Source organism: Suncus etruscus, chromosome 4 (genome assembly GCF_024139225.1).
Source record: "Suncus etruscus isolate mSunEtr1 chromosome 4, mSunEtr1.pri.cur, whole genome shotgun sequence".
NCBI lineage: Eukaryota > Metazoa > Chordata > Mammalia > Eulipotyphla > Soricidae > Suncus > Suncus etruscus.
The window spans coordinates 25,682,475-25,754,563 of NC_064851.1; the positions used below are offsets into that span (position 1 = coordinate 25,682,475).

The 72,089-nt window shown below is 32.4% G+C and overlaps 1 non-coding gene and 1 pseudogene across 1 annotated transcript; one reads left to right on the plus strand and one right to left on the minus strand.

Annotated features, from left to right (window-relative positions):
• Positions 1-20,257: 20,257 nt before the first annotated feature.
• LOC126007603 (uncharacterized) lies at positions 20,258-20,356 on the plus strand (annotated as a pseudogene).
• An 11,218-nt stretch (positions 20,357-31,574) lies between these two features.
• LOC126008305 (U6 spliceosomal RNA) lies at positions 31,575-31,681 on the minus strand. The gene has a single exon (XR_007495642.1). It is a non-coding gene; the product is annotated as a U6 spliceosomal RNA (small nuclear RNA).
• Positions 31,682-72,089: the final 40,408 nt, after the last annotated feature.

Genomic DNA, 72,089 nt, shown 5'->3' on the forward strand with positions numbered 1-72,089 from the left:
TGATCTCTGAATAACATCACAACCAAAAATAATTAAAATAAACAAATTCTAAACCTTATTACTGACATAATTCAGGAAAAGAGAATACTTGTGCTTGGCATAATGAGATCAAAATTAATTTTTTCATTTCCTCTACATTTAAAATATTTTTCTAACACACTTTTCTGATATTCATCAATATACATTAAAACAAATGTATCTGTATAGGTTAAAACTACCTAAATATATAACTGTAATGTCCATACCTTCACTACTGTATTTAAATTGAAAGTGAATTTCTAATAAATCTTGAACAGATGTTGGTGGAATTCAAATGCTGATATAATTTATAGTAATCATCTGCTTCATCCACTCTCTCATTTTTTTCCTTTCCTTATCTCTTACTCTGTCCCATTTCACCCATAAATACAGATAATTTTATACTTATGATAATAGATAATCCATCCTTTCCTTTTACCTTTCTCTCCTTCGTTTCTTTTTTTCCATGATCACCTTTTCATCATATATCTTCTCTACCTTCACTTTCCACTTTAAAGCAGTCCTCTCAAATTCACTAAACATAAATAATCAAAGACAATTTCTCTGTTTTATGGCCAGTTTAATTTTCCTTTGATACATAACTCAATGTGATAACAAGTGCTTTGATGGCATAAGCCATGATGATGGCTAATCATGATGACTATAATCATTAATTACATATTCTTTTTATGTGATAATATTTGAAAGGGTATTTTATATAGAATGATGGAATTACTCTTTTTTGCTTTAACAATTTTTTAAATTGATACATATAGCTTTGTAATTGGATAAAATACATATATTTTAAGTATGAAGCTACAATTCATAGAAATTACACAGAAAAGCTAAAGAACTATTATACAAAACACAACAAAACAAAGCAATAATTATACACCAGATTTATGAAAACTAACAATAGAATTTGAGCAACTATTTCCCAAGTTTTTCTTTAGTGTCACACACATTCAATGCTATCTTTCACAGAAACGTATTTTCCAGAAATTAAGTCACATTAGGTCCTTAAATTAATTTATTTAATAAATAACTTATTGTGTTTTGTTTTTACATATATTTAATAGAATATGATTTTTTATCTTAATAATTAATCATATATTATCGTTCTTCTCAGGTTTCTACTAGTGTGCTTTAGGATCAATTATTGTATTTTACACATTTTAGCATTCTTGTTACTCAGAAAAAGGAATGGTATATTTTGGCCTTCAATATATTTAGCTTGACTAGATCATTAGCTAAATAGTAGCCTTTTATCTTATAACCTGTACTGTTTCCTTATAGAAAGATTTTATTTAGACTACAAATTTAATAAGACTAGGTCAAAAAGCATAAAGATATGACATGTTGATATGAAATGAAGATATGAAGAGCATTAAAACTACATGATTGATAATATCTAGAGGTTATTTTGCATCAGATCTATCTCATCATTCATTAAAAATGCAAAACTGTGACTCCAAATTAAACTGACTTTAGAAATGCAGTATCAGAAAATTGAAAATATGACTGATAAAGCATATTGTAATTAGCCTTTTCTATTAGTCAACTTTTTATTTACTTAAAATAGAGATAATCTTGACAATCTAATTTTAATATGCTTTCTTAAGATAATAACTTGGTTTATAATAGAGGTTAGTTTGATTTACATTTTTTTCAAAATGTTCTTACTCATATTAATACTAAAGTGCTAAAACTTAACTTATAAAAATAAGATGAGAAACATGAGAGAAATGTAAAAAAAAATTTAAGTAAATTAAAAGATAGATTACTTTGCATTTTCTGCTTAGTAAGCTAGTTCTATTATTTGCAAGCTAATAATTTTTCTGTAAAGACCTGTATATCTACCTTCCTTTTGAAATTTTTATGCTGATAATAAGATAACTTTGCTATAAAGCAAAAGGTTTCTGACTGTCTTTTCTAATATTTTATAATCTAAATACAGATATTTCTTTTAGTTTACTAAGATTCTTTAATATTTTAACAAAAATTATAGGTATATAATTTTAATACACTTTAACCCCTGTGGCTTTATGTAAGAAGTGCCAAGTATTAGTCTTTTATTTTTAACTTCTCAGAGTGACACAATTCTTTCTCATTATAAATTTAATGTTAACAGCAAAATAATTTAAATCCCCCGGAGAAAATAATTTATTACAAAAAGGAAAACTATTGCTGTTAAATATTTTAAATTCTTTCTATTATCTTTCTCCATTGTATACACAGAAAGTAAGTGGTAATATTTATATAACATCCGTTACCTAGCTATTTAATTATAAGCATGCAGATATTTTTCAATGGCAGCAGTTGTGTATCTACATTATTTTATTTTCTTATATGTCAAGACATTAAATATATGGCTATTAAATTGCTGCTGTAATCAGTGCCTATGCTTTTTATTATAAAGAGAATCATAAAATTGTCACAATTCTCCAAGTAAGCAGTTTGTAGTAGAACCTAAAATAATGCGCTGGAGCAGTAGCACAGCGATAGGGCATTTGCCTTGCACATGGCTGAACCAGAACTGCGGCATCTCATATGGTCCCCCGAGCCTGCCAGGAGAGATTTCTCAGCGCAGAGTCAGGATTGACCCATGAGCGCCGCAGGTTGTGGCCCAAAATCCAAACAATAAACAAGCCTAAAATAATAACTAAATGATCAAAATATATGCTTTTCAAAAATATAGGGACTACAGCCTGTGATGCTTAAGACAGGCTGGTTGTGTGCTCAAGAATCACTCCTGGAGGGACTTGGGTAACCATCTATGGTCCAATATATAGAGAAGTTGGTCATGTCTCTTAAAGAGGCACAAATATGAACAGAAGTTGACAAAAAATGGGTGCCTATAAATTTTTTGGAAACAGGGTTCTCTAAACATTTAATTTGTGAAAACAGACAAAAACCACATAGAAAAATAAAATGTTTAACGTTGACAATTTTTGTTTGCTTTTTTATAATCAGTTATAAATTTGAAGCAAATGAAATTATATTATCACGTTTTCCCCCACTGGCTCTTAATAGTCAGAACTCTCATATAAACTTATGTGATTCCTTTAATGATTGAATAAATTTAAAATATGTAAAATATATCATTGGTTTATATTTTGTTTCTTCCCTAAGATTTTTTTAAATATTGTTGAGATGAGACTTTTCTAAAAACATATTTAAAAAATACTTTTTCAAAATGACACTTGTGACCCTATGCTTATTTCAGCCAATGATGCTCAAGGATAAGTGAAAAAAAAATTGTAGTATGTATACACATTATACAACCATGCAAAAAAGGCAACCATGCAATCTGCTGCTATGTGAATGGAACTAGAGATAATAAAACTAAGTTAAATCATTCAGAGAGAGAGCTACACGTGCTTGATCATATTTCTCATATGTGGAGTATAAAGAAAAAACAATTGGCACTAACAGATTGTGAGAATAGGTCTACAGAATTTATCTGCTGAGGGGAAGGGGCTATTTTTTTTTTTTTTGTGGAACCTTGAGAAATTAGTGGAGACTTGGACACTAGGGCAATAGGTATGGTATAAAAACATCATATGTTAAAAAGCTGTATTACTGGCATTATCACCACAAAAACAAAAATTAGGAAACAAAAATTAAGAAAAGCACAACACAAAATCATATAAAATATTTGTGTAAATAATTACGTCTTGAATGCCTGTAAACAGCTCTATAAGAGAAATGCAATGTTCTATGATTCAGGAATGAAAAAAATAAAGCATTTCCATTGTTTAGAACTACCATCATTTCTTTAACCACTCATCTATTCTCGGGCACTTTCCAGATCATCTCTATTGTAAATAGTGCTGTGATGAACATATGAATGCTGAGGTCATTTTTCTATTGTGTTTATTTATTCCTAGGGCATATCCCAAGGACTGATATGTTGAGTCATTGGGAACTAACTTTTCAGTTATTTGAGGAATATCTATATTGTTTTCCAGAAAGACTGGATAACTTGCCATTCCCACCAGCAGTTAAATAGAGTCCCTTTCTAACCACCATGTCAGCACTTGTTTTAATTGTTCTTTGTGAAGTGTGTCAGTCAATCCGGTTAAGATAGTACCTCATTTTTGTTTTGATATGCACCATCTTGATGATTAGTAATATGCAGAAATGTTTATGTGCTTTAGGCCATCTGTATTTCTTCTTTGAGAAAAATGTTTATTTATTTTCTCAATTTTTAGATAGGTTTAGAATTAGTCACGGAATTTGCTTTTACATGGATGCATATGAAGATAGTTGTGCTGAATGAAATGAGTCTGAGAGAGGCATAAACATAGAATAATCCCACTCTTCTATGGAATATATAAAAATAAAAGTTAGTTTGGTAAAAATATCCAGACAATAGAGAGGAGGGCCAGAAGGACCAGTACTTGCAGCAAAGCTTGCCACAAATTGTGGTGAATTAGGGCAAAGAAGGGATGACTATAACAATTTTAATTAGAACTGATCACTTGGGGCAATAACTAGGTGTTGGATGAAGGCAATATAATATGCACACTACCCCTTCATTAACAATAGAAGGAATCACAGTGTCTAAAAAGGACAAAAATGAAAGAGAGAAAGAGGGGGAAACTGGAAATTTGGTGGTAGAAAGGTTCACGGATGAAGAATGATATACAATAAAGACTGACTCAATATGAACAACTTTGGAATCATGATGTTCTATTAAATAAAAGAAAAAAATAAAACATTCTCTTTTATAACAATATAAATATGAATATTTGAATTCAGCAAAATATTGTTTAGAATTTCCTAAAATATGGTCAACTTATGCATTAGTTCATCTCATCCACAAAATAACTCAATGTGAAATATTTGTCTATCTACTCCTTTGCCCACATTTAATATACTCCATTTTAATGTTATCTATTTAAGAGATGAAAAATGGTACATAATTGCTTTAATTTGATTTTTTACTTGAGTATGATTAAGCACTTTCTCATGCTTTATCATTATACATATTTATTCTTCAGTAAATTGTTCCTTTTTAACTAGGACATTTGTCTACTTATTGATTTAAATTTTTTTACATAAAAATAATAACTCTGTCATGTAAACTTATTTTTCCCTAGAATATATTTAAGAGGTCAGTTGCTAAAAGGGGCAGACTATAACTAAATGAGAAAAATATTTCTGAATTATAGAACCTTTGCCAGAAATAAGAAATATCATGTAGTCTGAGTTTTGTGAATATTTTCCAGAAGTTAACACCTGAATTTCAGAGCCAGAGCGATAGGACAGTTGTAGGGTGTGTGCCTTGGCTGCCTACAGGGGCCTGAGTTCGATCCCCAATGTCCCATGTTGTCCCCGAGCCAGGAGCAACTTTTGAGAGCATAGCCAGTAGAAAGACCTGTGCATCACTGTGTGTGACCTTAAAACCAGAAAACAAAACAAAACAAAAAGCCTGAATTTCCTAACTTGTTAAATTAGTGAGTACTCATTCTATTTCTCTTTCTAACATTACACTGTCCCTATTACCATGGGGCTTCCTATACTGATATTCATTTGGAACAGAATGTAGTTTCTACCTAAATTTAATTTGATAGTAAGATCTCAAACCCAGTTTGTGAGATATATGGGAAGCAGGTCATAATGAAAAGTATAACCATGCCATGGCTAAGTATAATTAATTAATTTTAGTGTCTTTTTAGGATTTTTAAATATATAAATCACCAATGCTTTGAGTAAAATACTATGTTCTTTCCCAGAAATTTTAAGGCACACACATTTTAAGATGCAAGCATAAAAGAGTGTTTTGAAGTATTTTTAAATATTTAGAAATATTACTATTTTAAATTAAAAAATGTAAAGTATATAGGACACTGCTCAGCTGTGAATTTACTAATGTTCACTGGTTAAACAAGTAAGCAGCTTCACTGATATATAAATATATATGTATATGTGTGTATGTGTGTTTATAACATATCATAATATTTATTTTCAGTATATAAAGCACTACATATGTATATACACATTTACATATATATAGTGCATTATATATTTTTGATTTGGGAAAAACACCTGTAATAATTAGGGTTATTTTTGATTCTGAGCCTACAAATCAAGAATATGTCTGTGTTCAAGGGACCATATGAAATGCCAAAGATTGAAAATGAGTTGTTCACGTGCAAAGCAAGTACCCACCCACTGCTCCAATGCTTATAATGTATATTTAAATATGTACAGACAGTGTAAATATCAACAAAATTTGGTCTTAGAACACTTGCAATGATTTCTTATTTCCAAATTTCCATATATATTATTTTGCTTACTTATAGTTTTCTTTATTGCTTTTCAATTTTACAGCAAAATATTTGTCTATATCCAGCAATACCTTGGGATAAGGAGAGAATGGAAAGCCACAAATGACAACCTGCTGCTAGGAAATTAGTGCTGGTAGCAATTCGGTGCCTCATTCCTTTGAACAACCTTACTCTTCTACTTGTCTTTTAAAAGCTGAAAAAGGAAAGAAAATAGTTCAATAGAAAACCTCTATACTTATGAAGTTCATCTGGAACAATAAATACCCTCGAATAGCAAAAGCACTCCTAGGGAAAAGAAGAATGGGAGGCATTACTTTCCTCAACTTTAAACTGTACTACAAAGCAATAGTTATCAAAACAGCATGGTATTGGAATAAAAACAGAACCTCAGATCAGTGGAATAGGCTTGAGTTTTCAGAGAACATTCCCCAGACATACAAACATCTAATTTTTGACAAAGGAGCAAGAAATCATAAGTGGAGCAAGGAAAACCTCTTCAACAAGTGGTGCTGGCACAACTGGTTAGCCACTTGCAAAAAAGCAATATAGACCCCCAGTTAATACCATGTACAAAGGTAAAAACTAAATGAGTTAAAGACCTTGATATCAGACCTGATACCAACAGGTATATAGAACAACACGTAGGTAAAACAATCCATGACATTGAGACTAAAGGCATCTTCAGGGAGGAAACTGCACTTTCCAAACCAGTGGAAGCAGAGATAAACAGATGGGAATACATTAAGCTGAGAAGCTTCTGCACCTCAAAAGAAATAGTGCCCAGGATACAAGCTTCTGCACCTCAAAAGAAATAGTGCCCAGGATACAAGAGCCACCCACTGAGTGGGAGAAGCTATTCACCCAATTTGGCTAATCTCCAAAATATACAAGGCAGTGACAGAACTTTACAAAAAAAAAAAAAAATCTAATCCCATCAAAAAATGGGGAGAAGAAATGAACAGACACTTTGATAAAAGAGAAATACAAAAGGCCAAAAGGCACATGAAAAAAATCCTCCTAATCGCTAATCATCAGGGAGATGCAAATCAAAACAACGATGAGATACCATCTCACACCACAGAGATTGGCACACATCACAAAGATCGAGAACAATCAGTGCTGGTAGGGATGTGGAGAGAAAGGAACTCTTTTTTTTTTTTGTGATTTTTATAGTTTTATTATACCACCAGTTAAAAATATGGAACGCTTCACGAATTTGCGTGTCATCCTTGCACTGCCGAAACGAGCACGAGAAAGGAACTCTTATCCACTGCTGGTGGGAATGCCGTCTAGTCCAATCTCTGTGGAAAGCAATACGGAGATTCCTCCAAAAACTGAAAATTGAGCTCCCATTCGACTCAGCTATTCCACTCCTAGGAATATACCTTAGGAACACAAGAATACAATACAAAAAACCCTTCCTCACACCTATATTTATTGCAGCACTATTCACAATGGAAACAATCAAGATGCCCTTCAACAGATGATTGGCTAAAGAAACTGTGGTACATATACACAATGGAATTTTATGCAGCCGTCAGGAGAGATGAAGTCATGACATTTTCCTATACATGGATGTACATGGAATCTATCATGCTGAGTGAAATAAGTCAGAGGGAGAGAGAGAGAGAGAGAGAGACGCAGAATAGTCTCACTCATCTATGGGTTTTAAGAAAAATAAAAGTCATTTTTGCAACAATCCTGAAAGACAATGAGAGGAGGGCTGGAACTTCCAGCTCACTTCATGAAGCTCACCACAAAGATTGGTGAGTGCAGTTATAGAAATAACTACACTGAGAACTACCATAACCATGTGAATGAATGAGGGAACTGGAAAGCCTGTCTAGAGTACAGGTAGGGGTGGGGTGGGATGGAGGGATATTTGGGACATTGGTGTGGGAATGTTGCACTGGTGAAGGGGGATGTTCTTTACATGACTGAAACCTAATCACAATCATATTTGTAATCAAGATGCTTCAATATAGATATTATAAATAAAAAAAGAAAACCTCTAAAAGGAAGGAAATTCTGTTGACCTTTTGATATACTTGTAAATAATAGCCCATTTTGACTTATGACCATATATGGGAGAGCAGATTTCATAGATCTAAACTACTAATTTTGTGGCACTTTGTTGCAATGTTAATCCTGACGAACTACTGGATTTTGATGTCTAAACATATTTATGATTAACTATGCAAAATAAATTTACAGTTTAAATTTATATGCCTTTGAAATATATTTGGAAAAAGAACTTTATGTTTGCCATTAAATTAGGTTATTTGGAATTCCAGAAGATTAGCTTTATATGTATACATATATGTAAATTAAATAAGAGAGATTTATCCCAATTATGAGATAAAAACATAGTAAGTGAACAACAAATGTTAAAGGTCATCCCTTGCATGCAGAAGGATGGTGGTTCAAATCCCAGTATCCCATATGATCCCCGAGCCTGCCAGGAGCGATTTCTGAGCGCAGAGCCAGGAGTAACCCGAGTGCTGCCAGATGTGACCCAAAGACCCAAAAACAACAACAAAAACAACAACAACAATAACAACAACTCAAATTATCCAAGTAAACACATGTGGTTCCTGAGCATCATCAGGAGTAATGGTCCCCTACAGAATCAGAAGTAGGTCCTGAATGTCATCTCAAGGTTCCCAAACCAGAAAATGTGTAAAATTTGCCTTCATTTTAAAGTACATTTCTAAAACACAAAATGTGTAGAAAAACACTGATGTTTTGTAATGATCATGAGCTTGAAGGCTTAGATCAAACTATTTATTATAACCATTTGCTTCTTTTGGGATATATTTTATTAATTTAATCAAGATTGTGTCAAACATTAAAAAGAAAACATTGCTTATTTTTAGTCTAGATGTGCTTTATATTTATTTCTACCATGATTAATTTTTTGATGTAATGCTGAATGGCAGTTACTGAATAATCTTGTGTTCGTCCAATCAATGGAAAAAAGTATTCATTTTTCAATATTAAACATAATCCTATATTTTAATAAATATTCTTTATTAGTTTTAGAAAATTTTATTTTATTTAGTTTTTTAATCTTTCTGAAATCATGAATAAAGTATGAATAATAACAAGAGTACTTTTTCTAGTACTTTTGTTGATAATATCACACAGTTCTTAGTTCTTAACTTATTATTTTAATATGATGTATTAATTAGTGTTTGGCTATTAACTCTACCATGAATTCTCAGGATAATTCCACTTTATCATGGCTAATAATCCATTTTACATTTTCATACTTGCTAATCATGCAAAAACATATTTAGTAGAATAATTTTATATCTATATTCACAAGATGTATTTGTCTTTACTTTTCTTGTCTTTAGTTAAGTTTAACTAGTTGGGAAATCTAAGCCCATATTTTTCTACTTTCTATAACTGTTTTGAAATTTCTATTACCAGTGTTTACTATTTAAGTCTTTTTTAGGTTGATCTTTTTTTCTTTAGTCATTATCAGTTTACATGATTTATAACATTTGTAATAGTCACACAATATTTAGAAATATTTAAATTATGGTTGCATTTATTCTTGATTTTATATTTAATTATGCCTTTGTAGATATACAATCTACCTTGCCAAGCGATTTGTATTAAATTAAGAGATATTACCTTAAAAAAAAGAGATATTACCTCATTCTTTTTAATTTAAATTTGTGTCTGTAAATTTAAATTTGCTCTATACATGGTAGTTAGTTAGGGATTTTGTTGATAATTTTCATTTTAATATCTTGCAAATATTAAACTAATTACATGTAAACACAACATAAATTTATTTATATATTTTAAATAATTATTTTAAATATTTATATTAATTTGTTTATGTTATTCTATTAATTATCCTAACATACTGGGTAAAGTTTTTGTTATAATATATTGTAAATTATTTCTTTTCTGTTTTGTTCATTGTGGGGAAATATCCAATGATGCTCAATGGTCACTTCTGTTTCTGCACTCAGGAAGTACTACTAGCGGTGCTCACAGGACATTGAAGAATGCTAGAGATAGATACTGGGTGGGCTCTTGTGCACACATTCACCTTATCCAATATACCACTCCAGTACCATAGATTAGCTCTTTATTGCTTCTCAAATGATGCAAAACCATATAATGTTTAATTTTATCTATGTATTGTGTATATTATTTTAGGATATGCTTTACTCCACCAAATTCAAAGCCAATGACAACAGAATCAATACCCAATTCACAACATACTAGAGTACTAGACAAAGAAAGGACCACCTATACTAGCAGCCTGGTGGTTAAAAGAGGGGGGTTATGGAGATGCATGCTGGGAACAGGGGTGGAGGGAGGACAATATTGATGGTGGGAATGTCCCTGATTCACTATCACTATGTACCTAAAATATTACGGTGAAAAATTTGTAATCCACTTTGATTAAAAAAACACATACAAATATTAAAAAAATATGCTTTACTCATATGTTCTTTATAAATTGCAAAATTTAGCTATTGTCTAAACTCTAGTCAATATTATTGTAACTAATGTTATTATTTGGGTGTCATAAATCTATAAAACTATATTTTATAAATTTATAAATAAATATGAAAAATATTATTTTGGAGTATTTGGGTGTTTGCACTTAGGGCTTACTACTGGCTCTGAAAGGACTCAGATATCACTCAGAGTAATGTTTGAGGGATTATAGCTGGTGCTGAAGATTAAATCCAGATCTGCTTTGTGCAAGGCAAGCATCTTTCACAGTGCTCTATTTCTTTAGGGCTTAATTTTATATTGATTTTTAATGGTTAAACTTCTTTCTCAAATTTCTTACTTCCATCCATGTTTTTTGCCTTATACACTTAAATCGTCCCTTGTATTAAGTTTAAATGAAATATATAAGAAGAAATTTTGTAAAAAAAATAAATTATGTTTAGTAGTTTGTTCTAAATATATAATATATACACACATATGTATAAATTTTTTCTATTGTATTTTTAATGATACATAATTTTACATCAAAGTTATGCTAATGTTTGTTCAGCACTTTAATTGATTTATTCATAAATTCTTCCTTTTGTTATTGTTATAAAAAAGTTGCCAACAATTATATTGAGTTTTGAGGTAAATTTGTCCCAGAGAATATGCTTTCTCTGATCGCTAAGACTTTGCATTTTTAGATTATAGCATTTTTAAAAAGGTACTTTGGGCACCATGATTTACAATATTGAAAATGGTAGGCTAGGGTCAGAATGATAGTATAGTGGGTAGGGTGCTAGCTTTTTATGACAGTATAAATTTTGATCCCCAATATCCCATATTGTTACCTGCGCATTGCCCGTAGTGATTTTTGAGTGCAGAGCCAAGAATAATCTGAGCATTGCCAGTTGTGACTCCCCAATTTTTATTTTTTAAAGAAAATTACACACTATAATTCATGACATTCCAGCAGGCATTTCCTTCAGAGTTTCCTATTTCCAACACCATTGTCTCAGAGTCCTCATTCCATTCATTTTCTCCCCCTTACTTCATCTCCCTTGCAGTATTATGGTTCCTACTAAATCAAATTTTCAGTTTCTGTGGTCTTCTAGTTTCTTTAGAATTATTTTTCATTTTTGCAATATGAGGGAGACAATTCTCTCTCTCTCTCTCTCTCTCTCTCTCTCTCTCTCTCTCTCTCTCTCTCTCTCTCTGTAACTTTGCTCACACGATTCTCTTTAGATCCACCCAAATAGCAGTCTTTGCTTACTACTATTTTGTATTTATTGTGTATATATTCCATAGATTCTTTATCCACTTACCTGTTTTTGGACATTTGGACATTTGGTTCTTCACAGATTTTGTCCATGTTAGAACTGCTGCAATAAATACAAGAACACAAATTTTATTTCTTTTTTTTTTTTTTTGGTTTTTGGGCCACACCCAGCAGTGCTCAGGGGTTACTCCTGGCTATGCACTCAGAAATAGCTCCTGGCAGGCACGGGGGACCATATGGGACACTGGGATTCGAACCAACCACCTTTGGTCCTGGATCAGCTGCTTGCAAGGCAAACGCCACTGTGCTATCTCTCCAGGCCCAACAAATTTTATTTCTAAACAGAATTATTATTTCTTTTTTTTTGGTTTTTGGTCCACACCCCGGTGACCATTAAGGTTTATTCCTTGCTATACACTAAGAAATTGATCCTGGCTTGGGGACCATATAAGATACCAGGGGGATCGAACTGTGGTCTCTCCTGGGTCAGTCACGTGCAAGGCAAACACCCTACTACTGTGCCACCACTTCTTTTTAAACATTTGTTGTTTCACTTATTCATAGAAAATTTTCATTGTGGTATGATATTTTATTGTTATTTTGACTTCTATTCTCCTAACCATTAGTGATAGGTGCATGAGCATATGTGTATAAAACATTCATATACCTCTTTTTGAAAAATATTATTATTAAAGTTTTTGCATAATTTTAATTGAGTTGCTTGGCATTATATTGTTGTTATATTAATTATTTATTATATACAAATTCTTTCAACTGGTACATTACTATATTTTTGATAATAATTTTCACTTGAACAGTTAAAGGTAATGATTAACTATTTATGGTTATTTAATATATAATAAATAAATACTTTAGTAAATCAATATTTTAATTTTTCAATATATAAGTAATCATAAAATTTTCTTTGTTTCAACCTTGGCTTTAGTGGTTCTATGGTGAAAAATTGAATTTTTAGTTTTGAGTTTAGTGTAGTTTAGGTACATGTTGATTTCCAATGATAACACTTGGAACTTATTAAGTAGTACCATGATGAAATGTTATTGTAACAAAATAAATAAATATGAGAAAAACTCCTTAGTGCAAGAATGGAAAATAGGATGCATAATGAAAGTCAAGGCTCTAAGATAGTTTATCAAATCTCCAAAATTTACTTTCTATATTAAGTATGAAATTATCTGTATTTATATGTGTTCATGATATTTGCCCATGGTTTGTAGTCACTAGACCCTGAATAGTTACCAGTACTTGGAAACAAATTGGTGATGAGATTTTGCAATACTATTCCAAATATGGTAAAGAGAAAGCTAGAAAGGTTATGCAGTTCTATTGGACTATTCTTGGAAAAATTATTACGGGAGCAGAATTAGACTCTTTTGGGGAAGCCCCGTTAACAAGGACATTGTTGAGAAGGCTGAAGCCATTGTAGAAATGGCTTCCCGCAGTCAATCTCGGGCCAGGAGCACCCCTCCCAAAACAGAAAGCCTTATAGATTTAGACTTGGAACCCTCCAAGGTCTTTTACCCCATAATTGCCAGCGCACCCACTAAGGAGGAAATTTTAGATACTGAAGACAATCTGTCCCTGCAGGATGAGGCCGCCCATTATGTTCATGGCCGGTTTCCTCCCTGCACCTCCCCCCCTCCGTATAGCGCAGACCGCCTGCCTAATCCACCCCAGGTTCTAGCACAGCAGACTGTCCCCTCTAATCTCATAAAATGTAAGGCTGACCTAGAGGCACAATTAAGAGAATTTAAGGAGATAAAAAGTCTGAAGGAACAAATTGCCCGGCTTCAAGCCTCTAATGACTTATATCAGTTCCCTGTATTTTTTGATCAACAACCAGAGCGAGTTATCTTGCCTACCTCCTCCCTGCCCCCTCCCATACCCCGCTTGCCGGAAGATTGGGGCCGGTCCCAACAAAGGGGCATGGGTGCTGTGACTCGCAGCCAGAGCCTAGATAGAGCCCAGGCTGCCCAGAGGGCTCAGGCTTCAGCTAGGTCCCTTGAGGACATTCAGGAAGAGCCGCAACAAGTCCCTGATAACCCTGAACCTGCACCTTCAGTGGGCAACCACATGGCAGAGATTAGGAGATATCAACATCTCCAACACAAACCTATAGAAACCCTTTTTCAAGCTATAAATACCTATGGCCATAAAGCCCCCTACACCCTCTCTTGCCTTGAGGCAGTCCGAGATGTGGGAAAACTGTTACCTGCTGAATGGAAGGAAATTGCTAGCACGACCTTGCCACGCTCCAACTATATACTTTGGGAGACGGATTTTTTGGCCCGATGCAGGCAACAGGCCAACCTGGGCGACTGAGGTTTTACCCTCCCAGATCATATCTATGAACAGCTTACTGGCACAGGAACCTTTGCCTCTCTTAGAGAACAGCAACAGAGGCTTTCCCCTGCTCGTTTGGCTCAGGCCAATGCTGCTGCCCTCCGGGCTTGGAGAGCCATGCCTAAAAGTGGACAGGCCACCATTCTGCTGGCTCAAACAGTGCAAGGCCCCAGGAACCTTTTGGTGTTTTAAAAATTTAAACGTACACACAGGTATTAAAATCTGAGTCTTTTATATTTCTATTAGAAAATTTATTTTGATTTTTAAGGTATTTCAAAAATTATGTAAAAAATAATGTGGTTAACCTTTTTAAATAATATAGTTAATTTTATTGCACAGTTAACCCCCAGGTGTTCTTCATAATACCCTTAGTTTTAATTTTGTGCTAAAGAAATTGTTCTTTACCTTTGCATTACAACACCTATCCTTTTAAGTGTGTTCAAAAGGTCAGCACATTATACAAATCTGTACATTTGTGTCAAAGTGAAGAAATCTAGTATTGATGAAAAAATATATATATATTTAATTTTATGAGTAATATTATATAAGTAACTAAATTTTAAAAGCAAATTAACTAGTATCAAATATAATTTTGGTCTTAAGTTCTAGGTGTAAAATGCATCAAATGTCTTTAACTATATTTTATAATGTCTAAACATCTTGTTAATTTGGTATATAATTTTTACAAATTATTCACTTAAAGTCTTCAAAGTAGGAACAGTTGTTTGTTAAAAATTTTAACACTTTATTGCAGCTGCCTTACTGTTTTCCTGTTAAACTAATTTAAAGAAAACCTGTTCATTTACAGCAAATGATATCATACTTCAGAGTGGAGACTCCTTCTACAGTGCTCATTAACCATTTTACTTAACAAAATTTTTTTAACTGCTAACATTTTACTTCATGTTTTAAACTTCAAATTAGGATTATTTTAAAAATGTTTTGTGTAAAAGCTAAACCTTAAAATTTATTTTCAGCAAAGCTCCACTCCAGCTACATTAAAATTTTTTTTTCTTACAAACATGCCGGCTAAATATTTAAAAGCGCTTGTCAATTTTTCTAATGCAAGTTTTGAATGGATCCTTTTGTCTGTTCATGTGTGTGTTGTAATGAATGAAAGTGGCCACAATGTTGTGTTTAATGTTGTTTTGCTTTGTGTGTTTATTTGTTTTTTCTACATTTCATGATAAATACAATTTTTAAAGCCTTATTTATTTTTGAAATTTCAATTATTTTTTTTTAACCTGGCTCAGTCTGGTCATCTGACAGACTGTGACATCCTGCTAAAAATCATGTGTTAAGCTAGCTTTGTCCTGACAGCATGGCAGAAAGTGTAGGGGATGGTAAACCCCAGATTTCTCAATGGTCATCGGGGATAACTTTTCCCTGGAGAATTTCTGGACATTGCAATCACCCAGCTTTCCTACTATGTGTAAGTTAAGGCCTAAAGAATATGAATTTGTGGCTAGAAAATAGCATCTAGCTTTTAGATAATAATTAAGAAGTTTAATAAAAATCATTTAGATTCAGTTGAAAACTTTTTTGAAAACTTGGCAATTGTTAATTATAAAATTTTTTAATGCTGAAGTATAACAGAGGTTAGATAACATTCCCGTGGTATTCGAAAATAATTTGTGTAATATAAATTGCTAGTGTCTTCTGCCTGTAAACCCAGGCCAGAAGACTAAGTAAATTCCTATTTTTTATATGAAGAATTAAATTCATGAAAAATTTTATTGTAAAAAAGGGCCCCCAAGTAATCATTTTGCCTCCTGCCAAGCTGTTTTCTTATAGACCTCCTGCAGCCTCCCGCAGTCCTGTCTTCATCCACTTCAAAAAAGCCTGTCACCCCTCCTGCTAGCCCACCATTCCTGCCTGACCTGTTTCTGACTGACTCTGCCTAAGGACAATGCTAAATTTGATACTCTGCCTGGCTGCCCTTGATGCCCACCACTGCCACCAACAACCTCCGTCGCACCAAGGCTTAACTTTGAAACAGGTCACGGGCGTGGGACTTTGCTTACTCAAACCATATATGCGCCCCCCCTGTCCAACCATCAGACATTTGCAATCAAACCATTGTGGTTAACAACTCCATCTTCATTAATTTGTTTGCTCCACTGGACCTTCTCCCCATATTGTTACTAAAATGCTTCTTGCTTATCATGACTATTAGCTTTGTTAATGCCTAGATTAACCATCAAACCTGTTGGTACAGTTTCTACCTTGAACCTCATCCTGCAGATGGTCAACGCCTCCACCATCACCGACCCCGCCTACCAACAGTGCTGGATCTGCTATTTATCTCAATCACCCTTCTGCTTTGGCGACCCTCTGCCTGTCTCTGACCCCTTCGCTCTGCGCTGCAGCCCCCAGCCTGACTTTGGCATCACCTTGGGATAGGTGGTGGGACTTGAACTTTGCCTTTTGGTACCCAATATGCTTCCCCCTATTCCTCTTATTGAAAATTGTAATCAAATTCTTGTCGTTAATTCCTTTTTTCAGTTCATAATTGCCCCCAATTTAACGTTTTTTTGCCTGTTTCACTGGTTTATCTCCCCCATTGTTTTACATTTGTTTCTTTAGTCCTAGAACTACTGTGTTTTGGTTGTTTTAATGCCTAAATTGACTGTTAGACCAAAAATTGCCTTATTACCTCTTAGATATAAACTTGTGTATCTCTCCCGCTGCAGTAGAAAATCAGACACTGCCTTCACCCTAACCTTATTGAGAGACCTGGGTGTTATTGGTGTGAGCACAAAAATTTATTCATTGGTTCATACTCTAGAATCTGTTAATGCCTTATAACTGTTGTTAGAAATGTTTACAAACTTAAAAGAAGTTTACACTACTGTTGAATCCCTAGCAGAGATAGTGCAGATATACCGCCGTGGTTTAAATTTGACATTTTTTTGAGGGAGGGGGGGATTTGTTTCATCCTTATAGTAGAATGTTGCTTTTTAAAAATAAACTTGGCTTAGTTAAAGATAGCATTAGACTCGTGGAAGAAAGTCTAGAGGATAGAAATAGACAGAGGGATTAATATGAGTCCTGATATAAAAATTGGTCCTCTACCTCATCCTGGCTGTCCAAGCTGCTGCCTAATTTGGTCCTTTCATTGTCTTTTTGCTACTTTTTCCTTTGGCCCCTAGGCATTCCGTAGCCTCACAAGTTTTGTTAAGAATCAGGTTAATGAGATTGCCCTAAGGTTCAGTGTAGGTCCAATATCAGTGGCTCTCTTAAATGCACCCCAAAGGATATGAAGCTATGTATAAACCTATGCTTCAACCTCTGAGCTTTAAGGAGTTTTGAGTATCTGGCTAAATGCCCTTGCTCGCTCTGCTCCTGGCTGTGGAGATGCTCATGACGGGGATAGCTTGGTGCCAGTGTCTGGGTGCAAACATGGCATTCCTAATATTTTGCGCGCAAAAACTTTTAATTTGGTCTCTTGTTGCCATGTCCAGAACTGGAAGCCCACCAAAGTAACCTAAGACAGGCACTCAACCCATTTTGTTCTCTTTCTTTTATTATTACAGAAAAGGGGGAATTTGTTGGGGACTGTTTGGAATAATTAAAAATCCCTTTCACTAATCAAAATGGAGTCTCTGAAAGTCTGAGCCAAAGTGCTTAAGTGACAAGCTGCATGCAAGTAGATGTGGCCTTTTTGCCCTTGGACCCAAAGAAATAGAAATAGCCTAGAGCTAGGGAGTCACTAGGCTCCAAGATGTCCTTGTAAAGACAGGGGTCAAAAGGCCCAAGCTGAGATTAGATTTTGTATTTTGTTGCTCAAAGATAATGTGGATCTCTTGACTGATGATAATCTTATTAACCTTGGAAAATCAAGATGTTCCCGTGGAAAGTTACAGCCATTCCTATTGCCCCTTGCCCCTACTCTCTTTGTTTTGCATTGTCTATAAAAGGTCTATTTTTCCCTTTATTAAATGGACTCCTGATTGGAACCCTTCATCTCGAGTCTCTTTATTTCCCAGTCCCTCTTCTATTTCAGGCCGGATTCCTCTTCGAGAACTGCGAATTACTGACGTGGTCCCCAGCTTTACCCGCTGGTCGGGGTCCCTGGTGGGCCACAAGTGTCCCTATGGTTTTCTAAAAATGTTGAAACAATATACATTCATACCTCAGGTAAATAAGAATTCATTTCCTTCCACATTCAGATCAATATTGGCTAATTTTGTTCTTTGTGGTATGTGCCAATCTTTTTGATATAGATAACATCTCATAATTGTTTTTATTTAAATTTTTTCAATGATACTTATACAGAATAATTTTTCTAAATCTGTAGTCCATCTATATGATTATTTTTGAGGAAGTTTGTATTCCTCTCTTCTCTTCATATTTTATGATGCTGGTTTTCATCTTTCTTTTAAAGTTTTACCAGTGCTTTATATATAGTTGATGTTAATAATTTGTCATATGACTTGTAACAGACATTTTCTCCCTTTTGTGAGTGTATCATTTTATTCTGAGTATTGAGAATGTTTCTTGATCAAGATATAATTTGTTATTTTTCTTTGGTATAGAGATTACTGAAGTTTTTCATTCTGTACTTAAATGTTTATGATATCTAAAAATATTTAAACTGTATATATTATAGTTCTTTATTATTCTCTCCCTTCTCCATTTTACTTGCATATATTTAGATTCTATGGTTACTGTTTATACATCCATTATATGATTACATTATTTTTTCATAAAGTTTTGCTTTTGGTGCTATAGGCTAAGTATTTCCCTTCACCTTATTTTTAATTAACTAAATTTTCACAACACTCTTCAGTATGGATTTTTATCTATATAATTAATTCCTAATTACAGAGATATTTTTAGAGCTGGCATTTTTGTTATTTCAAAGTTCCAATTTTATGTTAATTTTTTCCACATCCTCTATTTACATAGTCTTTTACATTTTCATATTTTCACATAATTAGAAAACCTATTGAGTCTATGTCTGATATGTCCAATAACTTATCTAGTTATTTGTAGTTTTAGCTTATATTTATGTATCATAATTTAACATGTTATAATTATCATGTCTAACATATTTTCTTAGTTGTTAAACACTGTTATTCTCCTTTACATATAATCAACCTTTCTGGTATAGTATTTTGTTGAGGTCTTTTTATAGGGTTTATTATAGCTGATCATTAGTTGCTCTATATCAGTGTTTTTCAACCTTTGTTGTGCAAAGGCACACTTTTTTCATGAAAAAAAAAAAAAAACAAAAAACCAGGAGGCACACCATTAGAAAATGTTAAAAAAATTAACTCTGTGACTATATTGACTTTAAAGTATATATAATAAGTAATTATTTTATAATTACCTTATTATAAAATAATAAAATATTTTATAGTGATTGGTCTATTTGTGAGCCAAATCAGCATATTATGAATGAAATTGGAATTTTTACCACACCACACCAGACAATATCTCACAGCACACTGTGCCGTGGCATAGTAGTTGAAAAACGCTGCTCTATATGTAGTAATCATTGCACAAATCCCTTTCTTCTCAGATATGATCATGACTAAGAATTCTTTTTGTACTGAATATAGTTAACTAAAATGAAGTAAAATAAACAAATAATTAAAATAAATATTTAATGTAATTTCTTCCAACTTATAAGACTTAAATGCAGTTTTTTATTTATTATCTAATTATTGCTCCTATTCCCAGTTTACAAAGATTGGTTGGTTTTCTCAATGCCTTTTTAGATGACTGTCCAGTTTATTTATGAGAAGTGTCATATATTGAATTTATCATCAGATTATCAGGTTATTTTCTTTTATGTTTTTGCTTGCATCTAATCTACCTAAATATTGTGCTGGTCCAGAAGCATACACATCAAAATTTGAAAGATACAGAGAAGATTAGAATGCCCCCTGTGCAAGGAAACATTCATGAAGTATTCTATTTCTTTATGAGAGAATGTAGAAGAAATGGATAAATTATTGAATTCATATAATGTTCCCAAATTGAATCAAGATAATTTGGAATGCCTGGACTATCACTATGAAGGAAGGGTGAGTAGGAATCAAAAATCTCCCCCAAACCCCAAACCTGCCCCGAGATGGGCCCAGATAGATTCACTAGTGAATTTTTTCTGACTTTCAGAGAGAATCTATTGCCTAATATTTTCAAATTCACCCAGGAAATTCAAAAGCAGAAACACTCCAAAGAGTTTATATGAAGTCAACTTTAGCATTATACTAAAATGAGAGAGAACATAAACACACCCCAAAAATTTTCAAGTCATTATCCTTGATAAAAAACAAATGTGAAGATCATTAAAAAATACTTGCAAATAGAATCAGAAAATTAATCAAGAAGATCAAACATCATGGGCAAATAGGATTCATATTTGAGATGCAAGGATGGTTTAATGTACACATCACTATTATACACCATATCAAGAAAAGAATAAAATGAAAATCATATAATTATATAAATAGTTGTAGAGAAAGCATTTTACAAGATCCAGCACTTGTTCTAATAAAAACTCTTAACAAAATGGATGTTAAGATACTTTCCTCAGTATAGTCAAAGCCATTTACAACAAGTTCACAGCAAACACGAAAATGAGGTAAAGCTAAAACCTTTCCCAAAAGAACTTTCACAGACAAGTTTGTCTTCTCTCATCACATCTATCAATATGGTACCAGAAGTACTTGTCATAGCAATTAATCAAGGAAAGGATATCAAAGGCATCTAGATAGAAAAGGGAAGAACTAAAGCTCTTACTATTTACAGGTGAAATGACACTTCACTCAGAAAACCTTAAAGATATAATCAAAAACAATCTAGTAATAATAGATCTCTAATGTCAATTGCCAGCTATAATAAGTTTATATATACAAACAAGTTCTTAAGGAATAGAGATAAGAACACAACATTTTATACTGCAGTGAGCTCTTACATCCTTAACACTTGGCATAGTGGCCTGGCTTAGACTTCTGTTTATCGGACACCATCACCAGGAATAAAAATACTACCAAAGAAGACACCACCTTGCCATGGTACTGACTTACTCCAAAGTCAGTCCTTATGACAGACACCCTGACCACCTAGAAACAGCATTAGTCTTCTTTCAGGGCAGAATTCTCTCCAATGCTACCTAATAGTGAGATGAAACCAGAAGATGCTACACGCCACCCGGATTAATACATAGAACCTGTACAGAAACCATGATCTATAACTACAGAAACCTGACAGCAACAACTGTGAGGGTGAAGATATGTTTCTGGGATCACAGAGAAAGAATAAGGCATTCAAAAACATAGCATCCCTAGAGCCTGGAGTCGGTCTTACGCCAAAATATTTCAGGATTAAGGTTTTTGATATTAGGCCAAAGGTTGTTGCCTTCCAGTCTCTTCCATATTTTGCTATGCCTATGCAAACAACAACTGCCAAAGACACACATATTTTTTTAGTGTATCTCATATCTTTTTTTTATATTTTATTTAAACACCTTGATTACATACATGATTGTGTTTGGGTTTCAGTCATGTAAAGAACACCACCCATCACCAGTGCAACATTCCCATCACCAATGTCCCAAATCTCCCTTCTCCCCACCCGACCCCCGCCTGTACTCTAGACAGGCTTTCCATTTCCCTCATACATTCTCATTATTAGGACAGTTCAAAATGTAGTTATTTCTCTAACTAAACTCATCACTCTTTGTGGTGAGCTTCCCGAGGTGAGTTGGAACTTCCAGCTCTTTTCTCTTTTGTGTCTGAAAATTATTATTGCAAGAATGTCTTTCATTTTTCTTAAGTTTCCAGAGTCTTGCTATGGTAAATAGTGCTGCAATGAATATAGGTGTAAGGAAGAGGTTTTTGTATTGTATTTTTGTGCTCCTAGGGAATATTCCTAGGAGTGGTATAGCTGGATCGTATGGGAGCTCGATTTCCAGTTTTTGGAGGAAACTTCATATCACTTTCCATAAAGGTTGAACTAGACGGCATTCCCACCAGCAGTGGGATAAGAGTTCCTTTCTCTCCACATCCCTGCCAACACTGTTTATTCTCATTCTTTGTGATGTGTGCCATTCTATGTGGTGTGAGGTGGTATCTCATCGTTGTTTTGATTTTGATTTGCATCGCCCTGATGATTAGTGATGTGGAGCATTTTTTTGTGTCTTTTGGCCCTTTGTATTTCTCTTTTGTCAAAGTGTCTGTTCATTTCTTCTCCCCATTTTTTTGATGGGATTAGATTTTTTTTTCTTGTAAAGTTCTGTCAGTGCCTTGTATATTTTGGAGATTAGCCCCTTATCTGATGGGTATTGGGTGAATAGTTTCTCCCACTCAGTGGGTGGCTCTTGTATCCTGGGCACTATTTCCTTTTAGGTGCAGAAGCTTCTCAGCTTAATATATTCCCATCTGTTAATCTCTGCTTTCACTTGCTTGGAGAGTGCAGTTTCCTCCTTGAATATGCCTTTAGTCTCAATGTCCTGGAGTGTTTTGCCTATGTGTTGTTCTATATATTTTATGGTTTTGGGTCAGATATCGAGGTCTTTAATCCATTTGGATTTTACCTTCTTGCATGATGTTAGCTGGGGGTCTAAGTTCAATTTTTTGCAAGTGGCTATCCAGTTGTGCCAACACCACTTGTTGAAGAGGCTTTCCCTGCTCCATTTAGGATTTCCTGCTCCTTTATAAAAATTAGGTGATTGTATGTCTGGGGAACATTTTCTGAGTATTCAAGCCTATTCCACTGTTGTGAGGGCCTGTACTTATTCCAATGCCATGCTGTTTTGATAACTATTGCTTTGTAGTACAGTTTAAAGTTGGGGAAAGTAATTCCTCCCATATTCTTTTTCTCAATGATTTCTTTAGCTATTCTAGGGTGTTTATTGTTCCAAACGAATTTTAAAAGTGCCTGATCCACTTCTTTGAAGAATGTCATGGGTATCTTTAGAGGGATAGCATTAAATCTGTATAATGCCTTCAGGAGTATTGCCATTTTGATGATATTAATCCTGCCAATCCATGAGCAGGGTATGTGTTTCCATTTCCGCATGTCCTCTCTTATTTCTTGGAGCAGAGTTTTATAGTTTTCTTTGTATAGGTCCTTCACATTTTTAGTCAAGTTGATTCCAAGATATTTGAGTTTGTGTGGCACTATTGTGAATGGGGTTGTTTTCTTAATGTCCATTTCTTCCTTATTACTATTGGTGTATGGAAAGGCCATTGATTTTTGTGTGTTAATTTTGTAGCCTGCCACCTTGCTATATGAGTCTATTGTTTCTAGAAGCTTTTTGGTAGAGTCTTTAGGGTTTTCTAAGTAGAGTATCAGGTCATCTGCAAACAGTGAGAGCTTGACTTCTTCCTTTCCTATCTGGATTACCTTGATATCTTTTTCTTGTCTGATCGCTATAGGAAGCACTTTCAGTACTATGTCTAAGAGGAGTGATGAGAGCGGACAGCCTTGTATTGTACAAGAATTTAGAGGAAAGGCTTTTAGTTTTACTTCATTGAGGATAATATTTGCCATTGGCTTGTGGTAGATGGCTTCAACTAGATTGAGAAATGTTCCTTTCATTCCCGTCTTGCTGAGAGTTTTTACCAAGAATGGGTGTTGGACCTTATCAAATGCTTTCTCAGCGTTTATTGTTATGATCATGTGATTTTTATTTTTCTTCTTGTTGATGTTGTGTAGATGTTGATAGATTTATGGATGTTAAAGGCACATGAAAAAATGCTCCTCGTCACTAATCATCAGGGAGATGTAAATCAAATCAATGATGAGATACCATCTCACACCACAGCAATTGGCATACATCACAAAGAATGAGAAGAATCAGTGCTGGCGGGGATTTGGAGAGAAAGGAACTCTTATCCACTGCTGGTAGGAATGCCGTCTAGTCCAACCTCTATGGAAAGCTATATGGAGATACCTCCAAAATCTGGAAATTGAGCTCCCATTCGACCCAGCTTTTCCACTCCTAGGAATATATCCTAGGAACACAAGAATACAGTACAAAACCCTCTTCCTCACACCTATATTTATTGCAGCACTATTCACAATAACCAGGCTCTGAAAACAACCAAGCTGCCCTTCAACAGATGAATGGCTAAAGAAACTTGGGTACATATACACAATGGTATATTATGCAGCCATCAGGAGAGATGAAGTCATGACATTTTCCTATACATGGATGTACATGGAATCTATCATGCTGAGTGAAATAAGTCAGTGGGAGAGTGAGAGATGCAGATTAGTCTCACTCATCTATGGGTTTTAAGAAAAATAAAAGTCATTTTTGCAACAATCCTCAGAGACAATGAGAGGAGGTCTGGAACTTCCACCTCACTTCATGAAGATCACCACAAAGAATGGTGAGTGCAGTTATAGAAATAACTACACAGAGAAATACCATATTCATGTGAATGAGGGAACTGGAAAGCCTGTCTGGAGTACAGGTGGGGGTGGGGTGGGATGGAAGGAGATTTGGGAGATTGGTGGTGGGAATGTTGCACTGGTGAAGGGGGTTTTCTTTACACGACTGAAATCTAATCACAATCACATATGAAATCAAGATGTCTAAATAAAGAAAAAATGGCATGTATTTGAATAAAATGATCTTTCATGTAAGTGGAATATAAATGAGTATCCTTAGATAGATTTCCAAGCATATTATATGTTAATTTTGATAAAGGAGCTAAGAAATGTTACGTGGAACAAGGAAAACCTCTTCAAAAAGTGGTTCTGGGAAACCTAGTAAACTATGTGCATGAAACTGCATTCAGATCTCTTTTTGTCACCATGCAAAATGATCAAAATTAAGTGGATCAATGACCTTGATATCAACATAAAACCATATGGAATATAGTTGAACAGGATGGAATCTCCATGACATTAAAATGAAGTTATCTTCAAGAATGAAACAACTACTAGCTAACATTTGTTTAAATTAGAATATATTAAATTAAGAAGCTTTTGTACTTCAAAAGAAGCAAGAGATAGAATATAAAGCCTTCCCATATAATAGGAGAAAATATTCATCCAATACTCATTTGATAAGGGAATAATATATAAGACATAAAAGGCTTTAGTAAAGTTTAAAAATATTTTATCCCATTCGCTTATTTTCTCCTAACAAAACGAGGAGAAAAGATGGACATCCATTCTTTAAAGAGGAAAGACCTATGTTTTAAAGACACATGAGAAAATGCTTCAAAACATTAATCATCAGCAAGATGAAAATGAGAATGAGAGATTGGCACATATCAAGAAGAATAAAGAACAACCAATGCTAGCATAGATGAGATTGAAAGAAACTCCAATTCACTATTGGTAGGAATGAGATTCAACCATCATTTTTAGAAAATAATATGGATATTTTTTCCAAAAACTGGAAATTGAACTTCCATATGACCCGTAACATCTCTGCTATGAATGTCCCCTAGGAATCCAACAATACAATGCAGAAAAGGCATCTATGCTTCCATATTCACTGCAGCACTATTCATAATTTCCAATAAGTGGAAAATATTTATATTTCTGATAAGAGTTAAATAGATAAAGACAATGTAGTAAATCTGCACAATAAGATACTATTCAATTAGTAACAAACAAAGTCATTATATTTTCTTATACATGGATAAAATATGCATATATATGTTTATAGTAGTATGTTGAATGTAATGAGTCAGAGGGATATAGAATTAGAATAAATGCGCTCATTTGTAAGATATAAACCAAAATAATATGGTAGTAATACACAAAGAAAACAAAGATAAGAAACATGATGACTGGTTCATAGTAGGAAGCTTGCCACAAATTATTGAGGAATATAATAAATGCACCAAAGAGACTACTGTGATAATAATAGTTGAGAATGATCATCACTCTGAACAAGAACTGGGTGCTGAAAGGAAGTAAAGTGATCATATACACGACACCCGTCAGTAACCAAGTTGGAAACTAGGAATTAAATGGTTGGAGGTAGGGGGGTGTCTGCTGAGCATTCAAGGGGATGTCAGAGGGAAGGGCAGGAAGCAAACTGGGGACATTGTTGGTTGCAAATGTGCACTGGTGAAGAAATTTATATTGGGCATTATAAAACTGAAACTGAATCATGAAAAGCTTTATAAGTACATTTCAAATTTTTCAAAATAAAGTTTAAAAAAAAAAAGACTACCTGAATACCACAAATCTGGCAAGGCTTGTAGGTTTTAGAATCCATGTCTTTGTAAAAATTGTTATTTTTGTTTTATTTTTAATATATTTCGCTGCAAGTTATTGAATAGACTGTGTAAAAGAAAATAAATTAATTGAGATGAGAGTCCAAGAGAAACCAGAAATCACTCCTGATTTCAGAGCCAGAAATAGCTCCTAGCATCTTCAGGTATGGAAAACAAATAAACAAACAAACACAACTTCAAATTTGAGAGGACTAAAGAACTAACTATAAAGCTTTTCTTTTTGCCCAAAATTCATCTCTTTGAATCTTATCTATGTTGGTAGTCCTCCACAATTTTAGATGTGTTTTATTCCTAAATATATATTAACTTTTACTTGGTGGTATACTGAATAAAAAGATTGATGCATTCTTCCTTTATATATATGGAACTACAATACTACAATTCTTAATTTTTGCATTTTATTATTTATATATTGTTACTATACTCATATGTACTCAATTACAGATTGTGTACATTGCAAATTCTATCGTTTTCTCTTAAACTCAACTAAAACTTGATTTTATTATCAAAAAGTCTCTTTGCTATCTCTTCAGGTAAAAAAATGACCTACTAAGTTCAAACTGCTGATCATAATGTTAAATAAAAATAAATAGAATTCTTAGTCATCATCCCCAATATGAGTATTGTATCATATATTGGTATCAAATTTGACTTTAATTCAGGAGAATATCACATGATAAAATAACATAGGAGGCATGAATGCCAAATGCAAATGACCAAACACAAATTTTCAGGAGGAATATAATATACAATCAAAAAACTCAAACAAAATAGTTTTTACTTTAGAAAAGAATTTAAATCTTGCTACATTTACATATGTTGATAGAAAAACATGTAGCTGAATGACTGTCAGTACAGATGGATCTTTCTCTAAATGGATAAAATTTGGGAAGATTTTAATGATCCACTTTGCATTTCTTTTAATGAACAATATCAAAATGTTTACCTCAACAAAGTAATAAATTCGGAAAATCTTGAACTTGTATCTTTATTTTGGTTTCATGCTGATGTGTAAAATTACATAATTATTACAACTATAGGAAAGGGATATTCTTCACTACCAATTTTTGTGTGCGCCTATAGAAATATAGCAAAACAAGGAAATTTATACAGATGGGTTTATACTCATATCAATGGTATTACTTATAACACTTCAGGATATTAAATTATAAAAACAAATGCATTTTCAAGGATTATCATCAAAGTTATTTAAGCCTTGAAAAAATATTTTAGGCATTGTGATTTACAAAACTGTTAATAATAATGTTTCATCATAAAATGTTCAAACACTATACTCTAAGTGTCTACTTAATTTGGGTTATTTGCAATTCATGTTAGATATTTAAACTACTGTGATTTAACATTTACAATTGTATATAAATAAAGAACTGCAGATGATGTAACTGACTAGCCCAATAAGCTTCAAAAAAAAATCTAACATAAAATATACAGATTAATTTATGTGAAAGTACCAAGTGTATTACATTTTAACTGTAAGATCCATATTGTTATTTACATCAATAGTTATATTTACTAGTATCTTACCTTATTAGTTATATTTACTAATGTTTTGCCTTTTTAATGTACTCAGGCATAACTAACAAATATAGAATTTAATATGAAAATAGCAAGTTTGAATGTGAAGATTATAGTATCACAAGCCTCAAGATATTTTCTTATCTCAAGTATGTGAATTTTGGTGCTCATTGATGTCCAATGAACACCAAATGCCATTTAATTTTTGCAGGAATATATGAATATGCAAGGATTTTTACAGAATCAAAGCATTACTTATAGCAACCTTTACCATGTTCGTGACTGTAAATTTGAAATTAAGGTGAACTAAAATTTTAAGAAATTTCTTGAGAGAGATATAATAAAAATGTCTGTCACAGAAGCGAGCAGGGAATAGGGGAGATTAGAGGGCTAGAGAGAAACTGGAAACATTCATAGCATGAAATGTATATTGGTGAAGGATTGTACGTTGTATGATTGAAATTCAATCATGAACATCTTTGTAACTGTGAAAAAAATCTATAATGAACAACCTTGTAAACCAGGCTGTTTAAATAAAGTAGTTTTTAAAAATTTAAAAAAATTTAAAGAAATGTTATATCAACTATTTTATCTTGAACTTGTCAGAGATTAGTTATGGAAAAGTCCTTGTTTGAGCTAGACTTACAACTATGTTTTTAATCCCTAAACAAGATAGAGGAAATGAATAGGTCATTTTTAACATTTTTCTAACTTTAAGCTCATTTGTAGTGGCCTCAAGACTGAAGGTATAGCTCAAATCAATAGAGAAACAAAAAAACCTAAAAACTAGTTAGTCAATGTTTTTATTTGAAGTATTTGGAAATAGATGATAATCATAGTAGAAACATTCTCTGGCACTAATTCTTTGTTAATGTATTACTTAAGGCAAAATAATAGTAGGATATGTGATAAATACACACACACACACACACACACACACACACACACACATATATATATATATATATATATATATATATATATATATATATATATGTAAAACTTGTAGATTTCATTGTTTGGTGTTTGGTGTGCTACACTCAGCAGAGCTCAGCATGTATTACTGGCTCTACACAAGATGTATCACCTCTTCTGGGCTGAGGGACAATATGGTGTTTCTTGAATTGAACCTGGGTTAGTCACTTACTGGGTTAGATACTTTATACACTATTTTATATCTGAGTCCCTCCAATATTTAAATTTTAGCTAATGTTCAACCAGTCTTACACATCCAGCTTTGATTTATTTATATTTCCCTCTACTGCTAAGGCAGTCTTGTTTTTTTCCTTCTGTCATCCATCATACTTGCCTTCATTGACCAAAATATAACTTCTATCAGTTGCCTCTTATTGCATGCTTTCTGCAAATCAACAATCCATAAAAATAGCAAATCTATCTGTTAAGAAATTATTCAAATCGATGATCCAATTTAATTTGCTCGTCATCGTCATTGATCTCATATGACTATGAATCACTTTGTTGCCAAATGTGTATGTGTGAGTTTCAGTTAAAGTATGTTAAACATTGATTTTTTAAAAAGGTTTGGTATTCAACAATCAACGTGTTTAAATCAATGGGACATTATATTAGTTTTTAATATTTATGTCTAGATATGCAGCATTACCACATCACACCTACTACTACAAAAGTATTAATATCTGTCTACCTTATCTTTATGAATTTTCACTGATTTGAGTTTTTCTCTAATCCTTAGAAATTGTTAATATAGCCTTTAGACATTTTTAGATATTTTTTGCAAAGTAGTCTTTATTGAAACTTATATAAAAGGTCGTGAGGAGAGAAAAATAAGAACGTATTTATTTTAAAGAAAAACACTTCTATAATTGAAATAAGCAAACAAAAATACATAGACAAGTAAATAAATATAGAAACCAGCAAGTCATAAACATGTTCAAGGAAGAACACTACTAGGTTAAAGTACAAGTCAATAAATTTTTATAAAGCTCTTTTTTAAAATAAGCTCAAAGATTTTAGTGGTTATTTGTGCTGATATTTTGTAGAAGCATTTTAGCATGTGTAATTATTTTATATGGTATAAATAAAACAGGCAACAATGATATCTGTCTGCTTTTCATGCCTATCAGTGTAAAGAGGCATATGCAATTTTTAGAAGTATCTTTGTGATACAATATTAACCTCATTATTATGAGTTATTATTTATTATCACATGATGAGTATTTTTTATACATTTTAAACTTGTTTTAAAATGATAAAATTTCTTTTTTTATTTCTACTTAAGGAGTTACACCAGGTGATTCACGGGCTTTTTCTTGTCTCTGTGTTCAGAAATCACTTCTGATAGTACTTGGAAACTATATACAGTGCCAGGAATTGAACTCAAGTCAATGAAAGCAAGGCAAATGCATTACCAGCTATCCTATCTCTCTGATCAAATAATGATAAAATTTCTATGAAGATACCAGGTCATCAGGGAGATAGGTTTAACATTTTTTATCTGCTTTGAATTTCCTTATTGAATCTATACAGTATTGATTGCCCTTTCATTGACTCTAAAAAATGTATTTCCTTTACTTTTTGGTATTTAAAGCACTAAATATTCAATTTGCTTATCTATCCTTCTCTTCTTGAACAGTTTGTTTTTGCAATTAGGCATGTACATATGATGTACAAATGAATTATTCCATTTGAGAATATTACTTATTTTTTCTTAAGGCTGAAATAAATTGCAAAAAATTGGCTGAAAACAAATTTAATTCTTGTAGAGTTCTGGAGGTCAAATGTCTCATCTGGCTAAAATCAAATTATCAGCAGCTCTGCATTAATTCTATATACTCCAAGGGAAGATATATTTATTTGCCTCTAGTTTTCAGATACTTTAACATTCCTCTGCTTATGCTTCTGTCTTAAGTGTTGTAGCATTCTGACCTCTGCCTTCTCCTTCACACAGCTCTGAATCTATTCATCTGCTTCCCTCTCATGAGGGTCCTTATGATTACACTGAGCTCATCCAGATTATCCCAGATAATCTCTTATTCAAGAAATCTTTCACATCTCCAAAGGCCATGTCATCAAATAGCATAATATATTCTTCACAAGTTCCAGACTAGATATACTTTACATGTTTATGGAGATATCATTTTACCTAACATATAAATGTAATCAGTAGAGAACTTTCTATGTAGAATTTATATAAGAATAAAATAGGACCAGAGATTAATATATATAATAAGGGCCTTGCTACTTGCGTTTGATTCCTGAAACCCCATATTGTCTCCGGGCACCGCAAAGTATTTTCTGTAAGCATAGAATCAGGAGTAAGCCCTGCGTTTTGCCAGATGTGTCTCATCACCACCTCTGGATTTATCCCAGAATCAAATAAAATATATTGAATTTTCTTTCTTTCTTTTTTTTTTAAATATGGAACGCTTCACGAATTGGTGTGTCATCCTTGTGCAGGGGCCATGCTAATCTTCTCTGTATCGTTCCAATTTTAGTATATGTGCTGCCGAAGCGAGCACTGAATTTTCTGTATCAATATTTTATATTTTATAAAGTGAATTGTAACATAACTTGAGTGTCTTTTTTAATAATCCTGTTGAGTTTTGGTTATTTTCTGACATGTGTTCCTATTTATTTATAAATTTGCATGTATTTAAAAATATGTTACTCTGCTCTAAAATGTTTATTTGGGGACATTATATTAGTCAAAAATTTAATATTGGAAAAGTGAATAATTGATAAGATTTAAAAATTAACACTACCTTAATTCATTTGCACATGCAACCTTTGGAAACTACTATGAGACAAGAGAATTATATGTAGTTAATGCAATAGTGGTGTAAAAAGTTTGAGTTCTAACATTTATTATGATTATTGTTTTATTTTATTTTGAAATATGTATAATTCACTTTAGTGGTTGCCGCATTAATTATATCTACACTGAAAACTACCAAAAATTAAGATTTTTTTAAAGGAGATTTGGACCCAAGATGGTGGGAATAATGCCGAGTTGAAAATACAACAGGACTTGAAAAACAGCCGATGGAATTTGTAAGTGAATCTGCAGAAAAGAGTGTGAGAGAAATCTAAGAACCTGAAGATGTTTCCTCTTCAAAAAGCTGTCGTCTTAAGAAAGTCAAACACAGATATACAGGGTGGGGAGGAGTGAAGAAGACACTGGTGAAGTGCAGTTTTGTCAGAGACTAATTCCAGTGGCTCAGCACACACAGTAAAATACAATCAGGGCCTCTTAGAACTCCACCTGCACCAGGCTTATTCAGGAAGCTGAGGACACAAGCTCTGAAGTCTATTCCCACTGGTACTTTAGGAAGAAAGTTTTCTCACTTCAGGTGGTTCCTATTAAGACTAAAGATAGTATCCACCTTACAAATTAATTTCAAATCTGTCATTTACCAAGTTACAGAAAGAGTTGAAATAAATAAACAAAAACCAAAAAACATGCATACTGATGGGCCCGTAGTGTATCCCTAGGATTGAAACAATTAGGTCAGGTGAGTCAATGAGATCTATATTTTAAAAAGGAACCTTTTAAAGTAGCATACATTTGTACAATGGAAGCTCAGCAGTAGCTGGAGGCACAGACAGTAAGTGCAACATAAGTTCTTGATAGAATCAGTTAACATACCCTTAGATTGCTACCTAGAATTTCACCAAACCAGAATTTCACCCCTAATCCTCACTGCACTAAAAACACAATGAAGCAATGATAGAGGCCATCAAAATAAAGAAAAGAGTTCTGAAACTATTCTATTGCTTGAAGCTTCTCTAGAATCTTTCTGATAATGATATCAGAGCCACCATGATGAGGCTTTTTAGTGAGCTGAAAGAAACTACAGTACAGACCTCAAGTAAATAAAACGTGTGAGAAAGGATCTGAGCAAAAGGCAATTAGATGTCACATGACTAAAAAGCATTTGGGTGAAATTAAATAAAAACTAATTAAAAGGGGCCTGAGTAGAGGGTACAGCTGGTAGGATGTTGCATTGCATGCGGCCAACCTGGGTTGGATTCCCAGCATCCATATGGTTTCTCCGAGCCTCATAGGAGTGATTTCTGAATGAAGAGCTGGGAGTAAAACCTGATGGCTGCAGAGTGTGCCCCCCCACCCACAAAAAAAAAAAAAACAACAAAAAACCAAGAACTGATTAGAAGTACTTAGTAGTAGATTAACAGAAGCCAAGATAATAATTGGTGAGCTCCAAGACAAGATGCATAAAACCTCCAATAAAAATATGGAAAAAGATGGAAATATTTAAAAGAAATAAAAGTAGAACAGATAATTATGAAATAAGATTATGATTAATAGGGAAAAAGAGATTCACAAAATCTATAGTTACAAAAATATGATTAAGAATCTCCCCACAAGATCAAATTGAGCCATGCACTCGAATTTAGGATAGTTAATGAGTTTCATTTAAAATGTACCCAAATAAAGCCTGGAGCATTAGTAGTGTGGGCTTACTGTATGTGTCCTACCTGTGTTCATCCTGGCACTAAGATATGGTCCAGTGAGCCAGCAGTAATTATCCCTGAGTGCAGAGTCAAGAGTAAGCCCTGAGTACTGCTGAGTATGGAAACAACACCAATAAGTACATACATAAATGAAAATAAATAAAATATACCCAAATAAAAATATAGCATTATAATTAAAGTGAAAACAAAGTTGGAATCACAAACCATGAAAGCTACAAAGATAAGCAAGGAATTACATACAAAGGCTCCAGAACATTACATTCACAGTAGATCTATCAAAAGAAACTGGAGGATAGAAGAGATTAGTTGGAGATATAGCAAACAGTTGCATATAATTAAACATCTCTGCAAGTATACTCTATCCAACTTTGTTGTTATTCAAATTTGACATAAAGCTTTATAGATAAAAAAAAAAGCTTTATAGATAAACAACAGCATAAGAAATTCTGAGTGTTGAATCCAGCTTTGCAGGAAGCATTTAGTGGTTTCTTAAAAGATAAGAACAACTTCACAGAACACTCATGATTTATTCTAAATAATGGCAATAAATAACTTCATCTCAATAATCTCACTTAATATCAGTGGCATTGCTTCACAAATCAAAAGGTACAAAGTGGCACAGTGAATCTTTTCTCACCACTCACAGTCTCATTAGTATCAGTTTTAGTGGTTTGAGGAAACTGGGTTCAAATAAATCTACCGTATTTTCCGACATATAAGACGACTTTTGAAACAACAACAACAAAAAAGTCAACCAAAATCGGCCTTGTATATCCCGAAAAATGTTTCAATATGCTGCTAAACGAAAATTGTCTGAATATTGCCACAAAACGAATTTTCCAACTCGATCCTGCACCAATCACTGCCAGGCTGCTTGGACAGCCTCTCTAACTCAGCCAATCCAAGTAGGCTTTTTATGCATGCAAATTATACAGTGATCTGGATCCGAATCTACACTGTCAAAAGCCTGCTCAGATTGGCCAGAGTCAGAGAGGACGTCTATTACAGTACAACCTTTGGACCTTTGCTTGTTGTGATTGGCTCACTGTGGTACATACAGTTGCAGCACAGGAACATTCTGTCTTATACAGCAAATATAGACCTAAACTTATGTTTTAACTGTAAAACTAGGGGTTCGTCTTATATGCCCATTCGTCTTATACGCCAGAAAATACGGTATTCTGGATTTCAAGTTTATTACATAGTAGTATGTACTACTAGAAACAACTTTACTTCATTCTTATTTTTAAAAGAAGCCAACATCTGCCTTTATTTTTGTGTTTGTAACATAGTTTCTGTGCTGATCTGATTAGTATGAAGTTCCATTAGCTGAGAACCAGCTGCAATTTTATCAGTTACTAAATCCTGGGATGGTGGTTCTGTTATGTGATTACAGCCTGGTGATTGAGACCTACCTTAATAGTCACTGAATGGCAAGGATAACTTCCTATTTACTTCTCTTTTTTTCTGAATAATGTTTATTTCTCCATTTCTTGCTGACTTCCTCTAATTAGGTCAGTTGAGTTCAATTTTATAAAAATGTGCTGAGATTAAAGTGACCATTAAAGAAACCATTCTTTCACTGGAGTCTAATTTCTATTCTTTATTAGCCTACAGTCTCTGGGGCTATTTCTAAAAGTTTCTGGTCTAGTTTGTTAATTTCTAAATAAAAAAAAAATATGAACTGTAGGCAATTTGTCTTTTCCGTGTGCCAGTAACATAAAAAACATTAGAAAAATCAATAACATACAAGTAAATAACCTGTAATTTTATTAAAATTCATGAGATTACGCAGTCATGTAGAAAAGCTAAAAAAAAATCACATTTGAGTTTATCTGTCTGGAATTTTATATTGACAGTTTCATGTCTGATGTGAATCAGGGTATGTAAAACGGAAATCTCTTGAAAGTACAGAGATCAAAGTGTTCATATAGAGTGATCACAGTTTTGTGAAAAACATGGACAATGTGGTTTTATCAGAGACTAAAATAGGAGTGCCAAAAAGAGACCAGAACAAAAGCAGTTACCTAGAAAAACATGTAAAATGACTAAAAGCTGAGGAAGCTATAACTAGAGACATTTAATTATTAATATTAACAATAGTTGCTGCTCTGGCATTGACTTACTCCAAATAGTGCTCTCAACACCCAGACGACTCAGCAACAACCTGATTGCAGGGCAGATCGCTCCGCATCTAATGGTGTGCTGAAACTAGAGGATGCTCCACATCAGCCTGACTTCGATGAAAGAAATGCATAGAATCCAGAATCTTTAAATATAGGAACCTGATACCAACAACAGCTAAAGTGTGAAAAAGTTTCACTGGGACCACGGAGAATGACTCGAGTTGGACAGACTGGTATGGCTGGAGCCCAGAGTCCGTCTTTTGCCAATAAACTTCTGGGGTGAGGCCTTTGTGTAATCAAGCCAAGGATTTTTTTCCCATTTCCCCCTTTTTTTTTCTGGGCCTATGCAAACAATGGCAATTGCCACTGTCACACCTTTACTATTTTTTTTAACACTTATCCTTTTAAAAAAAACCAGTTTACTGAACTTTAAAAACAAATAACTGTAGTAGAATGCCTGTCTCAAATACAGGCAGGGGATAAGAAGGAGGAAGGGGGGCACTGGGAGGGGGGACTGTTACACTGGTGAAGGGGGATGTTTTGTTTGTGACTGTAACCCAACTATAATCATGTTTGTAATCATGGTACTTAAAAAAATTAAAAAAAAACAACAATATTTGTCTGTACCAGTTTTATTTTTAAAGAATGTAAAGCCTTGTATCTATGATTTCTTTAGCAAAAATATTTTTCTTGTGCTTTCTGGTACCTAACAGTAGCAACAGTTCTAAAATTCCTGGGTTAATTGAAGTGTCAGAAAATGGCAAGGTCAAGAAAGTTATAGTATTTTTCTTTCGTATCTGTGAAAAAAATTCACGATAAGAGAGTTCACTTCATTCTAATAGTTTTAAATGTTTTAAAAATTCTATTAAATTATATAAAAGGTTCATAAAACATAAAAAATATTTGTGTGCTAAATGTATTTAGAGAGATATATTAATATTGTTATCAAGTTTCATTTCCATATTAATGATCAGGATGATTGTTAAAATTAATTTATCATTTGTAGCAGAAAATACTGTTTAAACACAAGTTAGAAGCCCTAATTTGGCATATTTCCTTCAAATGATTTGAATGTACCTTATGGAAATAATTTTGGAATCTTAGATAACTTTAGGGACATAAAATAGTCTATAGTTTCTCAAACTATTGGCATTCTGATATTGAGAAAATGTGGCTTTTTTTTTTCTTAAATAGAAGACACAGGAATTATGAGAAAATGCACATGCACGTGAGAAAAGGAGAGTACAAGAATGTTCTAGAATACTTCTGAGGTGTAATATTAGTAATCTACAAATAACCTGATTTTTATGTACCTATCTCATTGTTACTATAGGCTATTATGCATTGTATAATTCTGTGAGTTTCCTTTAGGCCTAGATTCATTAAAAAAATCAAAGAAAATTTAAATTCAGTGGCTGGATCACTGTAAGTATTAGAAGTGATTAGCTGTATTCATGAATCTATAATCACACCTGCAAATGAGGAAGAAATCTATAGAAATAGGAAGCATTTCTAAGGCTATGAATATGTATGCCATGTGTTGCTAGAAATATCATAATAAAAATAGTTTATAAGTATCTAGGATCCAGCAATAGTGCTTTTATTTTCCAGATGTCAGAACTCAGTCTTTTAACTAACAGCAATAATAGCCATGAAGTTCAATATTTAGAAGTCTTTGTTCTTGGTGCTCATTTCAGAAAAGCCAGTTGTTCTGTGCTTGCTAGAGAATATAGCTGACTCTTGAAAAGTAATTTCAGAATTCCCAGGACAGTTCAATTCCTATTCTTCTCATCCAACATTATTTGCATGTGGATTGAAGCCTGAACTTCTTTATTACATCTTCATCCTGATAAAACTTTTCTCATAAATAAATTAAAAATGATGATAGAAATAATCTATGTCTATTTTGAATTGCACAATACACATAATTTAACTTTAAAAATAGAATAGCATTCATTCTCTTAAGGGGTCTTTACAATAGAACACTAGATAAATCATAAGGTCTTTGAGTTGCTCGAGGTAAACAACAGGTTGCTATTTTGTGATATAGTTGTTAAACTTATTATTTTACCTGAATAAATTATACATTTTTTCTAATTTTTTACTATATAATTACATTTATATCTTCTTAAATTTAAGAATAACTATGGAGAGTTATGAATTTCTGAAAAACATCATGCATGAAAACTACTAAGAATGCACCAAATATTTCAGAGTTTAGAAATATAGAGGGGCCGGGCGGTGGCGCTAGAGGTAAGGTGCCTGCCTTGCCTGCGCTAACCTTGGACGGACCACTGTTTGATCTCCCAGTGTCCCATATGGTCCCCCAAGCCAGGAGCGACTTCTGAGCGCATAGCCAGGAGTAACCCCTGAGTGTCACTTGGTGTGGCCCAAAAACCAAAAAAAAAAAAAAAATATATATATATAGAAGAGAGGTTATGGAACATACTTTTTATGAGGCCAATCCTGGTTGAATCCTTCACACCTCATGGTCTCCATTATCACTGGGTGCAGCCCTGGAGGAAGCCCCTAAGTAATTCTGAGTTTAACTATAAAAATCCTGAACTTCACTGGGTTAGTTTGGGTAATCTCAGGCACCTCAGAACTCAAATAGCACTAACTCTTGAGGCCCTTTCATTGAAGTTCTGTCATGGCTGGCTGTGAATCACGACACAGTGGCCCTAAACTCATCAAAAAATAAAAAGAAATTAAGATACTAACTGTATGTTTAATCTTTTTCTCTCTCTATCTATCTTGTTTGTTCTCCTTTTCAATATTTGAAATTTAAATTATCAGCATTTTTGTGTTATAATTTAGGTCATAAATACTATCTAGAATTATAAAATACAGAAAGAGAAACAATGGTACCTGTGATACATTTTGCATTGTAGAATATTGATTAACACAATAAATTGGTGACAAAGTCAAGAGTCCTTTGGAAATGGCTATTTCATTAAACCTTATAATTTGTATACTAACAGATCATTTTGCTATATAGAAAAGACAGACTAATTAAAACAACTAGAACAATTTATTTTCTTTAACAATATATTACTTTTTAAAAATGGGTTTTCTATAGACATGGATTCACTTTATTTTGCCTACTTAATTGGAAGAGTAATTAAATAATAATGAAATGTGATTCTGAATGTTTGAAATACTTGTTCATGTTTAATTTTAATTTTCATTTGATAAATTGGTAAAAATTCGTGGATGAACTTACAAGTTAACCAACTATCTTGTACATATAGTGATAAATGGATCTATGGAAAGCTGTCATATAGAGATTACAGCATAGACTCTAAAATTTTGGAATAAAACCAGACATTTATTTATCAACTACCACCTCTATTTGAAATGTAGCTCTATGTTTTTACTGGGGCTGGAGTTATAGAGTGAACACCTGTTCATGGGATACCACAACTATGCAACATGTATTGCACATCATGAATTGTGAATTGTGTGATCTGATCCATTGAACCATAAAATTGGATGTGCACAGTAGCGTTCCATTGTAAAATGAAAGTGATATATATTAGACTTGGTCACATAGGTCCAAAAAGGCATAAATAAGCTATATAAACAGATGGCTCAAACTCCCATGGTACTTGCTCCTATTGCTTCACTGCTTCTCCCTCAACTGGATATGACCTCATGGAGAATTTCCCATGATCATTTAATGGCATAAGAAAAACTTTCAGTATAATTTTCTTTTAGCTCCCTAAGACATATGGTATAAGCTAGAAGTTGGCAGCCATTGCTTATAGCTATACTCAGTAACAAATTTCAAAAGTAGTAAACAGAAAACTTTCTGAAATTTAACTTCCTATAAAAGGAATTAGATGAATACTATAATGGAAATATGTGATAGTTCCTAAGTAATAGATAATGATATCCAAGTCCCTGAGATTTTTTTCTTCACAAAAGTAACAATGATTAAATCTCCAAGGAGACCTGCAGAACAAGAATATAATTTTTTTTTTTTTTTGGTTTTTGGGTCACACCTGGCCTCGCTCAGGGGTTACTCCTGGCTCTATGCTCAGAAATCGTTCCTGGTAGGCTCAAAGGACCATATGGGATACGGGGATTTGAACCACTGACCTTCTGCATGAAAGGCAAATGCCTTTCCTCCATGCTATCTCTCCAGCCCAAAGAATATAAATTGACTTGTTAGGTTGGCTGTTGTATTGAGATGCACATCATATCTAAATCCTAATGTAGTAAACTGTTCTAATTGTGGTAAGGAATCATTTACCTGGTACACAAAGAAATCCATTTCACGGATGAATATTTCCTCACCCCAAGTTCTAACTTAGTTCATGAACTAAAGGCCATGTCGAATACTGTTAGATTATATGTTTTCCTGACCACTTCCCAAAGAAAAATTTCTTCAACAAGACAGAAATGAGCATTTCAACACACACAGATTTGGATAAGTTCTGAAATCTGACTATCTTGACATCATAAATGAATAGTGCATATACTTCAGAGGAAAATAACTAAGTAAAATTTTATTCAAAACTTCATTGAAATTTATCTTCTATAACAATTTACAAAAGATCCCATGTTTCATTCTTATCATTTTTATCCTTCAGAACAGAAAATAATATTTAATATTTCTATTACAGACTATTTGTAAGATGATCATCATACAAAAATAAAATACAAATTTCTGCCTTCAAAGAGCTTGCTGCTTAGGGTATAATTTGTCAGCCTGCATAAGTATGAATATATTATTTATTTTATTTAAAATGTTTACAAAACATTGACTATGTAAATATGTGTTTGTTTACACCTAGAATAGTTTCAAGGCATAAAGATATAGGAAGTTAATTTTAATAATATATATCTATATGTTAAAAGAAAATTAGAATACAAAGTTGAATATGATAAATTAACAAGAAAACCATTGTGAATATGTTGATTTATATAAACTTTTGTCACTATTTCAACTTCTTGTCTTTCTGAAGGAAGTTTGTTTTTTTTCTTATTTATTTGATATATATCATCTATCATTTATAATGGTAAAACACAATGTTGAAGAAGGCTTTTTGTCATTTATAAATGCTAATATGTTAGAAACTGTGAACATAATCTAAACTAGTTTAAGTATGGATGATTTATTCTTTTTTATTAATCATCCTTTAGTGGAAAAAAAAGGGAAATGGTTAAGGGCTTTTTTATTGTGATAGAAAAAAAACACCCTAAAAACTATTGTCAATACAGCAGTTTGTTATGAATTTAGCTCATATAAATTTCATTTTAAGTATTTGAAAATCAAATTTGGTAGAAATATGTGGGAAAGAAAACAATTTCCATAATCAGTAGAAAATTATGTTCTAATAGTAAGAAAATAATAAAAATTTCTATACTATTGAAACATTTTTATATGGAACCTCGATTATTTGACCACAAGTAACATTACAGTTATAATTTGTATATACAACCTAAATAGTTTGTACACAGAACCAAGAAATTAACAAATATAGTAACCTACTAAAATATGTCAACATGTTATGATATATTTTACCTTGATTTTTATTTAATTCAAATATTGCTATTACTAAAATGGCAAAATCAGAGAAGCTATTTGATTTAATATTAGAATCATAAAGTGATTGATATACTTTATAAAAATAGAATTTTATTAATATCTATAAAATTAGTCTTATTTTAAAGAATGTCAAAAAATTTTCTGCTTGAATAAGTTTCCTATAACACACTTCAGCAATATCACTAGTAATAGAACAATTTAAGTTTAAGTACCATATGAATCAAAAATAAATAAGCAATGAAAATTAACTTGATTTTTATAATAACTCATGAAATTAAGTTCTATAAAGATAACATAATTTCTAAATTTCATTTCTGGACCAATACTTAACATTTTAGTTGATTATCTTGTTAGACTTTTAAAATCATGTTGATATTATTATTATTATTATTATTATTTATTTTTTAAACTCAGAGACATTTACTATTATTATATGTGTAATAAATATTTTATCCAAAGAAGCAGTTCTTAATATGTAAGCTTGCTTACAAGACTCTAGACTCTGTACTTTATATAATAAATAGTTTTTTCACTTTATGTTTCCATATTCAATTGTTCTTTTAAAAATACATCAGATAAATAAAGACTAAATTTTAAAATGCCAAACATATACAAAACCCTATTTTGGGCCATTACATGTAAAAAACTGGTAAGGAATTTATAATTAAAAACATCTTTTCGGGGCCGGAGAGATAGCATGGAGGTAAGGCGTTTGCCTCTCATGCAGGAGGTCATCGGTTCGAATCCCGGCGTCCCATATATGGTCCTCCCGTGCCTGCCAGGAGCAATTTCTGAGCCTGGAGCCAGGAATAACCCCTGAGCACTGCCGGGTGTGACCCAAAAACCACAAAAAAAAAAAACAAAAAAAAAAAAACATCTTTTCGGGGCCGGCAAGGTGGTGCTAGAGGCAAGGTGTCTGCCTTGCAAGCGCTAGCCAAGGAAGGACCACTGTTCGATCCCCGGGCGTCCCATATGGTCCCCCAAGCCAGGGGCAATTTCTGAGCGCTTAGCCAGGAGTAACCCCTGAGCATCAAACGGGTATGGCCCCCCCCCCCAAAAAAAGAAAAACAAAACAAAACAAAAATATCTTTTCACATTTTTAGCTAGTAATGAATTTACAGGTCTTGAGAGAACATACTCTTGAGAGAATTTCCAAATGATGATATTTGAAAATATTCTTTCATTAATTTAGCTATGTTAGCTATTGAACTTTTTTGAAAATTATTTAGATACCTGCTATTACATATTTGAGCATGAGCTTGAATATATCAGCACTCAAACATAAGCACTCTTTTTTTGAAAGCTAAGCAACTTAGTTTTTTATGTCTGCTCCAAAATCAAAAACAACATATATTTTTTAAATATGGAAGTTAAAATTGACTAGTAGTTCACTACTGATACTCTAACTTATCATTCTAACTTATAAAGCATACTTTTTACTTGAATGTATGAAATTTAAAATAGTTTAGTTAAATTTTCTGATAAAATCAATGCTGGAGGAAAGGAAGGAAATAAAGATAATTGACTTGTGCTTAATAAGGATTAATCTTGAATGTTTTATTAAAGTTGTGATTCTATTCTGATCTTTTATAATATGGAAAATATAAAAATCTTTGTTTTATTTTAATAAACTTAATGTATATGTTTATTTATAATTCCCTTTAATAGCATGTTTGACATATATTTGTCTTTCAGAAATGAGATATAAAAATTTAGAAAACAGTGATAGTATTTCTGGAAACGTTTTTAAGCCTATGGTAGATAAAATATCTAGCTTCATTCATATTTTATACCTATTTCACTCATTATGTTTAAGGGTTAAATTAAAATTTGTACAGTTTTCTGATATTTTTATAAAGTATATCCTTGAATAAATGTTTATATTTCTAAATGACCCTCAGAGACTTACATTTACATATAATAGCTTAGTCATGATCTGAAAAAAATTAATCAGGAAACAGGAAAATATTCTCCTAAAATATTCCATACTCAGGTTCATTGTGTAGATTTAGAGTAGAATATTTTTTACTTGTCTTTAATAATATTGTCTTTCTTATCCTCTAAAAATGCTCTAGAAACTGTATCTCATACTTTTTATGTTGATTTATAAAAAAATCAATTAAGATTTAAGTTTTAAATGGTACTCTAGGGACAATTTGTAATGAAAATCAAGTTTAAAAACTTACATAAAATGTAACTCAAGGGGCCTGTGCAATAATGCAATGGTAGAGCTTTTGCCTTGCACGCAGCTGACCCCAGACGGACCTGGGTTCGATCCCTGGCGTCCCATATGGTCCCCCAAATCCAGGAGCGATTTATGAGTGGATAACCAAAAGTAACCGCCGAGCTTCATTTGGTTTGGCGCCAAAACAAACAAACAAACACAAAGAAACTCAAAAAGTTGAACTGAGTTTTGCCTGGCAAGCAGCTGACCAGAATTCAGTTCCTGCCACCTGATATGGTTATTAGATTCCCGACTGTACAGCATGAGTCAGCCTTGAGAATAGTCATGTGACTTCAGAAAAAAAAGGCATGAAGTTGGATTACAAATATGACAAAATATTAATTCTATAGACAATGGTTTCTAATCAATTTTTATACTTCGTAGAGAACTCTGATAAACTATGTAAATGCTAAAATATCTCAGAAAGCATATTCTGGGCGATTTTAATATTAAAATATTTTATTTAATAGGCACCATGCTTTACCTCTAAATAATACCTTGATTTTTAATATACAAAATTTATAGACTTCATAGGAGAAAAAGTTGGTTTGTGAAACTGGCTGAAATTCAAGAAAAATGAACAGATATTAAAATTCTTTAAATACTGTTGGTGAGAAATTGTGTTGAACCTAAAGATAGGCAACATGGATTGGAATGTATGACGTCAGGTGCATTTGAAACAGCTAAGTAGAAAGTAAAACTGGAAAATACTACTGATAATTTAAAATATCATGGTTAAGAGAAAAATTCCTTAAGGACAACTTCCTGTTCTATTTTTAACTCTTGGTGTATATTTGGTATAATATAAATGTTTAAATGGCAAATATTTGTAAAAAACATAGGCTAAAAAATGAAGAAAGGCAGAATACAAAATTATGTGTATTCACAAATTATATAAAGTAATCAAAAGGTCTTACATAATATATTGTTATGATTATTTTGCTATTTTCTATGTAGCTTTAACTTTTAATTATATGTAAAAGGTTACAGAGTAATATAACGTGAGACACTGAGATATCTTAACATTATTTAAAAATAAATGTATGTATTTACCTGTAAAGTATTATTCAAGATCTTTTTTGAAAATAGATATTATTTTACGATTTCCTCTTACTAATGCAAAGTAATTTCAAAAGCACTTTACCTAATTATGAGTATAGGTGAAATGTTTTATTAAAAAATGTTATATGTCTTAATTATTTTATTATATGTTTTAGTTTTATTTCATATTTAGGCATTTTATAAAAAAATTTCTGTTAGAGCTGTGTTTTATTGATTATTAAGCAATGCCTCTAGCTAAAGCATATGCATGATTTGCTTTGTTAGGAAGATATTTTATGCGAACCATTTTTTGTTTTTGTTTTTTTTTTTTTTTTTGGGTCACACCCAGCAGCGTTTAGGAGTTACTCCTGGCTCTATACTCAGAAATTGCTCCTGGCAGGCTTGGGGAACGATATGGGATGCCAGGATTCAAACCACAGTCCTTCTGCATGCAAGGTAAATGCCCTACCTTTATGATATCTCTCTGGCCCCTATGTGAGCAATTTATTAAATCATATTTTTCAACTGGCTACTCTTTCAGGTGGGCATTATTAGTCATTGTTTTATAAGGAGTAGTATGAACTGCCAAGTTTCATTCATTGCTATGGACTTCCCTTATACTTGAAATCTGGCTAAATGTTAGTAGGTGACTGTGGGGCCAAAGTTCAATCATCCTACATTTTCTACTTGTGTAACCACAAAAACTCATTTATCTCATAGAATTATTATATTGTAAAATACTCTACATTTGCAAAAACATATTAATTTTAGATAGTAAATGCAACATGATTATTTGTGGGTTGAACATAGTTAATTTTCCTATGAGGGAGTGATAAGGACAAAAGGAGAATGAGATTTTGAAGAAATCAATGGACAGCCATATTAGGAAAGTGAATACAGTATGAAAGGCCAGAAGGCTGTATCTGGGTGTTGCCTATTTAGCTGAATAAAATAGGCTGTGACACATGACTTGACTATAAGATAGTCACTTTATCATCCTGTTTTGTTATTTATTGCCTCTATTTTAAACTCAATAAAAAATACTCACCCATCCATATTTTAAAATATATGTGTATATATATAGAAATATAGATGAATGAATGATATAGATAGATTATAGATAGATAACATCGATACATTTAGGATCCTTTATAAGGAAAAGCCCTCTTATAATTAAAAAACTTGTCTTTTGTCTTTTTCTTTTCTTTTTATAAAAAAATCATTTCTCAGTTTTAGCCACTTGATATCAAGTCCCTTTTCTTTCAATTTTGACTGTTTAAAAACAAGAACCCATGAGTTCTTGTCAGCTATGACAGGAATAGATTAGTGATTTTAGATAAATGAATATTTGGATAATACACAAATATCTTTCATATTATGAAAATGTGAGAGATGATCTGAGTAGTTGTGAGACCAGAATGATTTTAATTTTGAAGAACTGTTTAATAGTTGTTTCAGTTTATTATTTTATTATATCTATCAAATTATTTTTGCTCTTGTGCCAAAATTTTATATTCCAAATATTTTTCAATTTACACCTTTTATTCATCTGTTACAAAAAATTTTAGTAGTACTTTTACAGATAAGAAAAGAATAAATATCACACTTTTATTTTAAGTGAGAATTTTGAGTTTTTTGTAACATACTGAATTCCTGCAATTCTTGATTTTATTTATTTATTTGTTTATTTATTTTCTGTTTGGGGCCACGCCCAGCAGCTCTCAGGAGCTGTTCCTGGCTCTGCACTCAGAAATCACTCCTGGCATACTGGGAGGATCATATGGGATGCTGAGAATCAAACCCAGGTCCATCCTGGTTAAACCTTGTGCAAGGCAAATGCCCTATAGCTGTACTATTTCTGCGGCCCCTAATTCTTGATTTTAAACGAACTCAAATTGGTGGAGAAAGTGATGCTAGAACACTGTATGCATGAAACTATTATTAATAATATTGTTAATGACTGTGCTAAAATAAAATATATTCAAAAATATAATGGGAAATAAATCATATATATTATGTTACATTATTTAAACAATTATAAAGTTGTTCACTACAAAAGTTTTTTTCACAGTTCCAAAGAAGTTCATGATAGAATTTTAGTGAAATAATGTGCAATACCCTTCACCATTTCTTACAGTAATGTCACCAATTTCACTTCCACCCTCACTCCTGCCCTGTCCCCTGCTTGTCTCTGTAGTTGATATTTTTCTTCCTTATTCTCTATTTCTTATTTTTTTTAGACACTGTGGTTTGCAATATTTTTAGTGAAAGAGTATCATGGATATCACTTTCTCTCCTTTAAGCACCCAGTTTATATTCAGAGTTATTTCTATCACTGTCATAGAGATCCTTTTCAGGCCTACTTGTAGACCCCGCTATTTGTGGCAAACTTCCTACCACTTATTAATCCACATGGTCCTTTTTTTTATTGTCTCTGGTTATTATTACCAAACTATATTGTTTTTATATAGCACAAATGAGTGTAATCACTCTATGTAAATCCTTTTCCCACTGACATTTTGCTCATCATAATATTCTCCATGACTTCATTTCTACCGACAGCTGCAGAGTAAATTTAACTTTCAAAGTTTATTATATCTAATTATATTCCAAGATTTTTAGTTATACACAATAAAGGTCTTTCTATAAAAGTGTCATTTGGAAAGACGTACACATACAATGGCATAAAAGAAATATAAAAATATTTTTATTTTATCTCCCTTTTATATGTAGATAGTTCTAATTTTAGAGAAGGCCACATCTTGAATTGCTCAGTCAACGCCAGGCTTACTTCTTTTGGGCTGACCCACTTTGGTACTCAAGGATAATGCCAGGTTTCCTGCATGCAAAGCGTGAACCACACATTGAACCATCTCACTAGTATCAAAGCTTTTAGTCTAACTGCTGCTTTTAAAAATATTAAATATATAGCATTATTCAGTAAGCATGATGCTTAATTTTGATTTGAAAACTCTTAAGGTTTTCAAATAGATTTGAACATACTATGAAAAATTATTATTGAAAATAAGAATAAAATCCAAGAATTACTATTTAAAATGGTCCCTTTTATGCAGGGAGAAATAAAAGTGATATCAGCAAATTTGCATATTATCACTAACAGTGCATAATTTGTGCACTTAATTTTTATAATTAAAGTTTTGAGTTTGGGGCTGGACAGATAGCACAGAAGTAGGGCATTTGCCCATCCAGGACAGACCCAAGTTTTATTCCTGGCATCCCATATGGTACCTCCAAACTGCCAGGAACAATTTCTGAGTGCAGAACCAAGAGTAAATTCTGTATGCTGCCAGGTGTGGCCCAAAAACAAAAACAAAAAAATTGAGACTTACTATAATGCACTGCTTTATTAATCTGAAATAATCTGTAATGGTGACAACAATTGACCTATTGTTGAGCAAAATTAGAAATTTATATATCAAATATTTTGTAACGATCAATTCAAAGGATACCAAAACATTTTCCAATGCTCACTATAGAGTAAAGATTAGATTAGCATGTTTACTTGTGTAACTTCAGTAGTGTCAAGAATCAATACTGTAGTCATAAGCAGTATTTTAATCAATTTGTTTAAACTATAGTGAAGAAAACTTGAGCTGGAAATATAATAGGTAGAGCACTTGCCTTACATAGCATTAATTGAAGTTGATTTTTGGATTTGTTCTGCTATTGCAGGAGAGATCCCTGAGCAGAGGGCCAGGAGAAAACCCTAAGCACAGGTCAGTGTGAACCTCCCAAAATTAAAAAGAAATAAAATTTAGTTTTGATAAAAATTCATATTAATCTCTTTAGTTTTATTTTATTAAAATAATTTAATTGATTTAAAGAGCATGTATCACATAGTTGACATAACTTATCATAAATTTATTTCCAGATAAGTGGGAGAAAAATTATTAAAAATGAAAAGAAAGAAAGCATAACAACAAAAAATTATATGTAAATTATCATGTCTCCATTGAGGTTGATAAATCACCGTGTGAATATTTAATAAACTATTTGCTAGTTGACTATTGTTACTTAAGTTGTGTCTGAATATTAGGTGGTTTCAGAAACGCATTGGTGTTTAAATCTTTGTGTTCCTACAGGGATAACAGTTTTAAACAAAAATGTAGTTTTTGTCTTAGCCAGGAATATGAATGAGGCCCGGTGGTGTAGGGATCCCAAGTACTATTTCTGATACTACATATTTTGTAGGGTATAGTATTCCATGCCAGAGCTTCCAGAAGTACTACAAAGTGTGAGAGAGTAGCACACTCTCTCTGATAAAATATCCTAGTGATAACAGTCCAAACATCAGCATAGCTGAGACCAACTTAGTATTTAGAAACTTGATAATTACTGCATGGAAGCATAGAAAAATATATCTAGGCTATTTCGATTGTTATTGAGAAAAAATTATGTATCTGAAATGCTACATAACATCATACATAATTAATATGTTTCTATTGAATTTTTAAAATTTAGTGTATTGCTCAGAAATTTGTCTTAACTTTCTTAATATTGGAATAAGGTTTTAATTTTAGAGTTAAATTGCAACAATTTTTATGTTATCTGATCATTATATGAGATACATTCTCATGCCAGAGCAGTGGCGCAAGTGGTAGGGCATCTGCCTTGCAAGGGCTAAACTAGGATGGACTACATTTTTATTCCTCTGTGTCCCATATGGTCCCCAGCCAGGAGTGATTTCTGGGCGCATAGCCAGGAGTAACCCCAGAGTGGCACTGGTCACTGGGTGTGGGTCCAAAAAATTAAAAAAAAAAAAAAAGATACATTTTCACTGAGAAAGATTCATGTTTATTGTTTAAATTTTGATGAATCTCTCTAGATCATACATTATTTTGTTCACAGATTTTATATAGAGTTGTTCTTTAAGATATATATGCGTGTATGTATTTAATGTGACTTGGGAAGAGGTATTACTATATTTCAGTGATAGATACAACAAATTTATAAAATTAAATGTTTTATTATTGTTCTAATTTGACATATACTTGAAAACTATGGTATATATATAAATATATTCATCTTACATATTGTATTAGTGAATTTTTAATCTTATCTTAATTTGTTTTTTTAAACTTACTACATGACTTTTATTATTTGGAATTCAAAGTTTTTCAATGTTCTTACTTACAGAGCTATGGAACTAAAAGGTATAAAGATTGACACTAAATAAAAGCGAAATTAATGTTTTGATAGATCTTGATGTATTAAAAAATAAATCTCAAACTCTCAAATGTGGTCATTTTATAAGATAGATATCTCAAGACAGCTCTAAAATAGCATTGTGACAATGAAATAATAAATCATTTATATTTTTCTTATGGGTGTATCTTTGAATGTTCTTCACAAAACTGTTTCTAAAATGCATTGCAATGGGTATTTAATGTAATTTTTTGTAGTTTGTAATAACTTTATTGACAGTAAAACTTTTAGAAACACATAAGTATGATCATTATAGAAAGATAATTATTAAAAATAACTCCTGAAGAATATATCACAGCTATTATTGCATTCTAGCAGATGATTACACACTAAACTTCTTGTGTATTGCCTCAGTATAAATGAAAAGAATGGATTTTTTTGTGAAAATTTTAAAGATCAAAAGCATTATGTAGCTTGAGGCTAGTAAAATAAACATTTTTATTATTCAGATTAATAACTAAAAATTAAGTACATTGCATTTTTTAGATTAAAATAGAATTTTTGTTCAAGTCTCTTTTCATTATGACACCAGACTAGCTTAAATTTTGTGGAATTATAGACTTTTGTCAAAACAGCATAACCCACAAAATCTCTAAATACATATTTGAAAGGTCAGGCTTATGCCTTACAAAACTACAAAATGCCTGCTACTACTTTTTTTTTTTAATATGATAGTCAATTTTTATCCTTCAAGGAAGGCTCCCTAAATGTAAACTTACAGTACAAATGGAGAGATGTATGCAGACATAAGAAATGACATTTCCCTGTAAGCAAAAAACAAAGATGTGTTTTATTTGTTTTGGCAAGTTAAATGCATATGCTCCGCAGATGCTTTCATAAAGAGTAAAACAACTTTGACTAGTTTGATTAAAATGCATCTAGTCAACCTAATATGTTTTTATAGTATTTATATGCTGTGTATGTTTATGCTTTATATATCTTTTGATGATAGAGTTACTGGCACTTTGAATGATTCCTACAACAATATTTAGGGCAGTAATTTCATTCCTCTCGTCCATGGACTGCTTGGACTGGACTCGATGTGTAGAAAAGGTCAGAATCTTAAAAATCTCAGACATAAATATTAGTAAAAAAAAAAACATAATGAAAAAGTAAAAATCCAGAGTGGCCACCAAACACAATTTGGTTGAATACATTAAAAAAAAAAAATCAGCCTCTGCTACTCTTGTTTACTAGACAATTCTCCAGCTATTGTCTTGCTTTTTTATTGAAGTTTTAATATCTAGTTCCTGAAGGCACTAAGTCCTAACATTTTGCAGCCTCATTTGCATTACTTTTACTCAGATTTAGCTCTTGTTGGAGTGCTATAAACTTTATTTTTTGGGTAATTCATCTCAACAGCACTTAACAAGCCTCAGGGCCCCACCACAAAGTACTCAAGGAACCATGAAATGCCTGGTATCAAACTGTGGCTGCAGTATGCAGAATATATGCCAATAATGAACACAAATTTTTTCCAACCAGCCTGCTGACCCCTGGTTTGATCTTCCTCCTCTAGTCTATATCTGCTTTCTAAACTCAGAGCATTTTTAGATATTATGTCTGCAAAATGCCTTTGTGTAGAGATAACTTAATTATTTGTATCTTCCGGAAGCTGCATGTTATACAAATGAATTCTGAGAGCTTAAGAAACAAGTAGTGTAATAATAACATGCATAGGGCAATACAGTAATATATGTGGATGTTTTTAAAATCACTAATTTATCAGCTAAAACATATACAGATATAATGCAATCTATTAACTTTTCCTTTTTCTGTGTATCTAAGAATATATGCCTTATTTTAACTTTAAGAGACAATTAGAAAAAATTGAAAAGGTGAAAACAAATCTGATGGGCTTAAAATAATTTGAGGAAAAATCATTTTAGTGTGCTTATAGAATACAACAATTTTAATTACCTTCTTACTACTTTTTTGTCCCTTTTATCTAATAGCCCATGTGTACAAACATATAATTTCTGTGAGAGAAGCTGGACTCCCAATATATGTAGAAATGATGCAGGTGTTTTACTGTGCATACAAAAACAAACAGAAAATTCATTCACTACTTAATATTATTCTTGCCAAATTGGGTGGAACCTAATTGCTGTGCCAATAGGTAGACTGTGGATTTCTTTCCCTTCTCACTAATGAACAGTATTTAAATTACCAAAATACTTCCTACCACATTCCTATTTCTTTGGATCCTACTGTCCTCTCTTATTCCAATTAGATAGATTATTTGAATCTTTGTTACTGTTACTACATGGTTCACCTTTGCCTTGTGAATTTCTTAGAAGAAAACACTATATTTTTTTGAACAGATGCTTCATTATGGGAGGTGAGTAGCTCAATTACATCGCCATTTCACCTTTCCCCCCATGTCTGGCAGTTGTGGGTTGTTAAACAGCCTTAATGGAAGATGAGACCAGCCTCTTGCTCTAAGGGCATAAAAACTTTTTTTTTATTGGTCTCACTATCTTCATGGTTCATTAAATACAATGTAGAGTCATTTTACTGCCACTAGTGGACCCCAGAAGGACCTGACAGTTAAATGAAAGTTGTCAGTCTTCCTTCTAGTCTAGCAAGACTGAGTAATAAAGGGCAGAACCTGGAAGTGAAAAACAGAACTGAGATCAGTGTGCCAAACTAATAAAGAAATGTAATGAGTTCTTGAGAATTGCAGCAGAAGAAGGCATCTTATTTAAGTGCCTGGACAAATTGAGGCCAGGGTAATAAATCTATAATTAATGACTTGAAGAATTACAGCTGTATTTTATATAACAGATAAATGAAAGGCTAAACTTTACAAAGAGAAATTCTCCAAATTTACAAAGGAAGTAGTACTTAGGTATAGAACTATTAAAATTACAGTATAGATTTCAGAAGCTATAGACAGAAATACATAAGGAAATGTAGATATATAAGTAATTTGATACAACGAATATGTATCTTCTACTTAAAATGCCATTTCTATTAAAAGCTTTGTACTTTTTTTGTTTGTTTTTGGGCCACATCTTTTTATTAACAGGGCATACTGCGGGCTTTGTGCTCAATAATTCAATAATAACTACTGGCCTGGCACTTTGGGACCATGTTTCTTGCCCTGTCATAAAACTCCATTTTAGCTACTTCTAAGAAATCACCTTGTTAACTGTATGGAACACTCTGACCGAAGTATAAACTTTTGATATTGAATTTCAATGTTTATTCATCACAGTGTCTTCAAATAAAAATAATACTTTGAATTAGGAAATATTTATCTGTTTAATTTCACATTTCACTGGTAAAATATTCACATTTGTTAATAATGTCAATGGAGTGAAATACACATAAAATTATTTCAAGACTCAGTTTAGGATTTCTATTTATGTCTTCCAATAAGTAGGATGAAGCCTTGAAGTTAAAACTCAAAAGTATCTCTCTAGGGGTCGGAGCAGTGGTGCAAGCAGTTAGACTAGCCTAGGATGGCCCACATTCAATCCCCCGGCATCCCATATGGTCCTCTAAGCCAGGAGCGATTTCTGAGCTCATAACCAGGAGTAATTCCTGAGCATGACCAGGTGTGGCCCCAAACCAAAACAAAACAAAAAAAAGGTATCTCTAATTTTTATGATTAATTTTAATTTTATAATTAATTAAAGAACTTTTACTTTACTTTTCTTTGTCCAAATTTTATAGTCATGAACCTTGAAATCTGAAGCTGCTTCTTCCTATTGCTTGCACTGTTAGAGGAAATAACATGACAGAATTGGCAAAAACATTGTATTTAATTAAAATAAAGTGCTACATAGTTAAATTAAAAACATTAAATAATTAAGAAAATAATTAAGAATTATTTATATATGTACTTATATATAAATATATGTAATACATAATCTTTTATGTTTATTGGCATAGTGTATATTTAAGTAAGTTAAGGTCATATATATAGTTATCATATTTATAATATAAATTCATTTACAATATATTATTTATTTTAAAACTTTTGATAAAAGTGTCATAAAATCATGGCAATATATGTGTAATAGGAAACAATAACTAAAACAACAAAAAAGTGCTTCAATTTAATTTTCTACTGTGCCATTTTTTCAATTTAAAGCTCAAAACATTTGCAAACTAGCTATATAAAGATATTTATGTAAAAGGATGGGGATATGTCAACACATTATTATTCATATTTCAAACAAAACAATGACATTAAATAATCTGTTTCTATGCTCTTTTGGAATTAGAACACTAGTGTTTGTTGCAAAAAGAATTTCTTCGCTAATGGGGATGTTCTATATTGTCACATTTTAATATAGCAGATATTTATTCACATAGGACTATTGAGAACCAAAAATGTGCTAGTTTGAATGAGGAACTGATATTTATTTATTTATTTATTTACTTATTTATTTATTTATTTATTTATTTATTTATTGGTTTTGGACCATCTCAGGGCTTGCTCTTGACTCTATGGTCATGGATTACTTCTGACAGTGGTTGGGGGACTGTGTGGAATGCCAGTGATTGAACCTGGACCTGCCATGTATAAACAAGCGTCTTATCTGACCTACTGTCTCTCTGGGCGATGTGAAACTAATTTTTCATTCTATTAACTATGCACCTGAATTGAGTGACTGTAATATGAAACTTGAACTGTCTATCAAATGAGATCAACAGTCTCTTTTTTCTTTGTATATATCATCAAGAATTACTCTTTGTAGTAACAGTGAAAAGAAGGAAAACAACAAAAACATTATAATATATAAATATATATATATACACATATTCATAGCACTCAAAATTTGTTAATATATTTTATTTTAACCTATATACAATATTCCTGCAGAAAACAATCTAACCATCCTTGCCCGGCTTCTTTAGAAAAAAAAACTTGATATAAACAATATGGAATGGACTCAGTTATTTGGGATCCTGAGAAATCGCAAAATCTGCATTTGAAAAATGTTAGTTTCATTCTGAATCCAAAAGTAAAATAAATAAGGAAAGTGATTACATGGTTCTATTGTATTTTTGTTGTTGTTGTTGTTGTTGTTGTTGTTTTTTCGGGGGGATTGAGATGGGAGCACACCCGGTGACTCTCAGGGATTATTCCTGGATGTGAGCTCAGAAATCGTTCCTGACTTGGGGGACCATATGGGACACAGGGGGATCGAACCGCGGTCCATCCTAGGATAGCGCGCTCTAGGCAGAAGCCTTATAGCTTGTGCCACCACTTCGGCCCCACAATTGTTCCATTTTAAGGATCAAGGAATAAGAAGGCGATAGCACAAATGAGTTAAGAAGAGACAAAAGTATCCATTTTTAGAGGATGGGTGTCTTTCAGCTGGTCTTAGACTCACTCTCAGTGATGCCCTTCATGCACTTACATGATGCAGGAAATCAAAATGATACTCCCATGTGCATGACATCTACTCCTGCATTTGAGTTCTCTCTCCTTGATTTTATTTTATTTTTATTTTAGTCCACACCCGCGGCACTAGGGTTCAGAATCGGCAGGTTCGTGGCCTATATGAAATGCCAGAGACTGAACCTGAGTTGGCCCCTTGCCAACTACCTACTATGTCATATTTTCGGTCCCTCTCTCTTTATTTTTGACAATTTTCTTTACTTGACTTTTTATTTGCCCTCTTCATCCCTAAAATTTATTATGAAGCTCACAGGCATGAGAGGGAACAATCTATTATATTCATTTTGAAAGTGAGATCTGAATCTCATCCAGAATTACTCTCATAGAAATACCCCTGTAATTGTTAACCAACAAGTGGGACTTTTGGTGAGCCAAGACAAGGGATAGTAAGTGGAGGAAAATTGTCATCAGGGGTGGAGAGTGAGAGGTAAACTGTTGACACTGGTGGCTGGAAATGTGCACTGGTGAAGGTTGTTGTACATTGTGTGACTGTAAATCTATCATGAACAACTTTATCTATGGAAAAAAAAGCTGTAGTATGAACAACCTTGTAACCATGATGTTTAAATAAAAAAAAAGTATAGGAATGAACTTTGGGAAGAGAGAAGAAAGTGAAATTAAGGTTTGATAAACAATGTAATAAACATAAGATGCAAAATTTTAAAAATATAATTTTATTGGCACTAAATGTAAAATTAAGTGATTTTATTTGTTTTATTGTTTTGTTTGTTGTCTGAGTTTGTATTGAGAAATTTTAATCAATCAGGCCATTTTTTTTGCTGCTGTTTTTATAATAAGGAATGAATAAAATAAGAAAAGATAAAAAGTACATTAAATGTTATTTCCAGACACAAAATTTCATCTATGCTTGTAAGTTTGGTAGAAGTCAAGGTATAGATGGTAGAGAAAAAGGCAGAACATTTTTATAGAAATAGATAATTAGAAATTGAGATTTGAGAATCTACTGAAAAGTATTTTATAACCAAAAAAATTGTACCTTTATTGCATATTGGAGTTTTGCAACTATACATACAAATAAATATTTCATTAAGGAAAGGTCTGGTTATTATTTTCTCCACTGGGAGGGATGGTGGTTTCTCATAACAAAAAATAGTGCTAGAGTGACAACTGATTACCTAACACTTTAGTTAAATTTTAATGCTACTAACATACAGACAGCTTTTACAAAATCAGGTCTCAGTTCAATGGGACATCATACCTCTCTTAAAATGCATATTTAAAAACCAGAATGTCATTTTGGCTCTCAACAACCAACTATATATTGGAGTTTCCAAGGAACATTTCCATTAATCTGAGTGATTTTGAATGTCCATTTAGATGGCTTTAATTATTAATAAGCACATTTGCTTTTGATTGAGGAAAAAAATGCTCTCGTTTTCTTGAACTCAAATTCAGTATTTATCCTCAAATTCAGTAGGTTACCCTCAGCTCAGTGCTCAGAAGTCGCTCAGAAAGTAGTTCAAAAGTTAGTGACCAGGAGACCATTCTGTGCAAGAGATTACACATAGTTCCTTGACCCAAGACATTATAGTTATCTAAAAGATTCAAGTCAAAGATATGATCAAACATCAGGACTAATTTCTTGGGTCATCCTTTAAGAGTAATCTTAATATTGACAAATTAGCATATTATATACAGAAAAAAACAACCTTTATAGTTGACATCTATTTCTCCCCAAGCTCATCAGTACTTAGATCTTAATGCTAACTCCTTCCTGCTTACTGGAAAATTGAGGAAATTATTATTTTCTTTTTTTTGGTCTATTAGAAGAGACTTCTATCTACTAATACTTACCCAAGGCTCTGCACTCAGAAATCTCTTTTATTGATGCTTAGGGGACAATATGGGTTGCTGGGGATTGAGCCTGGGTTGGAAGTGTGCAAAGCAAATAGCCCACCTGCTGTGCTATCACACAGGACTACTAACTGATTACTTGAAATGGTAAGTTATTCATGTTTAGTCAGCTAATATGTTGAAGAGTTAGAATCTGGAATTATTTCTTCTCTCTTAAAATCTATTGCTGTTTCTGCTCCATTACATTAACTTTCTATGTAAAAATATGGTTATGCCTAGAGGCCTGGCTTTCTTTTCTCTTTGTAGTTTCTACTCAGCTGTCAACTATAGCACATTAGTTATATAATATTGTGATTAATTTTGTTTTGAAGGAAATTTTCTTCAAGGCTCTGCATAGTTGTTTGAGCAGATGCTCTAATATCTAAAAATTACTGCTAAACCTATTGAGAAGACTGAAATCTTTCTCTTTAAAGAAGAAAAATTTATTTCCTAAAAAAGTTTCAAATGGAAAAACTAAATTTTGTCTCTCACACACTAATAGTTGAAATTTATTTCAATTTTGTTTCAAATTAGTTGAAATTTATTATTTTGGGGTTCACATTCTTTATAGTCTGAAGAGGTCTCAACTGACTACATAAGGTGAAATGTAGAAATGTATGTTGGGAGCATATATATGCTCATGCATTATGGAAAACATTTTTATATGAGTTATATAAAATATCTAGATAGAGTAAATGAAAAATAAATGGTATCTGCATTTTATTTGATTTTAATGTAAAATATATCAGTCTGTATTTTTAATTCAGTTAGATGATTTCTCATAGACAAATTAGCATTTTCTAATGATAGTTTCTCAAAAAGGCCTGAAATACATAAAAGGCTTCAAAGGGGAAGACAAAATTGTAAGTTTCTAGATTTGGGAAGTTACTGTCTTACATCAACTTCAATTCTTAATCCAAGGCATAATAATGTACAAAAAAACTTTAAGAGGGGAGATAAAGTAAAATTCTCACCATTGTTTGAATATACTCAATGTTTTATTTTTTAATTATTTTTATTTATTTATTTTTTTGTCTTTTTGGAGGCAACACCCGGTGTCCCTCAGGGGTTACTATGGGCTATGCACTCAGAAATCGCTCCTGGCTTAGTGGACCATATGGGACATCGGGGGAATTGAACCACGGCCCATCTGAGGTCAGCCGCATCCAAGGACAACGCCCTACAGATGCCCATATTTAATATCTTAATAGAATATTATCAGGTAAATGATTTGTCTTATTTACTTACTATTTTTTGTTTGTTTTTTTTTTGGAGCAGCACCTAGCTGTGTTCAGTGTTTACTCTGTCTCTCCTCTCAGAGATCACTCTATGGGATGTTGAAGATTAACCCCTAGTTGCTGCATTCAAGGCAAGCGCCCCACCCACTGAATTTTTAATCCAGTCTCTACTTACTTATTTAAAAACTTTCTCCTCCCTAAATGCATTGTATCTATTTTAACCCTAGTGTAACTAATTGATTTTTCTATTGTGTTTGAGTTTTATCCATAATTCACCTGTTATTTTTTTCCAGTTTTCAATTTGATATATTTGAAGTAGGGAATGTAAGAATAGCAAAAAGTGATTTTATGTTAAGTAATAAGCATTTCATGTTTTATTTTATAATCATTTACAAATTAAAAAGAAAAATAACAATCATGAATTCTATATTACTATAACTTTGAATTAGGAAAAATTTAAAATGTAACATGCTCAATTTAATTAGAATATTTTTAATTTATTCAAAATAATCCAGAAAGTAAGATTACATATTTAATACATTTATTAGGAAGAAATGTTCCTTTTTTTTTTCTTTTTGGTTTTTGGGAGCACCTGGCTGCCTTTAGGGGTTACTCCTGGCTCTTATCTCAGAAATCGCTCCTCACAGGCTTAGAGGACAAGATGGGATGCTGGGAATCAAACCCGGGTCTCTCCTGGGTCATCTGTGTGCATGACAAATGCCCTAAAGCTGTGATATCTCTCTGCCCACGTGCAAGGCAAACACCCTTATTCTGTACTATTGCTTCAGACTTAAATTTACCCAGTATTTATCTAAATATTAAATTTGACATGTGATTAATATATTTGAATGTTATATTTGACATCAGTATAGTAGGGGAATATTTAGTAACAGTATTTAAATCTATTTGTTTGATTTGGGGTCACATTTGGTAGAAATCAGGTTTTTCTTCCAATTTTGTGTTCAGGTATCACACCAGTTGGTGTAAGACCACAACTGGTGCCTGAAATCAAATTCAGAACTGCAACATGTATTTTACATACATTTACTGTTTGTTTCTCCAGCCTCTCAAATGCTTTTTGCCATTAGTTGTTACAGGTAATAAATGCGTTTGTACCTTATACACTTAATGTAATAACACATTATAAATATCAATATATATTATCTCTGTTATTATGTTTAGTGTAATAGCACATTACAAGTCTCAATATATATTATTTTGTTATTATAATTAAAAGTGAAATTAAAAGAAAAATTGTGAGTTTTTTATGATTCTGATATCCATAAGCATGAGTATAATTTATTCACATATTTATTAAATTCATATGGATAAAAGGATTGAATATTAAATAAAGCAGCTTAAATCTTATATCTTCATGAAAAGTAATAATATGATCATAATGAATTAATTATACAGAATATTTAAAAATTACATATATTGCAAGTTTAATAGGTAACAATTTTAAGATGGAGTTTGGATTTTAGATGCAATTATTTATTTAAGCATCAATATAAAGTTCCTCCATATTAGAGTCATGAGAAAAGTTAACATGCAGTAGATACTTGTGCCTCTGTCTTCGGTGAGATGCAGTAGTAGAAATAATTATGCCAGGTGAATATTTTGCTCTAGAGATTCAAAGACTTGAGACAGGTAAATGTTAACTAGTGAATATTAAGAATATTAAGTTTTCTGAACAACAATGAATAAAGGAAAAGAGTATAAGGCATAAACAGAAAATAAATAGGATGCTAGGCCTAATGACTTGATGACTCTATGTAACAATCTCTATTTTACATCAACAAAATTCTGAAAAAAAAAAGGAAGTTTAACTTAATATTATCTTCCTATTATTTTCTTTCTTACTATCTTGTAAATGATCACTACATATGAGTGGTTGAAAGAAAACAGTTGTAAAGCTTTGGCTATAATAATGATTAGGAAATGACATTTAGCATCATAATTTTGCTTAAAGAATGTGATTGAGGACCACATTCCACAGCTTGTGTCATCCAGCACTTTGGCCAGCTCCGTAGGCTCACACTATTTGTGGAAGAGATGCCAGACAGCAGCAAAAATTCATGGGCACATTGGCCTCACAGCTAACATCTCTGAAGTGCTGATTACTGGCCAACTCCCAACCCCTCTGAAGTCCTGGCAGTCACTTCTGACTCACAATCACCAACATGCTCACAGCCCAACTCCACTGCTCTACCCAATGCTGCAGAGACACCTAACCAAAATAAAAACAAACAAAAACTCCAGGGATGTCAATATTTAGCTGAAAACTCTGGAGTCTTTTGTGAGCAAAAGAAGGTTGCCCCATATCTCACCCAATTTAAGGAAGCCCAAGAAATTTAAATACTATCCACAGTGTTTAAATAATGTACTTATTTTAAAATATTATTTTAAATAATATATATTATATATAATATAAAATATAATATTCTACATTATATATAAAATAGTATATATAAAATTTATATTATTTTAAATAATAATATATCATATTATAACATATTTTATATATATGAATATAATAATGTTATTTAAAATATTATTTTAATGTACTTATTTTTAATAGCATATCAAATTATTTTATTGTGTCTCATTTAAGTTTTTTTCATATTCAAGTATTTGTATTTTTGCTCTAAATTTACTATTTTTCTTTCTCAGTGTGCTGTGCAGATGTGTTATACAGTCTAGTATTAAACAAATGATTTGCAGACAGGAACAACTATAATAAATTTTCTAATATTTTTATTTCTAGAATACTACTATGTCTGCAGAAACAATTGTGAATGAAAAATAGTACAAATAAATTCGACAAGAACAAGTGAAAACAATGACTTGCATGGTGTATTTATGTTCTAGCTATATTATTTTATATGTAATATATTATATATTCATGTTCTAGATATATTATAACAAATTACCATAAACATAAAACCTTCAGAAAACAGTCATTTTACTTTCAATTGATGGCTGGAAATCTGAAATTAGGTTGTGAACTTTCTGGTTTCTGGGAGTTCAAAGTTTGTGGAAATACTGATTAGTGAATATATTTTTCAATGTCTTTCATATGCTCACATAGACTTCTCCATATCTTTTGTTATTCCTTGTGAAATAATTGGAGTGCCTACAATATATCCAGGTTGCTTAATCTCTCATTCTTTAACCAATTATACTTCTATATTCTATTACAGATTAACATACAGTACATTTATGATTTATTCTAAAATATAATAAAAAGGTTTAGTATGACGAAATAGTAAACAGTAGACAGTTATATTTTTTCTAGATCAGGTATTTTAGTAGGCTAAATACATAACACTTTAATAGAAATGAGATGATAATGAGAAACTACCATTTTAATGGTTTCACTATGATGCGGAGTTGAAAATAACTGGCAAATAAGGATCCAAGACTGAATGCTTCTTGCCCACTAGGCTGTAATTTTAGCATCATTTATTCCAAGCTACAAGTTCCCTTGCCATGTATTTATTTTCTTAGAAATTATGTTGATATAATTTTCAACCTATTTTAGTTTGCCAAGTTTATTGGATCAGAACTATCAGAGTAGAGTCTTTAAATTGGGTGCAAGCAAATAAATTGCATAAATAAATATATTTCTTGAAATTCAAGTAGGCATTATCTCAGTGCTTTAAAAATAAACATAATGTGGTTGGTACAAGTAAAAGTGTAATACAATTCATTCTATATATACGGCAAAACTGTAATGCAATATTTAATATTGAGAACCATTTATATAATATGATAATTTATGATTGGTTATATAAAATATTTTTACATTCCCCCCTTTCTCAAAATATATCTATAATGATGATTAATAGATAAACATATAATCATGAAATATCTGGAAACAGCCAGTGTTGGTGTGATTATGGTTAAAAAAAACTATCATCCACTGTATATGGGAATATCTTCTGATTCAATTTCCATGAAAAGCTATATGGAAATTTCTTCAAATAATTATTGTAATTATGTACATGACAAATTATCATTAACAACATTGTAAACCAAAAACTTAAGTTAAAAGTTTATAATATGGGGTTGAATCGATGACACAGAGGTAGAGTGTTTGCCATGCACACAGCTGATCCAAGATGGTCTGCGATTTTATCCCCCAGCATTATATATGGACCCCAGGTCAGGAGCAATTTCTGAGCATATAGCCAGGAGTAACCCCTGAGTGTCACAGGGTGTGGCCCAAAATAAAATTTAAAAAGTTTATAATCTTGTGTTGTTTTGAATTTGCCTTTTCATTGTTAGGCCACAAGAAAATGCTATATTAAAAGTAAAAAAGCTATGGTAATTGCAATATTTAATCATTGAGACTTAAGAAAATATAATAATTCTAGAAAAATAAACTACTAGTTTCATGTGCAAACAAACATCTGACATTTCTGACAGATATTTTGTGAGAAGCAAATCTTGGATTGCACTAGGTCTACAAATAAAATCTTCCTCAGATGATATTTTTTATTCTGCCTTTTAGATTAGACATCAAATATTTTGTCAAAAATTATAACACAAGAGGCTAAAGCAGCTGTTATTTATGCCAAAATAATCTTCGAGGCGGCTTTCAGTGTAAGGAGTTCATGTTCAAGGGACATAGGAGGCCTCCCAGTGGCCTGCCTGTCATTGCTGAGGGGAAAAAAAGATTAGGAAGGCAGCTGCTAAAGGCAAAGCAAGTGCCACTTCCTGGGCTTCATTGGGTTTTTCATAGTGATTGTGCATCTGACCTATTTAATGTGGGTCACTTAACAAGTATAGCCACGGAGGAGAGTACATATTATCTGATATTCAATTTTCCATAAGCAAAACATGAGGAAAGTATATGAAAGAAGGTCACTGAGAGCTCCGGCATTTCCCTCTATAGATAAACCTAATATACACAAAAAGAAATATGTGACATGGAATAAGAAGCAGAGATTATTATTACTTATCATTACTGACACATCTTAAAATAATGTTTTATGATTACCAATTATTTGATTTAAATAAATAAAATAAGTAAAAAATTCAATTTTTCAAGATTAAAGAGATGTAACAATTTAAAAAACATAAATAAGGGCTTCTACGTGTCTGTTGCTATATCAGAATTTAAGAAGGCAGAAACTGGAACAATAGTAAAGCTGGTAGATGACTTGCCTTGCATAGTATTGACCCAAGTTTGATCCCTGAACCATATGTGGTCTCCCAAACACTGTCAAGAGTGATCCCTGAGCATAGACCCAGTAGGAAGCAATAAACACTGCCGTAATATCCCACAAATAAAATTTTTAGGGAGATGTTAACATAAAAACCAATATTATTGAAATAAATTTTGACTGTGTCGGGAAATCTATGTAAATTAAAAAAATAATTATAAAGAGAAACAATGGCATATTTAATGTAATATTGACATAATTAATACTGAATATCAGAGCTAGAGCAATAACACAGCCTGTAGGACTGTGTTATCTTGCACTCAGTTGACTGCGTTCTACTTCAAGCATTTATATGGTGCCCCGAGTCTGCTAGGAGTAACCCCTGAGTGCCACTTGGTGTGGCCCAAAAATCAAATTAAAAATAATACTGAATGAAAGAAAAAAAAAGTATTTAAGTGAAAAAAAATAATACTGAATGGGACCGGAGAGATAGCACAGAGGTAAAGAGTGTTTGCCTTGGACTCTGCTGAATCCCGGCATTCCATATGGTCCCCCTAGCCTGCCAGGAGTGATTTCTGAGCGCAAATCCAGGAGTAACCCCTGATCACCGCTTGGTGTGACTCCAAAACAAAAACAAAGACAAAAAATAATATGGACTGAACATGTTTTTTAAAATCCAAAAGAAGGACTCGAGAGGTGGCACAGCTGTAGGGCATTTGGCTTGCACGCTGCTGACCTAGGATGAACCATGGTTCAATCCCTGGCATCCCTGAGCCTCATAGGGTATGGCCTCAAAACAAAACAAAGCAAAAAAATTCAAAAGAAATTCCATAAAAGGAGCATATTAAAAAAAAAATGAGGGCTGGAGAAATAGCACAGCGGTAGAGCGTTTACCGCAATTACACACGACCTACCCAGGATGGACCTAAGTTCGATTCCTGGCATTTTATAAGGTCCCCTTTGCCTGTCAGGAGCTATTTCTGAGCGCAGAGCCATGAGCAACTCCTGAACACCACTGACTGTGGCCCCCAAAATAAAAACAAGAAAAAAAATACTACAGAAGATATGAAGTTTTAAACCATATTGATCGTTGCATCATTTTTAGCAGGCCCCAACAGAAAAAACATGATGTTAAAAAAAAGACTGAATAGAAACAAACAAGTGAATGTATGGGAAATGGTTTAGGATATAAACCTAAAGATACACTCTGGCAGAGGCAGGATATGTCTGATGTGAACTTTCTTAATCGAACTCTGATTTTAATGGAAAGGCAGAAGATAAGCAACAACAGCATTTTTAAAACATGCATATTTAATTGTTTGATAATAAATGTTATGATAAAAATTAAAATAAACCAAGTGGAGAGAGACAGTGGGTATGGGCAGAGAGTTCTGCTCTGGGAAAAGTAGGTCAAAACAAGCTTTCTTGGAGACAGAATAACAAATAAATTCAGAGAAATGGAGCTGTTATCATGCAAAGGGGAGAAAAAAATGAGAGAAAACAAGTGTACTTTGAAGGAAGACAAATGATAAATTCTATACAAGTTTATTTTTATCTTATGATCGAGACTTTTAAATATAATTGTTGGATAAATGTTGAAGAATATACTCTGGAATTAAACAGAGACCTGACCAGGGCAGATTAATATCTCTTAGAGATAGAAAAGTTTTAAGTTATGGGCTTAGGAGTTATAACTGCTAAAATTTGAATCCTTGAACCAGCTTGTCTGTTTTTTCAAGTCATTAGATTTATCTAGTACTCAATTTCATGACTTGCAAAGTGAGATCAATTTTACATTGAAAATTAAATTAATCAATACATTAGCATTGATTATATATTCCCAGTGCATAATTGTTATTATTATTGCTGCTAAATGATGATTAAAGCATGTGATTAGATGAAACTAGTTTAAACTATAAATAGATAAAAGAAAGCAGGCCCAGAGCACTGGAAATCTCATGTGTAGGGGTCGGAAAGAGATAAATAACTCAATTATCAAGAAAAATAGGAGAGTCCAGTGAGGTAGGAGGAATATCAAATGACTATTGTGAAAGAGAAAATAATACAGAGAAGAAGGAATTGGTCGCTGAAATTGCCTATGCTTTGGGTAAAATGAGGAAAAAAGGGTAGGATGCTTTTCTTGTATGTCACTAACTGGTTCAATCCCCATGTCATATGATCTTCCAAGGAACACCAGAAGTTATTCCTAAGTGATAACAGCCAGGAGTAATCTCAGAGCATTAGCATCACTGGGGAAACTCCCACAAAACAAACAAAAGGAATATATACAGTGGGTTATTTCAATGTAATATACTAAACATAATATATTAAACATCTTACACACAAACCATGCATTCAGAGAGGCACACACACACACACACACACACACACACACACACACACACACACACCTCAACTTCTTTAGACAAACTGTTGAAAAATACCAATGAATATAATGTGTATATGCTTAGGTTATATGAGGAGGATTGGGCAGTTTGGTTTACAAAAAAATTTCTATTAAGGTTTAGTAGTTTACAAAACAATTGATATTATTGTTTTAAATTTGCAGTTCTGTACCATGCCCTCCAATATCCTTTTGGGGTTGTTTAACCTCTTTGTTTCATTATATTACACATATAAGTGAAAATGCTGAATGTATGCCCCCCTTTTATGATTTGGTTTATTTAATGTGATATCCTGCAGCTCCATAATTGACACACACTGCTAGATTTCATCTTTTCTTATAGCAAAGCAATATGTCACTATATATATCACAGGTTCCTTATCCACTCTTCTCTTAGTCATTTAGGCTGTTTCTAGTTCTTGACTTTAGTGAATAATACTACAATGAACATCATTATGCAAATGGCCTATCAGATGAAAGTTTTTGCATTCTTAGGGCATATTCCAGGAACAGTGTTTGTTTTTCAGGGTTCTATCAATAAAAGGCCTATTTTTAGTATTTTTAACTCCCTCCAATCCATTTTCCAAATAATCTGAATAAGGCAATTTTATCAACAACATAAAACCAGAGTATCTTTTTCACCATATTTTTGCCAGGACATATTATTTCAGTTTTTTTAAACTTTCTTATTAGTATCATGTGATACCCCATTCTTGTATTGATTAGCAGTTTCCTGATAATCAGTGATTATAAATATTTTTCATGTCTGTGACCATGTTTATATTCTTTGAGGAAATATCTATTCATCAACTCTCCCACCTTGTGATAAGGTAACAATATTCTATTGTTGTGTATGTACGTTTTATATATTATATACAAAAACAATATTTTTGAGTTGATTACAGTAAAATGAATATAAAGTCCAACACCCCTTACTGTAGTTGTAAGATATGAAATATGAATGTATGTATTTTTGTGGTAAGAAGATTATTTATGAAAACTATCTATTGTTTTTAGCAAAATAAGCAAGATATATAATTGATATTTAAAGGATAATACTTTTAAGAATAGATTTGTTTGGATAAAATGAGGCCTACCATATGACTAGTTCTAAATAATTTATTTATAATAATTATAAAAATAGTAGATTGTATATATAAAACATAAATTTCATATATTTGTATATAACATAAAATATAATACTTAGTAACCAAATCAAATATATATTCTAATACAAATACTGCAAATAAATTAATATAACTCAAATATGTCAATAGGACATAAAATATCTCTTGAAAATTTCTAACATAAACTGCATTTTCAACATTAAATTAAACACAGTTAAGTGAAGCAAAACATGATGATTTTTCTGGTAGAAGTTAAGTACATGTAAGAAAGCATGGTGGCCTAAAAATTATGAAAAATAAAAATGTTGGTGAAATGTTAAAGGGTGGTTTGAGTTATTATCATCCATAAATTTTATGCCCTCAAGTAACCCTAGTATAATGAATACCTGTGATTTAACATATATTTTACAAATCATTCAGAACTTATACATGCCTCTATAAAATTATTCCAATCGTATAGAGGAGCATATTTGAAAATTACAGTCAGTAATACATAATCACATCTAGGTTATTTTTGTGCTTGTGTGGGAAAGAAATACCCAGTTATATAAATAAATGTAACAATTCAATTTGCAAAAAGAATCAAAATATTTTAATAAAATTTTAAGGAGTAAAATTAGATTTTAGTAATTGAATTATAATACTTTAAATAAACTTCAATCTGTTATGAGATTTTAGATTAACATTTTTTTGAGAATTGTTTGTGAACATAACAGCATTCTTTCTCTTTGAATCTTTTCTCTCTTCAGTAGAGCTTGACAATAGATTTTTTAAGAATTATTTGAATGGAAAAGTACCTTATTTCAGATACCCAACATCTTAGGACTGCACAGAAGGAACATAGAAAGGAAAGAAAATTAGCATTTATTGAAGATAATTAACTTGAATTATTCTGAAAACACTCAACAAACAAATCACAATACCAGTAAAATCTAGTTTTCAACCCAAAGCCTTCAATAAGAGTTATTTTCACTAAGATCACCACTATTGCTTATCTTGTTCTAAATCTGAGGGATACCTCACATACAGTCTTGTACAATATTAAATACTTACACTTGTTAATATATTCTTTTAATATTTTTATTTATTCATCTCCTCTTAATATTTTTTCTATTTGCTTGTCAGGATACAGTTATTTTAAAAAATCATATTTTATTGATAAACATTTACTTCCAAGATCATATATATTTTAAGGGTACAATGCCTTTTCAAAATATGTTAATGGAACTTAATATCAAAATACTAATCCCACGACTACATATCACTGGTCCTCTGCCATATTCAATCAATTTTATCTTTTCTCACTTCAACATCCATTTCCCTGCACCTAAACAATCTTGAATCTAAATATTTGTACATTCCCTTGTTTTCTCACATAAATGAATAAAATCAACTAATATTTGTTAACTTGCTGACATATTTAACAGGATTAACCTCCAGTTCTATCCATGCTAGTGTAAAAGAAAAAAAAAATGTTTCTGGGTCAACCTGGAGGTGCTCAGGAGTTACTCCTGGTTCTGCTCTAAGAAATCCCTACTGGCAAGGTCAAGGGACTAGAGGGGTGCCAAGGGTCGAACCCATGTCTGCCTCGTGCTGTGTTATCGCTCCCGTCCTCCAAAATTACGTAATTTCCTCATGTGTTAAAATAACATGTTTTCTTTATCAACTGTTTTATTGTTGCACTTGGGTGCTTTAAAGGTCTTATATATATATATATATTTGGTTTTTGGGCCACATCTGTTTGACGCTCAAGGGTTACTCCTGGCTATGCACTCATAAATCGCCCTGGCTTGGGAGGACCATATGGGATGCCAGGGGATCGAACCGCGATCTGTCCTACGCTAGCGCTTGCAAGGCAGACATCTTACCTCTAGCCCCACCTTCCCGGCCCCAGGTCTTAGATATTTTATGTTATCACACTATTTTGCATATTTTGATGTGCATGCATCTAAGTTTTAACTTGTTTAAGCTATTAGTATTATAATTTTTGATGAGATGTTAAATTCTTTGTTCCATAGATGCTTAACCAATTTGCTGTTATACTGTATGCATCATTTTTCTATACCTTCATCACCCTCAAATATATGATTTCACACACATAATAGCACCTCACATTTGTGACAATTAAAATTATTTTTATTATTCATGTGCCTATTAATATTTATGTATCTTCTTTTGGGAAGTATCTGTTCATCTCCCCCCCCCTTTTTTTGTTTGTTTTTTTTGTTTTTGTGTTGGGCCACACCCAGTGATGCTCAGGAGTTATTCTTGGCTATGTTCTCAGAAATCACTCCTGACCAGGGGGACCATATGGGACGCCAGGGGATCAAACTGTGATTCGTCCTTGGTTAGCGCTTGCAAGGCAAATGCCCTACCTACCACTTGTGCCACTGCTCCAGCCCATCTTCCTTTTTTTTGTGGGGGGGGAGGGTCACACCCGGCTGCACTCAGGGGGTTCCTCCTGGCTCTAGGCTCAGAAATCGTTCCCAGCAGGCTCGGGGGACCATCTGGGATGCTGGGATTCGAACCACCATTCTTCTGCATGCAAGGCAAATGCCTTACCTCCATGCTATCTCTCCGGCCCTGCATCTTCCATTTTTTAAAAAAGTATTTTCATTGTTGTTGAATTCTATGCATCTTGTTTATTTATTCATATTTTGTCACATTTAGGTTGTATGAATATTTCTCCCATTCAGAAGAATATATTTTAATTTTATGTATTTTTATTTTGAAGTTGTATTTTATTTATTTATTGAGAACTCGTGTATTAATTTGTACTTTTGTTTCTTTTGATATTGGACTTGAATCTCAGAATACACCACACATTCCATTATCTTTCTTCTGTGTTAGACATCGTTAAATTTTCTTTCTCTATTTGTTCACCCAGAAAATAGAAATAGTTGCTATTTGTTTGCTGAACTAACGTACTTATGTCTAGAGACTGGGTTAGCATTTAGTTAACAACAGTTTCACATGGTATCTCCTGGGACTTTTTTTAAACTACATCCTCCATTTTACTTTGACATTATTACTTACTATTTGTCTTCTCTGATATTCCCTTTAGTATATTTAATCCAAATTATGTTAGACTACAGTCACATTTGAGTCTTTCTCTCTTCTTATTCCAATCCCATACTTGAAATCCATTTTACCACAAATTCACTGAAATGACAACAAAGTAAATATTTCTTTTGCTTTCAGATTATCATCAAGATAATTTAATTCATTTCTCACTTACCCCAAAGTGGAGACATTATAATTCAGATAGAGCACAGTGTTGCTTTTCAGTAATTGGTGCAATTTTTATACACAATCAGAACTGATGCATTTTATTCTCATTGTTTTAACCCAGTATGTTGTACTTCTAAGCTCTTCTAAGCTCTGTATCACATAAACAGTTGGAAAGTGATGCTTTAAAACAATATAAGGTAGCATATGAGCCATTACCAAAAGATTAAAATCTCAATAATTTTCATAATTCAGTTCTTTTTCCTCAATTTTTTATACAATAAGTGAAATCATTAATCCAGTTCTCAAAGAGAAAGTTGGCAATGATTTTTTGTTTCTTTTACTTGTTTCATCCTTCCCTATATTTAATTCGTCTATTGATCTTACCTTGTGCCTCTTTAAAATGGATCATTTTTAACATTCTTCCATGTCCTCTTCATTCAGTTTCTCTATTTCTTTCTAACATGCAATTCTACCCCCATTTCATTCTTCTTTGTGGTGTGAGTGATATTCCTTAAGAAATGAAATGGATTGTTCTTTATAAAAATCAAAAGTTGAGAACAGAGAACATATATTTTCTTTTACTTTCAATTTTAAATTACTCAATGCAATTTTTCATCTTATGTTTTCCTGTTCCTGTCCAAATCTTACAGACAGTAAAACATACTAACATTATGACTATCTTCCCCTGCTGCTTTGAGGCATTTTATTGGACGTTGAAACCTCAAGCTCTAATCTTACTTAACTGGCTTGCTAGATAGTTGCAGGTACACAGTTTTACAGACTGCCAATGCTCCTCCATCCTTTGCCAAATCCATGGTTGACACATAAGATTAATAAATATAATTTGGTTATGATATTTAACCCAATATTTAATGTTTTATTAGTATGAGCATATATTTTTCAAAATAGAGACCTGAAATTATATAATAATTCAAATAATAGTGAATTTCATTTATCAATAAAAATAAAGTTAAAGGATTACTGATTATGTAGAAGAACTCCTCTATCAGACGCTTTAGGTGTCAATTTGATATTTACCTACATTGAGTTTTTTTTTATAATTTGAAAGTATATTTTCTTCTGTATCTAGTCAGCTAAAGGAACAAGAGAGATTTTTACTACAGTGTTTTTTTAAGAGACATGGCCAACTTTAAGTTTTTGTGTTCATTTATGCTTTTAAAATTTTTTTAATATTTAGCATACACTTACACTATAAAACAAACAACTAACTAGAAATAAAGAGTAAAATAAGAAATTATAGAAATATAATTAAAATGCCTTAATCTTTAACTACTATGTAAGGTAAGCAGGATAGTACAGTAGATAGATCATTTACCTTGAGTGTGAACAATCCAGGTTCAATCTCTGACAACCCATATAATTTCCCCTATACCACTAGTGACAATTCAGAAAACCTCCAAGGTATGACCCCTAAAGCAAAATAAATGAATAAATATATGTGTACATATTTATATGAGACTACTGTAGAAATATACCATAAACATCACACTTAATATGGAAATATCAAGTACACCTATAAAATCAGGTCTTATCAATTTTATGAAATAAGGCAGAAAAAATTATACATATAAAAATTTATTACAATAAAAATTTTTTCGTTATTTTCAAATATTCTAAATATGCATAATACTAATTATTATACAAATGGACAATTAATATAATAGACCAGCACAATTTTGAAGCAACTATTGTATAAGGTAACTAACAATCAAAAATAATATTTAAAAAAAGTAACTTAGTAATAGTTTAAACTAGGTTACATGAAATCATAAATTATAAAAGTTGTGCAACTTTGTT